This window comes from Leuciscus leuciscus, assembly GCF_965113295.1.
Source record: "Leuciscus leuciscus genome assembly, chromosome: 1".
In the NCBI taxonomy this organism is placed as follows: domain Eukaryota; kingdom Metazoa; phylum Chordata; class Actinopteri; order Cypriniformes; family Leuciscidae; genus Leuciscus; species Leuciscus leuciscus.
Window position 1 is genome coordinate 6,921,543 of NC_138725.1, and position 72,089 is coordinate 6,993,631.

The 72,089-nt window shown below is 42.0% G+C and overlaps 2 long non-coding RNA genes across 3 annotated transcripts; both read left to right on the plus strand.

Moving 5' to 3' along the window:
• Positions 1-11,384: 11,384 nt before the first annotated feature.
• Positions 11,385-22,670, plus strand: LOC309493499. Of its 2 annotated transcripts, XR_014203954.1 has the most exons (5): positions 11,385-11,462; positions 11,703-11,799; positions 21,169-21,440; positions 21,523-21,608; positions 22,389-22,670. It is a non-coding gene; the product is annotated as an uncharacterized lncRNA (long non-coding RNA). The 2 variants fall into 2 exon arrangements; XR_014203955.1 differs by lacking the exons at positions 11,385-11,462; positions 11,703-11,799 and adding an exon at positions 19,705-20,989 and having other exon boundaries at positions 22,389-22,669.
• A 42,277-nt stretch (positions 22,671-64,947) lies between these two features.
• Positions 64,948-66,770, plus strand: LOC309497137. The gene is made up of 4 exons (XR_014205410.1): positions 64,948-64,967; positions 65,147-65,415; positions 65,498-65,583; positions 66,365-66,770. It is a non-coding gene; the product is annotated as an uncharacterized lncRNA (long non-coding RNA).
• The last annotated feature ends 5,319 nt before the right edge of the window (positions 66,771-72,089 follow it).

Here is a 72,089-nt window from a genome sequence, read left to right on the forward strand (position 1 = left end):
TATAAACTTATCAATTTATACACTTATAAACTCTAAACTCTGAGTGTGTGTGTGTGTGTGTGTGTGTGTGTGTGTATCTATCTATCTACCGCTCTGAATACCATAGCAACCACCCAGAACACCCTAGCAACCACCTAGCAACCACCCAGAACACCCTAGCAACCACCCAAAAGACCCTAGCAACCACCCAAAACACCCTAGCAACCGCCTAGCAACCACCCAAAAGACCATAGCAACCACCCAAAACACCCTAGCAACCGCCTAGCAACCACCCAAAAGACCCTAGCAACCACCCAAAACACCCTAGCAACCACCCAAAACACCCTAGCAACCGCCTAGCAACCACCCAAAAGACCCTAGCAACCGCCCAAAATACCCTAGCAACACCATAGCAACCACACAAAACATCCTAGTAACCACCCATAACACCCTAGCAACCGCCTAGCAACCACCCAGAACACCCTAGCAACCACCCAAAACACCCTAGCAACCACCAAAAATACCCTAGCAACACCATAGCAACCACACAAAACATCCTAGTAACCACCCATAACACCCTAGCAACCGCCTAGCAACCACCCAGAACACCCTAGCAACCACCCAAAACACCCTAGCAACCACCCAAAATATCCTAGCAACCGCCTAGCAACCACCCAGAATACCTTAGCAACCACCCAAAACACCCTAGCAACCACCCAGAACACCCTAGCAACCGCCTAGCAACCACCCAGAATACCCTAGCAACCACCCAAAAGACCCTAGCAACCACCCAAAAGACCCTAGCAACCGCCTAGCAACCACCCAGAATATCCTAGCAACCACCCAAAACACCCTAGCAACCACCCAAAAGACCCTAGCAACCACCCAAAACACCCTAGCAACCACCCAAAACACCCTAGCAACCGCCTAGCAACCACCCAAAATACCCTAGCAACACCATAGCAACCACCCATAACATCCTAGAAACCGCCTAGCAAAAAATGTTCCGGTCCAAACTTTCTCAAGCCAACTTAAAGTTTGTCTCGACGAACTTTCGCATCTAGTTATTATTATTATTCTTCTGTGAATAACTGTTGACTCAAACTCGCCCTAGAGCTTTAACTCTACATACTCCAAACTCGGCTCAGACACTCAAACTGATCTGAAGTTAGTTGCTTTATCTTTTCAGACTGATCGGACTTACGGTTTTCCTACAAATGACGATCAAAACTCGGAAAAACTCCCATTGACTTAACATTGGGCATTCTAAAAAAATTCAAACTCACCAACCGACAAAATTTCAAATCTAAATCCCTTGAAAACTAAATCAAACTGCCATTCTATATATATTAGCCAATGAAACTCATTTAAACTAATAAACTCTAATCTCATACACTTATAAACTAATTAACTTAAATTTAATAACTAATTAACTAATAAACTCATGAATTCATATACTTATGAACTCTTAAACTCATAAATTAATAAACTCTGAACTCTAAACTCATTTAAACTTATAAACTCTAAACTCAAAAACTTGTACACTTATAAACTCATCAATTTATACACTTATAAACTCTAAACTCATAAACTCTGAGTGTGTGTGTGTGTGTGTGTGTGTGTGTGTGTGTGTGTGAGCGAGGTAGTCTGTTTGTGTGTGTGTGTGTGTGTGTGTGTGTGTATATCTATCTATCTAACTTATTTATCTATCTATCTCTCTGTCATGAACTTCAAACTACTTTAAACTTTAAACCAATTTAAATTTCTTAAGTTTAAAGCTCCCAGCTCCCAAGCAACTCCATAGCAACCAAACTTGAGTATCCTAGCAACCGTTTTGCAAGACCTATATCTCTGTATCAGAACATCGTATAGAGATGAGGTTTGGCTCTTTTGACTCATGCTAGCAAACAGCACTTTCAACATGCTACACATGCTAGCAGTGAATAGCTACATGCTAATAGCGATTAGTTAAGTAAGAACTCTATAAAAACTCCATAGTAACCATCTGTGACAACTACCAACCACCTAGTAACACCATATCAACCGCTCTGAATACCATAGCAACCACCCAGAACACCCTAGCAACCACCCAAAACACCCTAGCAACCACCCAAAATATCCTAGCAACCGCCTACTAACCACCCAGAATACCCTAGCAACCACCCAAAACACCCTAGCAACCACCCAGAACACCCTAGCAACCGCCTAGCAACCACCCAAAAGACCCTAGCAACCACCCAAAAGACCCTAGCAACCGCCTAGCAACCACCCAAAAGACCCTAGCAACCACAAAAAATAGCCTAGCAACCACCCAAAATACCCTAGCAACCGCCTAGCAACCACCCAAAAGACCCTAGCAACCACCCAGAATACCCTAGCAACCACCCAAAACACCCTAGCAACCACCCAGAACACCCTAGCAACCACCCAAAACACCCTAGCAACCGCCTAGCAACCACCCAGAATACCCTAGCAACCACCCAAAACAACCTAGCAACCACCCAGAACACCCTAGCAACCGCCCAAAAGACCCTAGCAACCGCCTAGCAACCACCCAGAATACCCTAGCAACCACCCAAAACACCCTAGCAACCACCCAGAACACCCTAGCAACCGCCTAGCAACCACCCAAAAGACCCTAGCAACCGCCTAGCAACCACCCAGAATACCCTAGCAACCACCCAAAACACCCTAGCAACCACCCAGAACACCCTAGCAACCGCCTAGCAACCACCCAAAAGACCCTAGCAACCACCCAAAAGACCCTAGCAACCGCCTAGCAACCACCCAGAATACCCTAGCAACCACCAAAAACACCCTAGCAACCACCCAAAAGACCCTAGCAACCGCCTAGCAACCACCCAAAACACCCTAGCAACCGCCTAGCAACCACCCAAAAGACCCTAGCAACCACCCAGAACACCCTAGCAACCGCCTAGCAACCACCCAGAACACCCTAGCAACCACCCAAAACACCCTAGCAACTGCCTAGCAACCACCCAAAAGACCCTAGCAACCACCCAAAATATCCTAGCAACCACCCAAAACACCTTAGCAACCGCCTAGCAACCACCCAAAATACCCTAGCAACACCATAGCAACCACCCATAACATCCTAGAAACCGCCTAGCAAAAAATTTTCCGGTCCAAACTTTCTCAAGCCAACTTAAAGTTTGTCTCGACGAACTTTCGCATCTAGTTAAGTTGGCTTGAGAGAGCCAACATATTGAAATCCTATTTAAACTTATTATTAATATTATTAAGTTGGCTTGAGAGAGCCAACATATTGAAATCCTATTTAAACTTATTATTATTATTATTATGTTGGCTTGAGAAAGCCAATATATTGAAATCCTATTTAAACTTATTATTATTATTATTCTTCTGAGCGGAAAAAAATCTGAGACTAACTCCTCCTAGAGCTTTAACGCTACATACTCCAAACTCGGCTCAGACACTCAAACTGATCTGACTCGAGTTGCTTTATCTTTTCAGACTGATCGGACTTACGGTTTTCCTAAAAATGACGATCAAAACTCGAAAAAACTCATTCAAAAACTCCATTGACTTACATTGGGGAGTTCTAAAAAATTCAAACCGACAAAAATTCAAATCTAAATCCCTTGAAAACTAAACCAAACTGCCATTCTATATATATTAGCCAATGAAACTCATTTAAACTAATAAACTCTAATCTCATACACTTATAAACTAATTAACTTAAATTTAATAACTAATTAACTAATAAACTCATGAATTCATAGACTTATGAACTCTTAAACTCATAAATTAATAAACTCTGAACTCTAAACTCATTCAAACTTATAAACTCTAAACTCAAAAACTTGTACACTTATAAACTCATAAATTTATACACTTATAAACTCTAAACTCATAAACTCTGAGTGTGTGTGTGTCTGAGTGAGTGTGTGAGGGAGGTAGTCTGTTTGAGTGTGTGTGTGTGTGTGTGTGTGTGTGTGTGTGTGTGTGTGTGTGTGTGTGTGTGTGTATCTATCTATCTACCGCTCTGAATACCATAGCAACCACCCAGAACACCCTAGCAACCACCCAGAACACCCTAGCAACCACCCAAAATATCCTAGCAACCACCCAAAAGACCCTAGCAACCACCCAAAACACCCTAGCAACCGCCTAGCAACCACCCAAAAGACCATAGCAACCACCCAAAACACCCTAGCAACCACCCAAAACACCCTAGCAACCGCCTAGCAACCACCCAAAAGACCCTAGCAACCACCCAAAATACCCTAGCAACACCATAGCAACCACACAAAACATCCTAGTAACCACCCAAAACACCCTAGCAACCGCCTAGCAACCACCCAAAAGACCCTAGCAACCACCCAAAATACCCTAGCAACACCATAGCAACCACACAAAACATCCTAGTAACCACCCATAACACCCTAGCAACCGCCTAGCAACCACCCAGAACACCCTAGCAACCACCCAAAACACCCTAGCAACCACCCAAAATATCCTAGCAACCGCCTAGCAAACACCCAGAATACCCTAGCAACCACCCAAAACACCCTAGCAACCACCCAAAACACCCTAGCAACCGCCTAGCAACCACCCAAAAGACCCTAGCAACCACCCAGAATACCCTAGCAACCACCCAAAATACCCTAGCAACCGCCTAGCAACCACCCAAAAGACCCTAGCAACCACCCTAAATATCCTAGCAACCGCATAGCAAACACCCAGAATACCCTAGCAACCACCCAAAAGACCCTAGCAACCACCCAGAACACCCTAGCAACCAACCCTAGCAACCACCCAAAACACCCTAGCAACCACCCAAAACACCCTAGCAACCGCCTAGCAACCACCCAAAAGACCCTAGCAACCACCCAGAATACCATAGCAACCACCCAAAATACCCTAGCAACCGCCTAGCAACCACCCAAAATACCCTAGCAACCACCCAGAATACCCTAGCAACCACCCAAAATACCCTAGCAACCGCCTAGCAACCACCCAAAAGACCCTAGCAACCACCCTAAATATCCTAGCAACCGCATAGCAAACACCCAGAATACCCTAGCAACCACCCAAAAGACCCTAGCAACCACCCAGAACACCCTAGCAACCACCTAGCAACCACCCAAAATACCCTAGCAACCACCCAAAAGACCCTAGCAACCACCCAAAAGACCCTAGCAACCGCCTAGCAACCACCCAGAATACCCTAGCAACCACCCAAAACACCCTAGCAACCACCCAGAACACCCTAGCAACCGCCTAGCAACCACCCAAAAGACCCTAGCAACCACCCAAAATATCCTAGCAACCACCCAAAACACCCTAGCAACCACCCAAAACACCCTAGCAACCGCCTAGCAACCACCCAAAAGACCCTAGCAACCACCCAAAACACCCTAGCAACCACCCAGAACACCCTAGCAACCGCCTAGCAACCACCCAAAAGACCCTAGCAACCGCCTAGCAACCACCCAAAAGACCCTAGCAACCACCCAGGACACCCTAGCAACCACCTAGCAACCACCCAGAACACCCTAGCAACCGCCTAGCAACCACCCAAAAGACCCTAGCAACCACCCAAAATATCCTAGCAACCACCCAAAACACCCTAGCAACCACCCAAAACACCCTAGCAACCGCCTAGCAACCACCCAAAAGACCCTAGCAACCACCCAAAACACCCTAGCAACCACCCAGAACACCCTAGCAACCGCCTAGCAACCACCCAAAAGACCCTAGCAACCGCCTAGCAACCACCCAAAAGACCCTAGCAACCACCCAGGACACCCTAGCAACCACCTAGCAACCACCCAGAACACCCTAGCAACCTCCCAAAATACCCTAGCAACACCATAGCAACATCCTAGCAACCGCCTAGCAAAAAACGTTCTGCTCCAAACTTTCTCAAGCCAACATAAAGTTTGTCTCGACGAACTTTCGCATCTAGTTAAGTTGGCTTGAGAGAGCCAACATATTGAAATCCTATTTAAACTTATTATTAATATTATTAGTGGTGCTTTTTCAAAGCACCACTAGTGTTATTGTCGCTCATACTTATTATTCTTATTCTTATTATTCCACACAAAGTTTGGCGCGTAATGCGCCCCGCACCGTTTGTCACAGACCCCTGAGTGAGGTGTCAAATCGAGCGGCTCATTGAGGAGAGGTGTGCTATATCTTTTCTAAGCGATCGGGTGTACGATGTTCACACAGCGGACGAAAAAGCGGCCAAAAAAGTCCCATTGACTTAACATGGGGAGTTCTAAAAACATTTGAATCCCAACTGCCGTTTTCACACACACCACTCCAAAGGGCCTGACACCCCTGCGTTTCTCTCCCTCTCTCTCTCCCTCAGAGGATTTATATTATCAAGCAGCCAATAAGTAATGGCCTAAAATCTTCATAGCCACACCCTAGCAACCAGTTACAGCACCCTAGCAACCACTAAGAGCTCCCTAGCAACCACCCTATACCAAAAAAAAATTTTTTTTTTAAATGTATTTATTTTTTAAAGCAATATTACACTCGTGGCCTTGCAAAATCGCTCCATGCTTGTGCTTATAGGCACTCGCAATCACCCAGGACACCCTAGCAACTGCCTAGCAATGCCTAGCCTCCACCCAGAATACCCTAGCAACTGCCTAGCAACACCATAGCAACCACCCAGAATACCCTAGCAACCGCCTAGCAACCACCCGGAACACCTTAGCAACTGCCTAGCAACACCATAGCAACCACCCAGAACACCCTAGAAACCACCTAACAACCACCCAGAACACCTTAGCAACCCTATTCATTTAAATGTAATCATTATGGTCGCCTGAGGGCGCTCAACGACCATGTCATCTGTGAGTGTGAGTTTCTAACAAACTAAAAAAAAAACCTTTACAATAAATTCATTACATAATTTACCATTGTTAATGTGTGTTTATTTTTGTTTGTTTGTTGTTGTTTATAGTATTTAATGATTATACACACATTAAGCATAATTAACCAATTACATCGATGAAACTACAAAGGTGGCACAGAGGTATAATTACAAAATAAAGTCATTATGATTGTTATTAATATTATTTTATAAAGTAAGTAACATGTAAGGTAAAAGTAGTTTAATCACGTGAATACGTGTGACAAAGCCGTTTCTGTGACAGCTCGAGCTCTCCTACACACCGTGTATCAGGTCCGAATTCACTCACTTCAGTTCGTTCATTCCTTGCAGATATAATGCACTCAGATGCCATGCCATACACTACTATATAAGGATTAGTGAATGAGTGAACGAGTGAGCGGTTTCGGACACAGCTACTTTACATCATTCACTCCTTGCAGATATAGTGCACTTAAATTCCATACACTATATAGGGATTAGTGATTGAGTGAACGAGTGAGCGGTAACTCGATAATCCCGAGTCATATGGTGCGTTCAAGTCCTCCTGGGAATTTCGTACGTACGAGGTGGGAAGTCGTGTTGACGACGTGAGGTGCGTTCAAGTCAGTTTCGTCGGAGCAAGATGGTGGTGTACCTTCTTTTAATGAATAACACGAAAATATAGCAAGTTTTGTTAACTCTGCTTATAGAAAATGAAGAACAAAGAATGCGCATCGGGTGTGTTTTTCTTTTTATGTTTTTAATTAACTTATGAGGCCAATGTAAATTAACTGTATCATTATATAATTAGTTAATTGTTATATTACAAGTAGGCTATATCATATTTTGTGCAGAGAGCTTACTTTGTTATAAATGAAAAAGCCTTACAATGTCACTGCTAAACCTGTAAGTGATAGGCTATATTTTACTATCACTTTGCTCAACTACAGACGTTGCATTCATTGATTCCGCCATGCTTCTCACTGACACGCCCCCAACTCGTACAGATCGGGGCTTAAAGAAAATCCCGAGCTCCCCACTGGTATTTACGACATTGTGGTGGCGTTCATGTGCATTCAACTCGTAAATACGATCTATACGAGATGACTTGAACGCACCAATAGATTTGTTCACAATGAACGAATCATTCATGGCCGATTCATCACTAGAAGGTGCGATTCTATTGGTTGCACAATCAAAGCTCGCCGCTGATTGGCTGCGAGATCGACTTCACTGGAGCAGAGCTGGTCAACTGTCCCATTATTCTCTTGAGGTAAGTGGAGACGGTTGTTTTCAAATATGCTGTTTTATAAAGCCTTGTATTGTCAAATGCAGCTCTTTGTTTGAATTAAATGTAGGTAATATTATTCGTATTGTAATGAGTTGTAGTTAATTTTTAAAAAGCGTTTTTGTTTGCACTGAAGCTACCTTTTTCTAAGAGGGTAATGTATGATACGTTATGTCTACACTTCAATCTTTGTGTTAAAGAGTAACATGATATTTTTTTACGTGTCTGATGGATATTACGTCATTTGGTTTTTGTTGTTTGTGTAGCTTACAATAGCTTAAATACTGTGTGAGGAGTGTGTTATTTTGGCGCTTATTTTAAGCGAAAGCATGGTAGATTAAATGGTAATGTACAATACTTCTGGTAACTGTTACTCTGTTGTATTAATGCATATGGCCTCAGAAATATCATTATGAAAATTGTCGATTGATGCCGCTTCATGTCAAAGGCAGCGTCAAAGTTTCCTCATGTAACGTAATCAAAGGCAGTTAGCTGCTAGATTAGTCAGTGAGAACCGATTTCAGTGCGCACTCACTGACAGAATTCTCTAATAAACCACAAAGTGTAAATATAATGTATGTAACGTTAAGAAATTATTTTTTTCTCTGTATTTAGCTTTTAATATAACGGGAGTTCCATGAGTGTTTTACTGGTATTTCTCAAGATTGAGTTGATAACATTGCTTTTCGCGCCTTGCGGTCACGTGCTTCATGTTAGCAGCTACACAAATCCGCGTTTACAATCTGTTTGAAATGGTTTCAAGTAGGATAGAGACACCAGCTTCACTATATTTGCAGCATTTTGGTCATTATTAAAGCATGATGTGACGCATAACGCATCGATTACTACGTTGACGAGATTCACAGTATTTTGAGGAGTGGTGAAGAAACAAAATGAATATGTTTTTCTTCAGATATTCCTTATAGATTGTGGGTCGGCCTCAGAACCGACCAAATACCTTGAGTGTAACTTTTATCAATTAAAAATAAATTCACTTTATTTTAGTTAAGTTATAGTTAGAATATATTTTATGGTACTAAAGAATTATGATAAAATAATGTCGATTGGTGCATTACATCAGTGTTCATGGCTATCAAATGCAGTGTTGAGCACTATAGCCAATCACACGCGTTTCTGCTGAGTTTAAAAATACAACGTCCAATCAAAGGCTGTTAGATTAGTCACCGGTGAAGAAATCCGGTGAGAACTGATTTCAGTGCGCGCTGCGTCACAGAATTCTCTAATCATAAACCACAAAGTGCAAAATTATGTAAGAAATGAATTTTGCACTGTAGATAGACAGCTTTGTTTCTGGGTTTTTCCTACGAATTTTTGTCCTGCCAGAGCCTTATTTGATCGGTGAGTGATGACTGCTGCGCATGTGAAAGTGCACGCACTGAAAGAACGAGCAGAGAGGGAGAGAGCCCCAGCGGCGCGCGCGCACTCTAACGTCTTCAAAGCGATGTCTTGCTCTCTTCTCACTCCCGCAATTTATCAAAATCAAATAACACGATGGTAAAAGGTAGAAATAACAAAGTTTCACGTAGAGCATTCTGAGATTTAAGAATGTAATTTTGTAATTTTTCACCCTGAATGGGTGAATTGTGCTGGAAAAAAACGCCGTTGCCTCATTTTCTCTGAAAATCGTTACTCACATTCAAATGACATAAAACACACTTTCAGTAAACTATTCAGAGATGAAATGTGTTCAATCTTGTGCGATGTCCTAACTGCTGGGATAATCACAACGCGTACACGTACGACTCGCATACTAATGACTCTTTTGAACCGATTCACTTTAATGAATTGTTAAAACAACTGATCTGTCCAACACTAATCTCTGAATCGGTGTATAACAGCAGGTAACACTTTACAATAAGGTTCCATTTATCAAACTCTTGTTAACTACATTAGTTAACATTAACTATTAATAAACCATTAATCTTTGTTAATGTTAATTTCACCATTTACTAGTAGCCTACATTATTGAAATCAAAAGTTGTATTTGGTAACATTAGTAAATGCACTGTGAAGAAACATGAACAAACAATGAAAAGCTTTATTTTTATTAACTACAATTAATTAATACAGGAACAAATGTATTATTCATGGTTAGTTAATGTTAGTTAGCGTAATACATGAATGTTAAATCAAACCATACTGTAAAGTGTTACAAACATAATTTACTCAGAACTCAGAAGTGCTTACCCCATTTTTTATTATTAATAGTGGTTAGCAAGATTTCACCTTAATAAACTACAGTATTTTTAGGTTATTTATATAACAATGTGTAGATTTTTGTAGAAAATGACAAACATTTTTGTAGAAATCATTTAGTTTAGACTGGAGTGAGGTGAACATGTTCAGCTTTTTTTCCAGTGTTATTATTTGCAATGAAAGTTCAAGTTACATGGTTTGTGAGTGTGGTGTTGAGTTTTATGACACTCTTTTTCTCTGTTTCAGAATACTGATTCACAAGCATTCCTTACTGCATTTCAAAGGTAAAGGTTTAATTAGGGACATGGCCACAAATACAAAATGCTTCAGATTTGGCTTGTTGATAAGAAAATCTTTATAGTTTAAAAATGATCAGAAATATAAAAGCTATTAGAAAAAAACTGTTTTGTTTATGCCACAAATAATTAAGACTACATTTAACTGTCCTGTACCTACTTGTCCTATATAGTAAACTTGCTGGATGGTTGGTCCATCACAGGTTTTAGGCAGCATATTTGACATAACTCGGCTTCTAGAAAATATAAGAGTATTCCAAAAAAAGAAATTCTTGAGATAAATTGCTAATCATTATCATAAATTTCATTATGTTGTCTTTTTTTTTTTTTTTAGACTGACTGATCAGAGCACAACCTACATTTTCTGCTGTACTTTTCTCTCTGGTTAGTATTAATATTGTTTCTTAAAAGCTGTATTATGGCATTTTCATCCCATCGCCATAATTGTAGTCCCTGTGCCTTAATATGTCTGTTTTTATATATTTTTCAGGTTCCTTGTGTTTTGGCGTTTTCTACAGAGAGCAGTTTATTTCATTTCTTACCCCACATCCTCTACCTTCACCACCTACCCCCTCCACCTTCACCACCCACCCCCTCCACCTTCACCCCCCCCGCCCACCTCAACCCACCGACCCACCACCTACCACCCCCCCCCCCCCCCCAAAAAAAAAACTTTATTGCAATTTACAAGTTTACACAGTGTCTCTTTCGTTGTTCTTGTTTAACTGTTTGTTTTCTTCCTGAGAGTACTACAGGTTTTATCTATCTTTTTAGGCTCAACAGCTGTTACATCTGGAGAACGTTCAAAGTATGTGCCTACCTAAGTGAGAATGTCCAATTAAAATGAATTTTACTAACAAATAAGTGCATTTAAATATTACTTTTGAGTATTAAAAAGAAATCCATGGCTACTTTTTATGATTTGAGACTTGAAAGTAAAATCTCTACTTTTAAAATGTACTTAATTCACTCAAATTAGTGAGTTAAACAGATACATTTGTGAAGAATCATTTTTTGTCATTTCTTTTTATCTCTTCATATTTTAAAGGATGCCGCGGAAAGGAAAGAGATCTCAGGCTCAAAAAATTCGTAGGAGAAAGTTGGACCTGGAGGATGACCAGACCAGACCCTCCAGGATTAACCAGGTACTATTGATATCTGTGTCTTGCAACATGCTCATTACAGGGCACCTTAATGTTTGGGACTAGGGCTGTCACGATTTCACAAATGCGACCACATCAAATTTTAACTCGCAAATTCTCAAAAAAAGGGTCGTATATGACGACTTTTTTGGTCGCAGCCTGGACCCTGCAATGCTAATCATAATGACTTTATGACTATACAATAGAGATGCACCGATTACAATTTTCTGGGCCGATTCCGATTTCCGATTTTTCATTAAGTTTGACCTGCCGATACTGATTTTAGCCGATTCCGATTTCATTTTTTTCTAACCACTTTACAGCACACACAAATATTTATTTTATATCTTTTCTGTAATAGAACATTTTACAATTTGCATAGTACATATTTGTTTATAAATGCTATAAAATTGAACTATATAAATTACTCCAGGTGTGGGTAATTCACACACATCTAAAGTGCAGTGTTATGGAAGAACCATTTCCTTTTCACATTCAATATCCAATAATTGTTTTATATATTTAGCAAACTAAACGTCTGTATGAAAACAGGGAATGGCAATAAAATAATATATAAATAAAAAATAAAATAAATATAGCCTTGCAGTATAAAGATATTTTTCAAAGCACACACACACACACAGGCCTATTGCCATCACTTGTACAAACTGAATAATAAAACAAGTTTAAATGGGTAAGTTACATTTTCTATAAATATTAGTCTTCATAGCCTACTCCAGTTCTTGTTAAAACACGCAAATTCTGTGCATTTTGGGCACTTTTTTTGTGAAACCCTATTTAGGCTATTTTGTCCATCAAAAGTGTGCTTTCCCTTTAATTGAGCGTGAGTAGTGCAGCAAATAGACTCGGCGCCGAAACACGCGCTTCACTGCTCGCGACGCTCCTGCTCCCGCTTCCGTTGTGAATGCACTCATTGATTAACATGCACAATGAAAAAAAATACGCGCTTGCGGTCTGAACGGACGAGGTTTCCTACATGTGCGTTCCGTGTGCACGTGTGATGCTGATGTTGCGCGATGTTAATAATGCGGCTCCCGAGTGCATTTGACCGGCATAAAATCGGCATTTGTCAGACTGACCGGCCGGTCGCCGATCACGTGAAAATCGGCCAATTCCGGTCACCAGCCGATCAATCGGTGCATCTCTACTATACAACACTTTAAAATAATATAATTTCTGCCTTATTCTATGATTTTCAAATACACCTTTTATAAGTGACTCAAATTTACAGTGCTTGCAGTAGCATTTACTGTGAACTGGTGTCGATCCGCTTTGATCTCAGTGCTGCGCATATACTTATTTAATTAAAATATTGCAATTTTTTAAATATTCACACTAAGCCAAATTGTAATTTCGATTAATTTCTGTTAATCGTGCAGCTCTAGAAATAAACAAAAAAACAACAATGCTCACTTGCTATAAGTATATGAATATCAGTAGATTGCCGATTGATAATCTCCATTAGGGATGCACCGATACCAGTATCAGTATCGGGCCCGATACTGAGCTCATGTACTCGTACTCGTAAAAATGCTCCAACACCAATAACCAATACCAGACAGTGTGTGTAGGCTACAGTACACATTTGTTATTATTTTACTTCCATACAAGCGGCTCTGTCTCACACACATGCAAATCCGTATAGCACATTTATTACAATGTAAATTGTTAAATTGAATCACTAATTAATCAAATTAATTAATTAATCTTTAATTTTCAATGCCTTTTCTTTAGTTTTTCAGTTTATCTTTAATACTGTTTAGCAAAAATGTCTTTGTCCCAAACACTATGAAGTGCAATTTAACACTAATTTTTACCAACAGCCTAATTCCATGAATGATTATTTACAGGTTGAACAGGCAGGCACCAGTGCAGCTGTAGCTCAGTTTTCGGGTAGAACGTATGCAGAAGCTAGTGATATTGCACCCAGGGTTTTGTCTGTGCAGGCATCTCATTGTCAAGGTGATGATAGGTATGAGAGTTTCTCTAGAAATCATCAGTGCACGTGTGTAGCGTTGGCATTTTTAGCTAATCAGAGTGAAGGGATTACGTTCAAGATGTCTGACCTTGATAGAGTTTTAGAGGATGGAGATGCGTGTTATGTCTATATTAAAATGCAGCTTATTGCTGAAGGGAGGTTTAATCGCAACCATCTGACAATGGAGGACGTACCGTTGAGCGTTGCATCATTTCACCAGACACATAATGTGCTGAAGTCAGGAGTGATGTTTGGATACCTCAGAGCCACAGGGACCCCTGGCACTGAAGAGTGGTGGATTCCTCTCACTGAAAGGCTACAGTGTCTCTCCACAGATGTCAGTCATGCTTTGCTCCTTGTCGCTCCAGAGTGTATTGCTGTGTTCAGAGACAGATCTGGAAGGTACGGATACTTCGATTCACACTCGAGGACTGCTGCAGGCTTGCCCCATCCTACTGGCCATGGAACTGCTGTCATGTTGACTTTCACCCACCTGAGTGACATGGCAGACAGAGTTCTCAAGATCTTCCGAGATCGTGGTGATGAGACCAGCTATGAATTCATGCCGGTATCATTTGAAACGGAGCAACAGTCTGTCCAACTGCCTTCAACATCTGTTTGTGAACAGGTATCACAAGTGATTTCACCTCTACCAGAACCAGTGCCAAATGTTGGAGCCAAAGTAAGTCTTGTCGGCTCAGGAGCTGAAAACCAAGAAGCGGTAGGTAAAACAAATAAGCACAGGAGAAGAAAAGAAATGCGTAAAACATTTAAAATTTCAGAAAAAAGCGGAGAACCTAACGACACAGCTGCATCTTATGCCACCAGAAAACATAAACATTTTTATTATGATAGACAGAGGTATGTGACTTCTTTGCAATACAAATCAAAGAAAAAAGAAGCAATTAAGGTTAAGTATAATCAAGATGCTCTCTTCCGAAACAAAATGAAAGGGTACATAGTGAGGAGGTACAGCACAGATGCTTTCTTCCAGAAGAAGATGAAACAATACTGTAAGAAGAGGTACAGCACAGATGCGCTCTTCCAGAAGAAGAAGAAAGAGTACATTAAGAAGAGGTACAGCACAGATGCTCTCTTCCAGAAGAAGATGAAAGAATACAGTAAGAAGAGGTACAGCACAGATGCTCTCTTCCAAAAGAAGAAGAAAGAGTACATCAAGAAGAGGTACAGCACAGATACTCTCTTCCAGAGGAAAATGAAAGCCTACATGGTTAAGAGATATGCAGGTGACCCAGAGTTCAGAGCACATCACATCCTGCGATGTACTCTACGCAAGACCCAAAAATGTGCCGGCAATGCTGCATATCACGCTCTTCATCGGTTGCAATGCGCACTCAGGATAAAAAAGAAATATACATCTTACATCCGTCCTAGACAGGAAACACCCCAGCCTTTGGTTAACAAAGTGATGGAAAGTGCCATACATGCATTCCGGTGTAAGATTCAGCATGGCCCTACACATGTCTGCACAGTCTGTCACAGAGCCCTGTTTCCTAATCAAGTCAAGGTCTGTAATAGAACAAGTTATAACAAAAACGTTCATGTTGCAGCGTCTTGCCTAACCGGGAAGTATGTTCACACTTGTGATAATGCCTGCTCAGGTTGCTGCGTAGTTCCAGAAGAGAGAAGACAGGAATGGATTTGCCCCACTTGTGACAGCCACCTCAAGAGAGGACAGATGTCTTCAATTGCAGCAGCCAACAAACTGGAGTTGCCACCAATCCCTGCGGAATTGGATGAATTAAATGTCCTTGAACGTCAACTCATTGCAAAAATTTTACCATTTGCTAAAATAGTTGCATTACCCAAAGGACAGCAGAGAGCAGTACGTGGTGCCGTCGTGTGTGTGCCCTCCGAGATGGAGAAGACTGTCAACTCTCTGCCAAGACCAAGAAGTGAGGCCCAGCTGCTGCAGGTGAAGCTGAAGAGACACGTTAAGTTTAAAGGATACCAGCACTTCCACACGGTGAATATGCATAACGTGCTTGCAGCTTTATCGAAGCTGAAAGCAATGCATTCGGAATACAGGGATATCTCCATAAGAGAATCTGCTGTATTTGAAAGTCCCCTAGAAGAGGAAGCTGATGTCTCTGAAAGTCACCTAGACGAGGAAGCTGAAGTCTCTGAGATGCAACAAGAAGTCGATGTTGCTGAGCAGGATGAGCAACACGTTAGCGTCGAGGAAAATGATGAGCTTCGACCCGGGCTCACATTAGACACGTGCATGCAGCCGCCCGACATCGGACATGAGATCTTGTCGTACGGTGAGGGAATATTTAGTATCGCACCTGCACAAGGACAAAAGCCTGTTGGATTTTTCAAAATCCCAAAGCTGGAAGCCATGGCGTTCCCTGTTCAATTCCCCACTGGACAGAATTCCATTGACGAGGAAAGACAAATTTCAATATCTCCCAGTATGTATTTCAACGCGAGATTGTTCAGCGTGGACACGCGTTTTGCAAAAGATCAGAGTTATCTTTTCTTTGCTCAGTTTGTAATAGAAACGCAAATGGCTAGAAACAGCATGTCTATTCAGTTGCGAAAAGGCAAACCTCTCACAAGAGACGGCCGAAGAATTTCTAACAGACTGCTTCAAGACAACCGGGAGATTGAAAGATTGGTACACAACAAAGACGCCACACGGTTCATGCAACCACTGAGAGGCTCTCCATCGTATTGGGAGAAAACTTTGAGGGATCTACAGGCTATGATAAGACAGTTAGGAACCCCTACGTTTTTTTGCACATTCAGTGCAGCCGAAATGAGATGGCCTGAAGTAATTACAGCAATCAAGGCCCAGCAAGGTGAACACGTCGACTTTTCCGAGCTTGACTGGACGACAAAGTGTGAAATCCTCCGAAGCAATCCAGTGACCGTTATGCGAATGTTTGAGAAGCGGGTGGATGCGCTAATGACTCATCTGCTTTTGTCGCCTGCCCAACCCATTGGTAAAGTTGAGGACTACTTTTACCGAGTGGAGTTTCAAGCTAGAGGGAGCCCACATATCCATCTTCTTGTTTGGATAAAGGACGCACCCGAGTTTGAAAAGGATTCTGACAAGGATGTTTGTGACTTTATTGACCGCAACATAACCTGCCAATTGCCCGATCCCTCGGCTGATCCTGAGCTTCACAAGATCGTCACAGAGGTCCAGCTTCACAGCAGGAACCACTCAAAGTCCTGTAAGAAGGGAAATCTTTTGTGTCGATTTGGGTTCCCCAAACTACCGGTGTCTAGCACCACGATCACTCGTCCGCGACCACAGCGTCCTGAAGAAGAGGATGACACGGACACTTCTCCATCTGGAAGCTGCATGTTTGCATCTAAACAACCACAGCGTCCTGAAGAAGAGCAAGAGAAAGCCCAAAATCAAGCAGAAAGAAGGAAGTTGAGACGGGAGGCTGCTCAAAAGGCAATGAGCGAAGCCAGGGCAAAACTCAAACCGGTGTGGGATCAGTTGAATGACCCCCAAGCCTCCTTTGACAGCTTGTCAGACCTACTGACAAAGAGTAAGTTGTCCATCGATGACTACAATGACAACGTCGAAGCATTGTCCAATGCCAACGTGATTCTGCTGAAGCGTGATCCAAAGGAGTCTTGGGTGAATGGATACAATCCCGATTTGTTGAGGGCATGGAACGCTAATATGGACATTCAGTTCGTTCTTGACGCTTTTAGCTGCGTTATGTATATGCTTTCATATATTTCCAAACCGGAGCATGAAATGGGCGATTTACTTAAGAACGTAATCAAGAGTGTGCGTGAGACGAACGTTGGCGAGGAAGATGAAATGAAGCAGATAATGCAAGCCTACTCCAAACACAGGCAAGTTAGCGCTCAGGAGTCTGTGGCACGAACATGCAGCTTACCATTGAAGAAGTGTTCACGAAGTGTTGTGTTTCTACCGACGGATGATGACACGCTAAAGATGAGTCTTCCCCTAAGCGTCCTACAAAATAAAAATCCCGATTCGGAGGATGTGTGGATGTCAGGGATGATTGATAAATACAGAGCAAGGCCTCAAACGCATGACTTTGAAAAGATGTGTCTGGCAGATTTTGCTTCGGAGTGCCGCATCGTGTACGGTCAACAAACTAAAGGCAAGAACGTTCACCAGCTGCTCAACGGCATGGGTTTTTTTCAGAAGAGAACATCTGGGAAGGCTGCAGTTATTAGGTATGCACGTTTTTCGGAGGAAAAACAACCCGAAAAGTTTTACAGTAGATTACTTAAGCTTTATATGCCACATCGGAGCAACGAACAGCTAAAACCGCCTAGATTTCCGACATATGAGACGTTTTACAAGAGTGCAAAGGTGGAACTACCTACCCACCATCGTGTGCTTTTCCCTGTCTGTGCCGTAGTGCAAGTAAACAAGGAAAAGTTTGAAAAACACAGCGACGAGGTGGATAAGGCGTTCGATCAGCTGCAACAGCAAGGGCCATCCGAGAACGCGTGGACCGCTTTTGCACCTGAAATTGAAGTGGATCGTTTAGAGTGCGTTGCAGAACGACAAGACATCAATCCAGATGATGAGGATGTACAAGACGATGTCCCAGAATTTCAGATTCTTGAACATGGAGATGGAGTCGTGCCACAAATAGAGGCACCGCAGATGAGCATTGAATTTGTAAGGAAGATGTTCAGGAGTCTAAACGAGACACAGGCAGCCATATTCTACACGGTCTGCCAGTGGTGTCAGAAGCGTGTGTGGGGTCATAATCCAGAACAGTTTTTCTACTTCATGTCAGGTGGTGCTGGTTGTGGCAAATCACATGTCATCAAGTGCATATACACGGAAGCGACCAAAATTCTGCGACAACTGCCTCGACTACGGGAGGAAGGAGATCTGTCCGTGCCTACGGTGCTCTTGAGTGCGTTTACTGGAACGGCAGCGTTCAACATATCCGGTAGAACACTGCATTCCATATTAAAACTTCCAAGGAATCTGAAGCCACCGTATCAAGGACTTGGAAATGCCCTAGATGAACTACGAGCAAGACTACGCGATGTGGAGATTCTTATCATCGATGAAGTGTCCATGATTTCGAAGGATCTTTTTGCCTACATAAACTGGAGATGTCAGCAAATCAAAGGCAGCAAGAAACCTTTCGGGGGAATCTCTGTCCTCGCCGTGGGTGACTTTTACCAACTGCCACCTCTGGGTAAAGCCAAACCACTCTGCGTTTACGAAGAGGATGTTTTGGACTTCTGGAAAGACCATTTCCAAATGATTACCCTCACCGAGATCATGCGTCAGAAAGAAGACCTGGCTTTTGCCCAACTTTTAAACCGCCTACGGGTGAAGCAGAAGACCGATGATCTTGCCGAACAAGATAGAGCTTTGCTACTCCAGGCTGTGAAGGACCCCAAAGACTGCCCGTGTGATGCACTTCACATATTTGCCACCAACAAGGAAGTTCACGCACACAATACCAAAACAATTCATGCTCTTCACACTGACATCATTACCATCGATGCCGAGGACTACAGGAAAGACCCCAGAACAGGAGGGATGAAGAGACAAAAGAAGCCCATCACCGGAAAAAAGGACAACTTGCCTGACACCATACAAATTGCGTTGGGAGTACGCATAATGGTGACTAGAAATTTGGACGTTGAAGATGGAATAGTCAACGGGTGTTTTGGAAAGATTGCAAACATTGTCAATAAGACAAAAGATGGATTCGACACCGTGCAAATGTTAGGACTTCAGCTCGACAATCCAAACGCAGGCAGGAAACACCGCAAAAGGGTGCAAGGTGAAGAAGATGACTTGGTTTACATCGAGAGATCCGAAGAAACTCTTAGCAAAGGAGCAGTTCGTCGACAATTCCCCATCAAGTTAGCTTATGCCTGCACAACTCACAAAGTTCAAGGCATGACAATGGAGAATGCCGTGGTGTCACTGAAGAAGATTTTCGAGCCGGGAATGGCCTACGTTGCCCTCAGCAGAACGACTTCACTTCGTGGATTGCACATCACGGACTTCAGTGAAAAGAAGATATATGCAGATCCTACAGTCACAGCCTCGTTGGGAAACATGACCAGAGCAACATTCGAAGGAATCATGCCACTTTTGCAGCAGGTGAGGGAAACCAACATGGATCAAACGCTTAAAATCATTCATCACAACACAGAAGGACTGTCATCCCACATTGAAGATATCAGATGCCATCATGAACTGCTTCTATCGGATATTCTTTGCATGACGGAAACTCACCTGACCGGATCATTCACTACACCTCACGTCCAATTGGATGGATACAACATGTTTCTGCGTAACAGACATGTCTCCTACTCGACACACCAAGAAATTGCACAGAAAGCTGGCGGTGGAGTTGCAATATATTGCAAAGAGCATATTTCAGCTCAGCCTAGGCAGTTTGTACAAAATGTGACCGATCTGGAGTATGTCGTCATCAAAGTAGATAGCCCGATCAAAGCAACAATCGCTGCTGTCTACAGGCCACCACACTACGGATTCGAAGGATTCCTGGAAAACTTGAAGAGTCTGCTGGATTATTTGGACATCGTGGACGAACATCCTGTCATAATCTGTGGCGATTTTAATGAGGATCTCCTCTGCACAGGGAATAAAACTGTTCTGGAATTGTTTCAGTCTAAAGGATACACGCAACTGATCACCACAGCAACAACTAAAAAGAACACTCTGTTGGATCATATTTACATCTCTCATCCGGATTTGTGCCTTCAGTCGGGTGTCTTGCATAGTTATCATAGTTATCACAATCCCGTTTACTGTATTTTGCGTTAATTCGGGTTTTTTTGGTGGACAGATATCGTTGTGTTTTGTGGTAGGTTAGTATGCCATACGGAACCGTTTGCCACTGAAACTGCTTTATAACGCACCAGTGGGGCTTCAACAGCCTTAGTTAAACGGTTGGGCGCGTATGGTCGGGTTGTTAGGTAGTATGCCATACGGAACCGTTGCCAATGGACCTGCATACGTGACATCAGCGGGGCTTCGACAGCCTTAATCAAACGGGTTGGCGCGTATGGTCGTGTTGCGGTTAGATTGTGGTTAGGTCATGTTTAGGGTTTATGCCACTGAGCTACGAGGAAGGAGCAACCTCAGCAGCAGCAGGAAGGACGGAGGAATAGTGTGACAACTCCAGGGAGGACACAGACAGTCATAGAGCAACAGTGGCAGTAAGTTATAAAAGACAAGGGAAAGAGAGAAGTAGCAAGACACCATTGTAATGTTTGATTTTGACCTTATAACATACATTTTAACTTGAATTGATGTTCAATCTACACAATTTGTGACAATCTGTGCGGGATATGCAGTCCCCTGCTATTCTATGATTGATATGTGCCCTTCTGTAAAGTTGCAGGAAGAATTGGGAGACCATAGCAGTCCTGTCTGGATATGAGTGTGCAATATACCTTCTAAAGCTAAGTGTTCAAAGATTTTGCTTCAGTCGGTGTACTACTGCTTTTCATAACCGCATTTGAATAGAAATGTTATATTTGAATCTAATTTAGATTTTTATGTTTTTCAGGAACCAGCCAAATGAATTCAGATTGTCTGAGAAGATCACGTGTGCTACATCAATGACGATGACGAGCTGGATACCAGATTATGTGCCAATTTCTTTCCGTAAGTTTTATTTCTGAGTTTTTTATTTATTTATTTTTTTATTAGTACGGGTGTATTAGTGATCCCATTGTTCATTTATTAGTTTCATGCCCAGAGAACAGGTCCAAATATCTATGGCATTGAGGGCAACACTGAAGAATGAAGAAGCAGAGGAAGAAGCAGACTGAGGTAAAGTTTGTCAATACTACTAATAAGGTCTAGTGTTTCAGTGCATTTTATTATACAATGGTTTCAGGGTTTTTCCCGGGTCAAAAATTGTCTTTGTTGGTGACCAACAGACACTGTTGTCCTATCTTGCCCTCTTATTTAAAAAAAAGAGCAGATTTTACCACTGGATTTCATAGTTTTGTAAGATAAAATTATAATTTTGTTATATAATCATATTGATATTAAAAAGTTAAACTAAAAAAAGTAGCATCAAAAGGTTCATTTTAACTAATAGCCTTAATTTTCTACCATATAGCTAACAATTGAATAAAAGTAACCGCTAGCTAACAACAACTTGCTTTGCGCTTTATGATTTTAATCACTCCTGTATGAACTTAATTTTATTTATTTATTTTTGACAATGTTATTTATTTTAAAAACTGCTGTTCAAAGTTTATTCATGTTAGTTCACTGCATTTACTAATGTTAGCATTTACTACTTTTGATTTTAACAATGTACGGTATTAGTAAATGTTAAAAATCACTAACAAAGATTAATAAATGCTAAAAAAGTTAAATGCAGGAAAAACCATGGGTTTTGTTCAAATATGTATGATTTGATGTAAAAAGCTTTGATTTTAACGTGCATGGTGGTTCTCAGAAGTGACAGAGCAAAAATTGTCTTTTGCCAGGCTTACATTTGACCCATCAACTATGCTGCTCAATAAGTCTTGGAGAATCAGAACAATTCAAATAAATTCACTAACATTATCATATATGTTTTACCTCCTCTGCCCTCAGGATATCCAGGGAGACAGATGCGCGCCATTCAGCATGGCATTCAGACGGGGTTCACCTGAGCACAGAGGGAAACCAGCTTCTCCTGAGCAACCTGAGAGAAGGTCTGCGGGTGGAATGCCAAAATGGCTGAAGCCAAATGTCCTTTTAAAGGCAACAACGGCTCTTTTCAGAGCTACCCACTCATTCAAATAAAGAGCATTTTTACAAATGTATTCACAACAAAATTCTCTGCACTATAGGCTAAATAATCTCTTTTTTTATCTCTAGGCTTTTCATAATCTTAGGGGTAATGCTGTAAAGATCATTTTAATACAAAGTATATCTAATAACTAGTACAACACTGTAGGATCTAATCCATTTGCTGGGTAGGATCTGGAACAACAGGCGTTTAAAAAAAAAATTCTCTTCAATAAACATTTGGTTAATTGGTACATACTGTGTTTTTGTCTTTATTGAATTTTATTGAAAGTTACTCATTGGCACAGTAAGAATATTTTCTTGTGAACTTCAGAGAACATCCAGGTATATTCACAGATGGTTCTTTAAGATGGTAAGAGGGTAATTTAAAATCTTACATTTAAATTAGCTTTATATACTCAACATTTATAAAATCAAGACCACAACATGTACAGGATATCAACGATCAATTAATGTTTGATGCTTTGAAAAGAATAACATGCATTCATAATCAGACACGTCTGTCTTCACACAGCTTCACTGAACAGCATCTAAATGTGCTTTTAATCCAGAAGTGTGCATAATTGGAGGAATATTGATACATTTAGAAGTTCATTTCATTTATTAAGACAAAATCATTTTTTCTATTAATATTCCAATAAACTATGCGATCTGATGAGCATAAGTGGCTTCCAGTGATCGCTGTTACGACCAGGTGGTGTGGTATGTATTAACATATAATTTTCTCATTTCTTAATTCTAAACTTTAAAATACTCATTAATTTTTATTTCAACTACAAATTTAAATGAAGTTGAAAAACAATGAAAATGAATTATAATTTAACACAATATTATTCCAACCAAAAATATTTGTACTTATGTGCAGAGCGATCAATGGGGTGTCAGAGTTAAGTGTCTGTGTGTAAAGTAACGTTGCATGCATTCCTCTTCTGGGTCCTTCACAGAAACGAGTGAGTTGTGCCATTTAAAACAATAAAAAATAATGTAATACGCTGCGCACTGTTGCTCAGTATTGCTCAGGGACGCAGACGGTAGTCGTGGTAACGAACAACACATTAACCTCTTTAGCTTCTGTGCTGAGATTCCGGTGGAATAACAACAAAATGCACACTAAAGTGTCTCTGCTTGATATGCAACCACTAATGAGCATATTCTGTTTGGTTAGTAAAAAAAAAAAACTATTATAATTGCGGATTAGAACATAGAACCTCTGACACGCGTGGCAAAAATTCAACCACTGGCCCAGTAATGTAGACAGACAATAGACGCGGATCTACATTTATTCACGTGAAAATTCTCGGAATTAATAATACATACTAATAGATCTCATTAAACGATAAACTCAATGTACTGTTTCTAGATTTCTGGACATCGTTAAAAGTTATTTATTTTTAAAATTTGTTATTGTACATATATTCACAGATAGTATAGGGGACATTCTACCAGAAACGTACATTATCTGTCCTTGAATTGTTACAGTGAATAAAAAAGTATTTCATCCAAAAATTTCTAAAACTGGCTCATAGTTGATTTCTGTGAGTTGTTCTGTAAAGGAATATGTCATTCATTAGGTTCTCAGATATTTTTTTCTTTATTAAAAACACTTTTGAAAATTACAAATCCTGTCCATGCCCTTGTCCTCAGCCAAATTGGAGCTACAGCTTTCATAGTTTTGTTATGCTACAAACTGTTATTTAAAAAAAAAAAACTCATCAATAACAAGTTTAAGCTGTTATCATTCACATCAACTGATCAAAAACATAAAATTATATATAAATTCTACAAATAAATTCTATTTTACAACTGTCCCCATGTTTTGGTCAGTCCTGTCACGTTTACATAAAACTCTACATAAAATGTGTGAAATACACCTTTAAGGGTATCACTCAGAGGAAGTGACATCATTTGACCCAGGTGAAGCTTACATTGATTAAGGCTGAATTGTTTCATTGAATTGTATGATTTTAAGCTTGTTTTTGTATGTTTTTTTTAGGAAGACGAGCTAAAGGGTCAGGCCCTGTCACGGTTAAACATTCCAGAAAATAATGAAAATGTTTTAAATCCAAAACATGTCTAAAAAGGTTATTGAAATTCCTTGCTTGCATGTTAACAGTTTTTATGCTAGCATGCTAGCAGGCTGAGTAATGGCAGTTTACAATGGCCAACCGTCAGGCCCTGTCACATCAGGCCCTGTCACATTCCTGTGTGACACGGCCTTACAAATTAATGTTATTGTTCTTTTTTATTACATTTATTGCATATGTTATGTATTTAACGCATGCAATAGTAAAATGAAGGCCAAGGTGCTTGATTTTTATACAACTGTGGCCATGGAAGTGATTTAAACACCTAAATTCAATTATTTGGAGGGCTGTCCCAATACTTTTGGCAATATTATGTATGTCCTTGGCTGAATTTTACCATAGTCTAATATTACTTTAACATTAAAATTATAATAATAATTTTAAAAAGAAATGCCAATCAAAACTTAAATAAAGAACACAAAACATAACTTTTTCTGCATCATCAAAATCCATAAAGTCAGTCCTGTCACAGTACCGTCAGTCCTGTCACGCCATGGTCAGTCCTGTCACACAGGAAATTATGATAAAAGTGTACTATTTGAGGAAATATTAATTAATTAATCTCTTTAACTGTGTAGATGAAGGTGGGGGTATATATCCACTACTATGTTTTTATAAAAATCTCCTATGTAAAGGTAGTTATTTTACAACTATATGAGTGCCTGCGGGTATTCTGTGATTTTGTGTACTACAGTTGACCGAAAAGTTACTTATATTTCTTAAAGGAATTATAAAACCATGTTAGATACAATCAGGGACATGTGATCAATAAGAAAATGCTATCTGTATCAAAGAAATTCATTAGGAAACCATTCTAACATAATACAAATTTGTCTGTGACAGGGCCTGACATTTTAGGGGTGAAATGCGTATAAAAATGTATTTTATTTAATCATAAAAACATGCTGAGATGGGATGATATGTGTTTCTCATAGTTTAACATGTCCTCCATATGTCTCAACGTTCAGATTTAAGAAAAATATATTTTTTTCCCCAAGATTTTTTAAAGTGGAAATGTACGTTTCTGGTAGAATGTCCCATAGATAAGATAAGATAGTAAGAGAGTCATTTAAATGCTTAAAATCAGTCTAAACCATATTACCATATAAACACTGCAAACATTAACTGTCACAAATCATAAGCATTATGAGCAATCAGTTGGCATAAATGTGCGATAATAATTCATTGATTGCTCTGAAGTGCTGTTGGGTGGGGCCTGTATACGCAACAACAGCCAATCAAACGTGCAGCATTCATCATAAATACTGGCGGTAATTCACAGTTCCCGCACTCTTCTTTGAGATGGCACCACCACGAGTTTGGATCGTTGGTAGCTCTATCATTCGCAGGTTGCATTCTTACATATGTGAGCAGCGCCTCGATGAGAATCTTGATCTGCGCTGTGAGATCACCTGGGATGGCAGAGGAGGTAGACTCTGGGAGCAGCTGCTTCCAGCTCTGCATTCTCTCCGGGCCAGAGATCCAGCTCCGGATATACTGATTATCCACCTGGGTGGGAACAGTTTGTGTCGCGGGGGCCGCGATCGTCTGAGTTTCCTTCGGGAAATAAAGCGTGACCTGGCCACATGCTTCACGATGTTTCCCAGTACCAGGCTGGTCTTTTCCCACATTCTCCCTCGTCTGATTTGGAGAGGTCAGAGAGCCAGGACTGGCTACGGCGTGGAAAAGGGCCGGCGCTGGATCAATGGGAAGGTGGCTGGCTTCTTGGCAGGGAGACAGATGCGCTGCATTCGGCAAAGAAACATCTGCCTCTCCCATCTGTGCAGAGACGGAGTCCACCTGAACCCAGAGGGAAACCAGCTTCTGCTGGGCAACCTCCGAGAAGCTCTGCGGGTGGAACTCCAAAGCTGAAGCCACCATGTCCTTGTCTACCTCCTCTGCCATCCCAGGCAACAACGGCTCTTTTAAGAGCCACCCACTCATTCAAATAAAGAGCATTTTTACAAATGTGTTAAATTATTTGTTCTTCACATTACTTGAGGTCAGGTGGCGGATACTTGTTATAAAATAAACATTTCGACGACGCACAAATCTAAAAATCTAAATTTTATTTTAAATAATTACAAGCGCGAAACGACTCGCGCGCTGTTTATGTGCTGTACACAACCAAAACGTGCTAACAGAAAAGTGCTTTTAATGGGATTTTAAGCCATTCAAGACTCGTGCGCTGTTTTCTGTGCTATACACACATCCAAAACGTACATACTGGAATAAGTGTACTTATCATGATTTTTTAAAACCATTCAAACGCGAGAGGACTTGCTCTGGTTTCAGTGCTGCAGGCATTTTTGGATCCGTTCAACTCTTAAAGTGACATACACGTTGTTTCTTACAAATAATTTTCTTTGCAAAAATATCACAGACAATGATAGGAAATGTTATGCTTGATGTACAACCACTGGTAAACCTATCCGGTTTTGATGTAAAAAAAAAAAAAAAAAATCGTATACGAGTGTGGATTAGAACACAGAACCTCTGAATTGCTTGGCAAAAATGTTACCACTGGACCATTAACGAAGACGATTATAAGTCTGCGGATTTATGCATTTGTTCACGTCAAAATTCTATGCACTAATAAAATAGGCTAAACTAGTACATTTCATTAAAACAAATGATAGGAAATCGTATGACTTTATAATAAATAAAAATGGAACTTAGTTTAAAACTATCAATATATATATAGGCTATAGTGTTCACTCAGAACAACATAACAACCGTTTAGAGCCACCTAGAAACCATATTGCAACATATAGAAGCCATATCCACAATATCTTAGATGACTGACTGCAGCGTTCTTGACAGGGCGCTTGTTACTGAAAGAACGAGCATAGAGAGAGACAGAGCCGGTCGCGCGCGCGCGCGCGCACTATCACTGTATTCAAACTGCCTTGCCCTCCCTCCATGGCGCATATTAATCAAAAATCAAACATTAATATGTAGCCGCCCTTTCTCAAAAACCATTCACCCTTTTCTGACAAAACGTATAGGAATATGCTTTATCTGATGACATTGTGTGTATTTTCACAAACGTGCGATAGCCTATCGATCGCAAAGGATATGAGTTGACAGACATTTTTTACATATGCCGTCGCAAGTGAATACAAAGAACTTAAAGCCCCGCCTCACCCAGTTCTGGTACCGGACCTGGTTGAAACACTCATACATGAGTGTTTCAACCAGGTCCGTTACCCGAACTGGGTGAGGCGGGGCTTTAGTTCTTTGCATTAGTCCTCTTGGTAGTCCAGAACGCGCTCCTTAAGTGCCTGTGATGAGAGCTATCTGAATGTGAAATTATGCGTCTTTCAGATCCACCGTCTGTACATGCATGTGGTACTAAATACATTTTCCATTCTGTCAAGGAAAATGTATTAATACAGATTTTTCATTAATTCTAGAAAACATACACAAAATGTCATCAGATAAAGCATATATTTCTATAGCCTACATTTTGTAAGAAAAGGGTGAATGGTATTTGAGAAAAGGGCCTCTACATATTACTGGCATAGCCAAATCAAACCTTTCAAATGTAAGAAATGTTTGTGGAAGGTTAATGTGTGTGTGTGTGTGTGTGTGTGTGTGTGTGTGTGTGTGTGTGTGTGTGTGTGTGTGTGTGTGTGTGTGTGTGTGTGTGTGTGTGTGTGTTTGTGCTGTCACCGTATATGCGCGTATATTTTACTGCTTTTTTGTACTTTGCCAATCACACCTATGATACAGTATAGTGTTCACCCAGAATAACATAACAACCGTTTAGAACCACATAGCAACCATATTGCAACATATAGAAGCCATATTGCAGCTCCACAACATCGTAAAGACATGGTTGTTGGCTCGTATGCAATCATGTACCACACCCTAGCAACCGGGTGGCGAGTTTTGCCACTGCAAGCACCACTTCACATTTTCCTCAGGAAATGTACATTCTAGTTAGTGGTGCTTTTTTAAAGCAACACTATTGTTATTGTTAATACTTATTATACACAAAGTTTGGCGCGTAACTTGCCCCGCACCGTTTGTCACAGACCCCTGAGTGAGGTGTCAAAACGAGCGGCTCATTGAGGAGAGGTGTGCTATGACTTTTCTAAGCGATCGGGTGTACGATGTTCGCACAGCGGACGAAAAAGCGGCCAAAAAAGTCCCATTGACTTTACATGGGGAGTTCTAAAAACATTTGAATCCCAACTGCCGTTTTCACACACTCCACTCCAAAGGGCCTGACACCCCTGCGTTTCTCTCCCTCTCTCTCTCCCTCAGAGGATTTATATTATCAAGCAGCCAATAAGTAATGGCCTAAAATCTTCATAGCCACACCCTAGCAACCAGTTACAGCACCCTAGCAACCACTCTGAGCTCCCTAGCAACCACCCTAAACCAATAAATAATATAAAAAATTTGTTTTTACATTTTTTTAAGCAATATCACACTCGTAGCCTTGCGATATTGCTCCATGCTTGTGCCTATTCGGCCATAGGCACGAGGCCGCAGGCCGAGTGCCGTACTGAAGGAACTCGTTATTAAAGATTTTAAGAACTCTATAAAAACTCCATAGTAACCATATTTGACAACTACCAACCACCTAGTAACACCATAGCAACTACCAAAAATACCTTAGCAACCACCCTGAACACCCTAGCAACGTCTAGAAATGCTCTAGTAACCACCAAAAAACTCTAGCAACCACCCAGAACACCATAGCAACTGCCTAGCAACAACCCAGAACACCTAGCAACTGCCTAGTAACCACCCAGAACGCCTAGCAACCACCCAGAACACCCTAGCAACTGCCTAGCAACGCCCTAGCATCCACCCAGAATACCATAGCAACTGCCTAGCAACACCATAGCAACCACCTAGCAATGCCCTAGCAACCACCAAGAATACCCTAGCAACTGCCTAGCAACCACCAATAATACCCTAGCAACTGCCTAGCAACCACCCAGAACACCTTAGCAACTGCCTAGAAACCACCCAGAACACCCTAGCAACTGCCTAACAACGCCCTAGCATCCACCCAGAATACCATAGCAACTGCCTAGCAACACCATAGCAACCACCCAGAACACCCTAGCAACCACCTAGCAACGCCCTAGCAACCACCCAGAACACCCTAGCAACCACCTGGCAACAGCATCTTGCTAAAAACATGCTAGCAACATGCTAATCATGCTAGCATCATGCTAGCAAAATGCTAATCAAGCTAGCATCATGCTAGCATCATGCTAATCAAGCTAGCAACATGCTAGCAACATGCTAATAAAGCTAGCATTATGCTAGCAACATGCTAATCAAGCTAGCATAATGCTAGCAACATGCTAATCATGTTAGCATCTAGCTAAAAACATGCTAGCAAAATGCTAATCATGTTAGCATCTTGTTAAAAGCATGCTAGCAACATGCTAATCATGCTAGCATCATGCTAACAACATGCTAATTATGCTAGCATTATTCTAACAACATGTTAATCATAGTAAAGCATGCTGGAATGTGGTAAATCGTAGTAAATCATCTTAGAAACATGGTAAATCGTGGTAAATAATGCTAAAACGTGGTATATCATGGTATCACAACATGTTAATTGTGTTAGCATCTGCCCAGTGGCGAGTTTTGCCACTGCAAGCACCACTTCACATTTTCTTCAGGAAATGTACATTCTAGTTAAGTTGGCTTGAGAAAGCCAACATATTGAAATCCTATTTAAACTTATTATTAATATTATTATTATTATTATTATTCTTCTGTGAATAACTGTTGACTCAAACTCGCCCTAGAGCTTTAACTCTACATACTCCAAACTCGGCTCAGACACTCAAACTGATCTGAAGTTAGTTGCTTTATCTTTTCAGACTGATCGGACTTACGGTTTTCCTACAAATGACGATCAAAACTCGGAAAAACTCCCATTGACTTAACATTGGGCATTCTAAAAAAATTCAAACTCACCAACCGACAAAATTTCAAATCTAAATCCCTTGAAAACTAAATCAAACTGCCATTCTATATATATTAGCCAATGAAACTCATTTAAACTAATAAACTCTAATCTCATACACTTATAAACTAATTAACTTAAATTTAATAACTAATTAACTAATAAACTCATGAATTCATATACTTATGAACTCTTAAACTCATAAATTAATAAACTCTGAACTCTAAACTCATTTAAACTTATAAACTCTAAACTCAAAAACTTGTACACTTATAAACTCATCAATTTATACACTTATAAACTCTAAACTCATAAACTCTGAGTGTGTGTGTGTGTGTGTGTGTGTGTGTGTGTGAGCGAGGTAGTCTGTTTGTGTGTGTGTGTGTGTGTGTGTGTGTGTGTGTGTGTATATCTATCTATCTAACTTATTTATCTATCTATCTCTCTGTCATGAACTTCAAACTACTTTAAACTTTAAACCAATTTAAATTTCTTAAGTTTAAAGCTCCCAGCTCCCAAGCAACTCCATAGCAACCAAACTTGAGTATCCTAGCAACCGTTTTGCAAGACCTATATCTCTGTATCAGAACATCGTATAGAGATGAGGTTTGGCTCTTTTGACTCATGCTAGCAAACAGCACTTTCAACATGCTACACATGCTAGCAGTGAATAGCTACATGCTAATAGCGATTAGTTAAGTAAGAACTCTATAAAAACTCCATAGTAACCATCTGTGACAACTACCAACCACCTAGTAACACCATATCAACCGCTCTGAATACCATAGCAACCACCCAGAACACCCTAGCAACCACCCATAACACCCTAGCAACCACCCAAAATATCCTAGCAACCGCCTAGTAACCACCCAGAATACCCTAGCAACCACCCAAAACACCCTAGCAACCACCCAGAACACCCTAGCAACCGCCTAGCAACCACCCAAAAGACCCTAGCAACCACCCAAAAGACCCTACCAACCGCCTAGCAACCACCCAAAAGACCCTAGCAACCACAAAAAATAGCCTAGCAACCACCCAAAATACCCTAGCAACCACCTAGCAACCACCCAAAAGACCCTAGCAACCACCCAGAATACCCTAGCAACCACCCAAAACACCCTAGCAACCACCCAGAACACCCTAGCAACCACCCAAAACACCCTAGCAACCGCCTAGCAACCAACCAGAATACCCTAGCAACCACCCAAAACACCCTAGCAACCACCCAGAACACCCTAGCAACCGCCTAGCAACCACCCAAAAGACCCTAGCAACCGCCTAGCAACCACCCAGAATACCCTAGCAACCACCCAAAACACCCTAGCAACCACCCAGAACACCCTAGCAACCGCCTAGCAACCACCCAAAAGACCCTAGCAACCGCCTAGCAACCACCCAGAATACCCTAGCAACCACCCAAAACACCCTAGCAACCACCCAGAACACCCTAGCAACCGCCTAGCAACCACCCAAAAGAGCCTAGCAACCACCCAAAAGACCCTAGCAACCGCCTAGCAACCACCCAGAATACCCTAGCAACCACCAAAAACACCCTAGCAACCACCCAAAAGACCCTAGCAACCGCCTAGCAACCACCCAAAACACCCTAGCAACCGCCTAGCAACCACCCAAAAGACCCTAGCAACCACCCAGAACACCCTAGCAACCGCCTAGCAACCACCCAGAACACCCTAGCAACCACCCAAAACACCCTAGCAACTGCCTAGCAACCACCCAAAAGACCCTAGCAACCACCCAAAATATCCTAGCAACCACCCAAAACACCTTAGCAACCGCCTAGCAACCACCCAAAATACCCTAGCAACACCATAGCAACCACCCATAACATCCTAGAAACCGCCTAGCAAAAAATTTTCCGGTCCAAACTTTCTCAAGCCAACTTAAAGTTTGTCTCGACGAACTTTCGCATCTAGTTATTATTATTATTCTTCTGTGAATAACTGTTGACTCAAACTCGCCCTAGAGCTTTAACTCTACATACTCCAAACTCGGCTCAGACACTCAAACTGATCTGAAGTTAGTTGCTTTATCTTTTCAGACTGATCAGACTTACGGTTTTCCTACAAATGACGATCAAAACTCGGAAAAACTCCCATTGACTTAACATTGGGCATTCTAAAAAAATTCAAACTCACCAACCGACAAAAATTCAAATCTAAATCCCTTGAAAACTAAATCAAACTGCCATTCTATATATATTAGCCAATGAAACTCATTTAAACTAATAAACTCTAATCTCATACACTTATAAACTAATTAACTTAAATTTAATAACTAATTAACTAATAAACTCATGAATTCATATACTTATGAACTCTTAAACTCATAAATTAATAAACTCTGAACTCTAAACTCATTTAAACTTATAAACTCTAAACTCAAAAACTTGTACACTTATAAACTCATCAATTTATACACTTATAAACTCTAAACTCATAAACTCTGAGTGTGTGTGTGTGTGTGTGTGTGTGTGTGTATCTATCTATCTACCGCTCTGAATACCATAGCAACCACCCAGAACACCCTAGCAACCACCTAGCAACCACCCAGAACACCCTAGCAACCACCTAGCAACCACCCAGAACACCCTAGCAACCACCCAAAAGACCCTAGCAACCACCTAGCAACCACCCAAAAGACCCTAGCAACCACCCAAAAGACCCTAGCAACACCATAGCAACCACACAAAACATCCTAGTAACCACCCATAACACCCTAGCAACCGCCTAGCAACCACCCAGAACACCCTAGCAACCACCCAAAACACCCTAGCAACCACCCAAAATATCCTAGCAACCGCCTAGCAACCACCCAGAACACCCTAGCAACCACCCAAAACACCCTAGCAACCACCCAGAACACCCTAGCAACCGCCTAGCAACCACCCAGAACACCCTAGCAACCACCCAAAAGACCCTAGCAACCACCCAGAATACCATAGCAACCACCCAGAACACCCTAGCAACCACCTAGCAACCACCCAGAACACCCTAGCAACCACCCAAAAGACCCTAGCAACCACCTAGCAACCACCCAAAAGACCCTAGCAACCACCCAAAATACCCTAGCAACACCATAGCAACCACACAAAACATCCTAGTAACCACCCATAACACCCTAGCAACCGCCTAGCAACCACCCAGAACACCTTGGCAACCACCCAAAACACCCTAGCAACCACCCAAAATACCCTAGCAACACCATAGCAACCACACAAAACATCCTAGTAACCACCCATAACACCCTAGCAACCACCTAGCAACCACCCAAAAGACCCTAGCAACCACCCAGGACACCCTAGCAACCACCTAGCAACCACCCAGAACACCCTAGCAACTACCCAAAAGACCCTAGCAACCACCCAAAATATCCTAGCAACCACCCAAAACACCCTAGCAACCGCCTAGCAACCACCCAAAATACCCTAGCAACACCATAGCAACCACCCATAACATCCTAGCAACCGCCTAGCAAAAAAATTTCCGGTCCAAACTTTCTCAAGCCAACTTAAAGTTTGTCTCGACGAACTTTCGCATCTAGTTAAGTTGGCTTGAGAAAGCCAACATATTGAAATCCTATTTAAACTTATTATTATTCTTCTGTGGAAACTATTGACTCAAACTCGCCCTAGAGCTTTAACTCTACATACTCCAAACTCGGCTCAGACACTCAAACTGATCTGAAGTTTTATGCTATATCTTTTCAGACTGATCGGACTTACGGTTTTCCTACAAATGACGATCAAAACTCGGAAAAAGTCCCATTGACTTAACATTGGGCATTCTAAAAAAATTCAAACTCACCAACCGACAAAAATTCAAATCTAAATCCCTTGAAAACTAAATCAAACTGCCATTCTATATATATTAGCCAATGAAACTCATTTAAACTAATAAACTCTAATTTCATACACTTATAAACTAATTAACTTAAATTGAATAACTAATTAACTAATAAACTCATGAATTCATAGACTTATGAACTCTTAAACTCATAAATTAATAAACTCTGAACTCTAAACTCATTTAAACTTATAAACTCTAAACTCAAAAACTTGTACACTTATAAACTCATCAATTTATACACTTATAAACTCTAAACTCATAAACTCTGAGTGTGTGTGTGTGTGTGTGTGTGTGTGTGTGTATCTATCTATCTACCGCTCTGAATACCATAGCAACCACCCAGAACACCCTAGCAACCACCTAGCAACCACCCAGAACACCCTAGCAACCACCCAAAATATCCTAGCAACCACCCAAAAGACCCTAGCAACCACCCAAAACACCCTAGCAACCGCCTAGCAACCACCTTAAAAGACCATAGCAACCACCCAAAACACCCTAGCAACCACCCAAAACACCCTAGCAACCGCCTAGCAACCACCCAAAATACCCTAGCAACCACCCAAAATACCCTAGCAACACCATAGCAACCACACAAAACATCCTAGTAACCACCCAAAACACCCTAGCAACCGCCTAGCAACCACCCAAAAGACCCTAGCAACCACCCAAAATACCCTAGCAACACCATAGCAACCACACAAAACATCCTAGTAACCACCCATAACACCCTAGCAACCGCCTAGCAACCACCCAGAACACCCTAGCAACCACCCAAAACACCCTAGCAACCACCCAAAATATCCTAGCAACCGCCTAGCAACCACCCAGAATACCCTAGCAACCACCCAAAACACCCTAGCAACCACCCAAAACACCCTAGCAACCGCCTAGCAACCACCCAAAAGACCCTAGCAACCACCCAGAATACCATAGCAACCACCCAAAATACCCTAGCAACCGCCTAGCAACCACCCAAAAGACCCTAGCAACCACCCAAAATAGCCTAGCAACCACCCAGAATACTCTAGCAACCACCCAAAATACCCTAGCAACCGCCTAGCAACCACCCAGAACACCCTAGCAACCACCCAAAACACCCTAGCAACCACCCAAAATATCCTAGCAACCGCCTAGCAACCACCCAGAATACCCTAGCAACCACCCAAAACACCCTAGCAACCACCCAAAACACCCTAGCAACCGCCTAGCAACCACCCAAAACACCCTAGCAACCACCCAAAATATCCTAGCAACCGCCTAGCAACCACCCAAAACACCCTAGCAACCACCCAGAACACCCTAGCAACCGCCTAGCAACCACCCAGAATACCATAGCAACCACCCAAAAGACCCTAGCAACCGCCTAGCAACCACCCAGAATACCCTAGCAACCACCCAAATCACCCTAGCAACCACCCAGAACACCCTAGCAACCGCCTAGCAACCACCCAAAAGACCCTAGCAACCGCCTAGCAACCACCCAAAAGACCCTAGCAACCACCCAGAACACCCTAGCAACCGCCTAGCAACCACCCAGAATACCCTAGCAACCACCCAAAAGACCCTAGCAACCACCCAAAAGACCCTAGCAACCACCCAACAGACCCTAGCAACCACCTAGCAACCACCCAGAATATCCTAGCAACCACCCAAAACACCCTAGCAACCACCCAAAATACCCTAGCAACACCATAGCAACCACACAAAACATCCTAGTAACCACCCATAACACCCTAGCAACCGCCTAGCAACCACCCAGAACACCCTAGCAACCACCCAAAAGACCCTAGCAACCGCCTAGCAACCACCCAGAATACCCTAGCAACCACCCAAAACACCCTAGCAACCACCCAAAACACCCTAGCAACCGCCTAGCAACCACCCAGAATACCCTAGCAACCACCCAGAACACCATAGCAACCGCCTAGCAACCACCCAAAAGACCCTAGCAACCGCCTAGCAACCACCCAGAATACCCTAGCAACCACCCAAAACACCCTAGCAACCACCCAAAAGACCCTAGCAACCGCCTAGCAACCACCCAAAACACCCTAGCAACCGCCTAGCAACCACCCAAAAGACCCTAGCAACCACCCAGAACACCCTAGCAACCGCCTTGCAACCACCCACAAGACCCTAGCAACCACCCACAAGACCCTAGCAACCACCCAAAAGACCCTAGCAACCACCCAAAATATCCTAGCAACCACCCAGAATACCCTAGCAACCACCCAAAACACCCTAGCAACCACCCAGAACACCCTAACAACCGCCTAGCAACCACCCAAAAGACCCTAGCAACCACCTAGCAACCACCCAAAACACCATAGCAACCACCCAGAACACCCTAGCAACCGCCTAGCAACCACCCAAAAGACCCTAGCAACCACCCAGGACACCCTAGCAACCGCCTAGCAACCACCCAGAAGACCCTAGCAACCACCCAAAATATCCTAGCAACCGCCTAGCAACCACCCAGAATACCCTAGCAACCACCCAGAACACCCTAGCAACCGCCTAGCAACCACCCAAAAGACCCTAGCAACCACCTAGCAACCACCCAAAAGACCCTAGCAACCACCCAGGACACCCTAGCAACCACCTAGCAACCACCCAGAACACCCTAGCAACCTCCCAAAATACCCTAGGAACACCATAGCAACCACCCATAAAATCCTAGCAACCGCTTAGCAAAAAACGTTCTGGTCCAAACTTTCTCAAGCCAACTTAAAGTTTGTCTCGACGAACTTTCGCATCTAGTTAAGTTGGCTTGAGAGAGCCAACATATTGAAATCCTATTTAAACTTATTATTATTATTATTATTATTAATATTATTATTCTTCTGTGAAAAACTGTTGACTCAAACTCGCCCTAGAGCTTTAACTCTACATACTCCAAACTCGGCTCAGACACTCAAACTGATCTGAAGTTAGTTGCTTTATCTTTTCAGACTGATCGGACTTACGGTTTTCCTACAAATGACGATCAAAACTCGGAAAAACTCCCATTGACTTAACATTGGGCATTCTAAAAAAATTCAAACTCACCAACCGACAAAAATTCAAATCTAAATCCCTTGAAAACTAAACCAAACTGCCATTCTATATATATTAGCCAATGAAACTCATTTAAACTAAAAAACTCTAATCTCATACACTTATAAACTAATTAACTTAAATTGAATAACTAATTAACTTAAATTGAATAACTAATTAACTAATAAACTCATGAATTCATAGATTTATGAACTCTTAAACTCACAAATGAATAAACTCTGAACTCTAAACTAATTTAAACTTATAAACTCTAATCTCATACACTTATAAACTAATTAACTTAAATGTAATAACTAATTAACTAATAAACTCATGAATTCATAGACTTATGAACTCTTAAACTCATAAATTAATAAACTCTGAACTCTAAACTCATTTAAACTTATAAACTCTAAACTCAAAAACTTGTACACTTATAAACTTATCAATTTATACACTTATAAACTCTAAACTCTGAGTGTGTGTGTGTGTGTGTGTGTGTGTGTATCTATCTACCGCTCTGAATACCATAGCAACCACCCAGAACACCCTAGCAACCACCTAGCAACCACCCAGAACACCCTAGCAACCACCCAAAACACCCTAGCAACCGCCTAGCAACCACCCAAAAGACCATAGCAACCACCCAAAACACCCTAGCAACCGCCTAGCAACCACCCAAAAGACCCTAGCAACCACCCAAAACACCCTAGCAACCACCCAAAACACCCTAGCAACCGCCTAGCAACCACCCAAAAGACCCTAGCAACCGCCCAAAATACCCTAGCAACACCATAGCAACCACACAAAACATCCTAGTAACCACCCATAACACCCTAGCAACCGCCTAGCAACCACCCAGAACACCCTAGCAACCACCCAAAACACCCTAGCAACCACCAAAAATACCCTAGCAACACCATAGCAACCACACAAAACATCCTAGTAACCACCCATAACACCCTAGCAACCGCCTAGCAACCACCCAGAACACCCTAGCAACCACCCAAAACACCCTAGCAACCACCCAAAATATCCTAGCAACCGCCTAGCAACCACCCAGAATACCTTAGCAACCACCCAGAACACCCTAATAAACCACCCAAAAGACCCTAGCAACCACCCAAAAGACCCTAGCAACCACCAAAAACACCCTAGCAACCGCCTAGCAACCACCCAAAACACCCTAGCAACACCATAGCAACCACACAAAACATCCTAGTAACCACCCATAACACCCTAGCAACCGCCTAGCAACCACCCAGAACACCCTAGCAACCACCCAAAACACCCTAGCAACCACCCAAAATATCCTAGCAACCGCCTAGCAACCACCCAAAAGACCCTAGCAACCACCCAAAACACCCTAGCAACCACCCAAAATACCCTAGCAATACCATAGCAACCACCCAAAACACCCTAGCAACCACCCAAAATACCCTAGCAACACCATAGCAACCACACAAAACATCCTAGTAACCACCCATAACACCCTAGCAACCGCCTAGCAACCACCCAGAACACCCTAGCAACCACCCAAAACACCCTAGCAACCGCCTAGCAACCACCCAAAAGACCCTAGCAACCACCCAGAACACCCTAGCAACCGCCTAGCAACCACCCAGAACACCCTAGCAACCACCCAAAACACCCTAGCAACTGCCTAGCAACCACCCAAAATATCCTAGCAACCACCCAAAACACCCTAGCAACCGCCTAGCAACCACCCAAAATACCCTAGCAACACCATAGCAACCACCCATAACATCCTAGAAACCGCCTAGCAAAAAATTTTCCGGTCCAAACTTTCTCAAGCCAACTTAAAGTTTGTCTCGACGAACTTTCGCATCTAGTTAATATTATTATTCTTCTGTGAAAAACTGTTGACTCAAACTCGCCCTAGAGCTTTAACTCTACATACTCCAAACTCGGCTCAGACACTCAAACTGATCTGAAGTTAGTTGCTTTATCTTTTCAGACTGATCGGACTTACGGTTTTCCTACAAATGACGATCAAAACTCGGAAAAACTCCCATTGACTTAACATTGGGCATTCTAAAAAAATTCAAACTCACCAACCGACAAAAATTCAAATCTAAATCCCTTGAAAACTAAATCAAACTGCCATTCTATATATATTAGCCAATGAAATTCATTTAAACTAATAAACTCTAATCTCATACACTTATAAACTAATTAACTTAAATTTAATAACTAATTAACTAATAAACTCATGAATTCATAGACTTATGAACTCTTAAACTCATAAATTAATAAACTCTGAACTCTAAACTCATTTAAACTTATAAACTCTAAACTCAAAAACTTGTACACTTATAAACTCATCAATTTATACACTTATAAACTCTAAACTCATAAACTCTGAGTGTGTGTGTGTGTGTGTGTGTGTATCTATCTATCTACCGCTCTGAATACCATAGCAACCACCCAGAACACCCTAGCAACCACCTAGCAACCACCCAGAACACCCTAGCAACCACCCAAAAGACCCTAACAACCACCCAAAATATCCTAGCAACCACCCAAAAGACCCTAGCAACCACCCAAAACACCCTAGCAACCGCCTAGCAACCACCCAAAAGACCCTAGCAACCACCCAAAACACCCTAGCAACCACCCAAAATACCCTAGCAACACCATAGCAACCACACAAAACATCCTAGTAACCACCCATAACACCCTAGCAACCGCCTAGCAACCACCCAGAACTACCTAGCAACCACCCAAAACACCCTAGCAACCACCCATAATACCCTAGCAACCACCCAAAACACCCTAGCAACCACCCAGAACACCCTAGCAACCGCCTAGCAACCACCCAAAAGACCCTAGCAACCACCCAAAATACCCTAGCAACCGCCTAGCAACCACCCAAAAGACCCTAGCAACCACCCAAAAGACCCTAGCAACCACCCAAAATACCCTAGCAACCGCCTAGCAACCACCCAAAAGACCCTAGCAACCACCCAAAATACCCTAGCAACACCATAGCAACCAAACAAAACATCCTAGTAACCACCCATAACACCCTAGCAACCGCCTACCAACCACCCAGAACACCCTAGCAACCACCCAAAATACCCTAGCAACACCATAGCAACCACACAAAACATCCTAGTAACCACCCATAACACCCTAGCAACCGCCTAGCAACCACCCAGAACACCCTAGCAACCACCCAAAATATCCTAGCAATCGCCTAGCAACCACCCAGAATACCCTAGCAACCACCCAGAACACCCTAGCAACCACCTAGCAACCACCCAAAAGACCCTAGCAACCACCCAAAATATCCTAGCAACCACCCAGAACACCCTAGCAACCGCCTAGCAACCACCCAAAAGACCCTAGCAACCACCCAGAATACCCTAGCAACCGCCTAGCAACCACCCAAAAGACCCTAGCAACCACCCAAAATAGCCTAGCAACCACCAAAAATACCCTAGCAACCGCCTAGCAACCACCCAAAAGACCCTAGCAACCACCCTTAATATCCTAGCAACCGCATAGCAACCACCCAGAATACCCTAGCAACCACCCAAAACACCCTAGCAACCACCCAGAACACCCTAGCAACCGCCTAGCAACCACCCAAAAGACCCTAGCAACCACCCAAAAGACCCTAGCAACCACCCAAAAGACCCTAGCAACCACCCAGGACACCCTAGCAACCACCTAGCGACCACCCATAACATCCTAGCAACCGCGTATCAAAAAACGTTACGGTCCAAACTTTCTCAAGCCAACTTAAAGTTTGTCTCGACGAACTTTCGCATCTAGTTATTATTATTATTCTTCTGTGAATAACTGTTGACTCAAACTCGCCCTAGAGCTTTAACTCTACATACTCCAAACTCGGCTCAGACACTCAAACTGATCTGAAGTTAGTTGCTTTATCTTTTCAGACTGATCAGACTTACGGTTTTCCTACAAATGACGATCAAAACTCGGAAAAACTCCCATTGACTTAACATTGGGCATTCTAAAAAAATTCAAACTCACCAACCGACAAAAATTCAAATCTAAATCCCTTGAAAACTAAATCAAACTGCCATTCTATATATATTAGCCAATGAAACTCATTTAAACTAATAAACTCTAATCTCATACACTTATAAACTAATTAACTTAAATTTAATAACTAATTAACTAATAAACTCATGAATTCATATACTTATGAACTCTTAAACTCATAAATTAATAAACTCTGAACTCTAAACTCATTTAAACTTATAAACTCTAAACTCAAAAACTTGTACACTTATAAACTCATCAATTTATACACTTATAAACTCTAAACTCATAAACTCTGAGTGTGTGTGTGTGTGTGTGTGTGTGTGTGTGTATCTATCTATCTACCGCTCTGAATACCATAGCAACCACCCAGAACACCCTAGCAACCACCTAGCAACCACCCAGAACACCCTAGCAACCACCCAAAAGACCCTAGCAACCACCCAAAATATCCTAGCAACCACCCAAAAGACCCTAGCAACCACCCAAAACACCCTAGCAACCGCCTAGCAACCACCCAAAAGACCCTAGCAACCACCCAAAAGACCCTAGCAACCACCCAAAAGACCCTAGCAACACCATAACAACCACACAAAACATCCTAGTAACCACCCATAACACCCTAGCAACCGCCTAGCAACCACCCAGAACACCCTAGCAACCACCCAAAACACCCTAGCAACCACCCAAAATATCCTAGCAACCGCCTAGCAACCACCCAGAACACCCTAGCAACCAACCAAAATACCCTAGCAACCGCCTAGCAACCACCCAAAAGACCCTAGCAACCACCCAAAATAGCCTAGCAACCACCCAAAATACCCTAGCAACCACCCAGAATACCATAGCAACCACCCAAAAGACCCTAGCAACCACCCAAAATACCCTAGCAACCACCCAAAATATCCTAGCAACCACCCAAAAGACCCTAGCAACCACCCAAAACACCCTAGCAACCGCCTAGCAACCACCCAAAAGACCCTAGCAACCACCAAAAAGACCCTAGCAACCACCCAAAAGACCCTAGCAACACCATAGCAACCACACAAAACATCCTAGTAACCACCCATAACACCCTAGCAACCGCCTAGCAACCACCCAGAACACCCTAGCAACCACCCAAAACACCCTAGCAACCACCCAAAATATCCTAGCAACCGCCTAGCAACCACCCAGAACACCCTAGCAACCACCCAAAACACCCTAGCAACCACCCAGAACACCCTAGCAACCGCCTAGCAACCACCCAGAACACCCTAGCAACCACCCAAAAGACCCTAGCAACCACCCAGAACACCATAGCAACCACCCAGAACACCCTAGCAACCACCTAGCAACCACCCAGAACACCCTAGCAACCACCCAAAAGACCCTAGCAACCACCTAGCAACCACCCAAAAGACCCTAGCAACCACCCAAAATACCCTAGCAACACCATAGCAACCACACAAAACATCCTAGTAACCACCCATAACACCCTAGCAACCACCCAGAACACCTTGGCAACCACCCAAAACACCCTAGCAACCACCCAAAATACCCTAGCAACACCATAGCAACCACACAAAACATCCTAGTAACCACCCATAACACCCTAGCAACCACCTAGCAACCACCCAAAAGACCCTAGCAACCACCCAGGACACCCTAGCAACCACCTAGCAACCACCCAGAACACCCTAGCAACTACCCAAAAGACCCTAGCAACCACCCAAAATATCCTAGCAACCACCCAAAACACCCTAGCAACCGCCTAGCAACCACCCAAAATACCCTAGCAACACCATAGCAACCACCCATAACATCCTAGCAACCGCCTAGCAAAAAAATTTCCGGTCCAAACTTTCTCAAGCCAACTTAAAGTTTGTCTCGACGAACTTTCGCATCTAGTTATTATTATTCTTCTTCTGAGACTAAAAAAATATAACTTTAATACAGCCTAGAGCTTTAACTCTACATACTCCAAACTCGGCTCAGACCTTCAGACTATTCTGACTCGGTATGCTATATCTTTTCTAACTGATCGGACTTACGGTTTTCCTAAAAATGACGATCAAAACTCGGAAAAACTCCCATTGACTTTTTCAAACTGACCAACCGACAAAAATTCAAATCTAAATCCCTTGAAGACTAAACCAAACTGCCGTTCTATATACTATATGAGCCATTGAGACTCATTTAAACTAATAAACTCATCTATCTATCTACTTCAAACTAAATTAAACTTCAAACTAAATTAATCTTCAAACTAAATTAAACTTCAAACTAATTTAAACTTTAAACTTCAAACTAATTTAAACTTTAAACTAATTTAAACTTCAAACTACTAAATTTACTTCATTTAAACTAATAAACTCATCTATCTATCTACTTCAAACTAAATTAAACTTCAAACTACTAAATTTACTTCATTTAGACTAATAAACTCATCTATCTATCTACTTCAAACTAAATTAAACTTCAAACTACTAAATTTACTTCATTTAAACTAATAAACTCATCTATCTATCTACTTCAAACTAAATTAAACTTCAAACTAAATTAAACTTCAAACTAAATTAAACTTTAAACTAATTTAAACTTCAAACTACTAAATTTACTTCATTTAAACTAATAAACTCATCTATCTACTTCAAACTAAATTAAACTTCAAACTAAATTAAACTTCAAACTACTAAATTTGCTTCATTTAAACTTATAAACTCTAAACTCATACACTTATAAACTAATTAACTTAACTCATGAATTCATAGACTTATGAACTCTTAAACTCATAAATGTATAAACTCTGAACTCTAAACTCATTTAAACTTATAAACTCTGAACTCAAAAACTTGTACACTTATAAACTCATCAATTTATACACTTATAAACTCTAAACTCATAAACTCTGAGTGTGTGTGTGTGTGTGTGTGTGTGTGTCTATCTATCTACCGCTCTGAATACCATAGCAACCACCCAGAACACCCTAGCAACCACCTAGCAACCACCCAGAACACCCTAGCAACCACCCAAAATATCCTAGCAACCACCCAAAAGACCCTAGCAACCACCCAAAACACCCTAGCAACCGCCTAGCAACCACCCAAAAGACCCTAGCAACCACCCAAAACACCCTAGCAACCACCCAAAATACCCTAGCAACACCATAGCAACCACACAAAACATCCTAGTAACCACCCATAACACCCTAGCAACCGCCTAGCAACCACCCAAAATATCCTAGCAACCGCCTAGCAACCACCCAGAACACCCTAGCAACCACCCAAAACACCCTAGCAACCACCCAGAACACCCTAGCAACCGCCTAGCAACCACCCAGAACACCCTAGCAACCACCCAAAAGACCCTAGCAACCACCCAGAATACCATAGCAACCACCCAGAACACCCTAGCAACCACCCAAAAGACCCTAGCAACCGCCTAGCAACCACCCAAAAGACCCTAGCAACCACCCAAAATACCCTAGCAACACCATAGCAACCACACAAAACATCCTAGTAACCACCCATAACACCCTAGCAACCACCTAGCAACCACCCAGAACACCCTAGCAACCACCCAAAACACCCTAGCAACCGCCTAGCAACCACCCAAAAGACCCTAGCAACCACCCAAAAGACCCTAGCAACAACCCAAAATATCCTAGCAACCGCCTAGCAACTACCCAAAAGACCCTAGCAACCACCCAAAAGACCCTAGCAACCACCCAAAACACCCTAGCAACCGCCTAGCAACCACCCAAAAGACCCTAGCAACCACCCAAAACACCCTAGCAACCGCCTAGCAACCACCCAAAATATCCTAGCAACCGCCTAGCAACCACCCAGAATAACCTAGCAACCACCCAAAACACCCTAGCAACCACCCAGAACACCCTAGCAACCACCTAGCAACCACCCAAAAGACCCTAGCAACCACCCAAAACACCCTAGCAACCGCCTAGCAACCACCCAAAAGACCCTAGCAACCACCCAAAACAGCCTAGCAACCACCCAGAATACCCTAGCAACCACCTAGCAACCACCCAAAATACCCTAGCAACCACCCAGGACACCCTAGCAACTACCTAGCAACCACCCAGAACACCCTAGCAACCGCCCAAAATACCCTAGCAACACCATAGCAACATCCTAGCAACCGCCTAGCAAAAAACGTTCTGCTCCAAACTTTCTCAAGCCAACTTAAAGTTTGTCTCGACGAACTTTCGCATCTAGTTAAGTTGGCTTGAGAAAGCCAACATATTGAAATCCTATTTAAACTTATTATTATTATTATTATTATTCTTCTTACTAAAACTGTTGACTCAAACTCGCCCTAGAGCTTTAACTCTACATACTTCAAACTCGGCTCAGACACTCAAACTGATCTGCAGCTATATGCTATATCTTTTCAGACTGATCGGACTTACGGTTTTCCTACAAATGACGATCAAAACTCGGAAAAACTCCCATTGACTTAACATTGGGCATTCTAAAAAAATTCAAACTCACCAACCGACAAAAATTCAAATCTAAATCCCTTGAAAACTAAACCAAACTGCCATTCTATATATATTAGCCAATGAAACTCATTTAAACTAAAAAACTCTAATCTCATACACTTATAAACTAATTAACTTAAATTTAATAACTAATTAACTAATAAACTCATGAATTCATAGACTTATGAACTCTTAAACTCATAAATTAATAAACTCTGAACTCTAAACTCATTTAAACTTATAAACTCTAAACTCAAAAACTTGTACACTTATAAACTCATCAATTTATACACTTATAAACTCATAAACTCTGAGTGTGTGTGTGTGTGTGTGTGTGTGTGTGTGTGTGTGTGTGTGTGTGTCTGAGTGAGTGTGTGAGCGAGGTAGTCTGTTTGAGTGTGTGTGTGTGTGTGTGTGTGTGTGTGTGTGTGTATCTATCTATCTACCGCTCTGAATACCATAGCAACCACCCAGAACACCCTAGCAACCACCCAGAACACCTTAGCAACCACCCAAAAGACCCTAGCAACCACCCAAAATATCCTAGCAACCACCCAGAACACCCTAGCAACCACCTAGCAACCACCCAAAACACCCTAGAAACCACCCAAAAGACCCTAGCAACCACCCAAAATACCCTAGCAACACCATAGCAACCACACAAAACATCCTAGTAACCACCCATAACACCCTAGCAACCGCCTAGCAACCACCCAGAACACCCTAGCAACCACCCAAAACACCCTAGCAACCACCCAAAATACCCTAGCAACACCATAGCAACCACACAAAACATCCTAGTAACCACCCATAACACCCTAGCAACCGCCTAGCAACCACCCAGAACACCCTAGCAACCACCCAAAAGACCCTAGCAACCGCCTAGCAACCACCCAGAATACCCTAGCAACCACCCAAAACACCCTAGCAACCGCCTAGCAACCACCCAGAATACCCTAGCAACCACCCAAAACACCCTAGCAACCACCCAGAGCACCATAGCAACCGCCTAGCAACCACCCAAAAGACCCTAGCAACCGCCTAGCAACCACCCAGAATACCCTAGCAACCACCCAAAACACCCTAGCAACCACCCAAAAGACCCTAGCAACCACCCAAAAGACCCTAGCAACCGCCTAGCAACCACCCAAAAGACCCTAGCAACCACCCAAAACACCCTAGCAACCGCCTAGCAACCACCCAAAAGACCCTAGCAACTACCCAGAACACCCTAGCAACCGCCTAGCAACCACCCAAAAGACCCTAGCAACCACCCAAAATATCCTAGCAACCACCCAGAATACCCTAGCAACCACCCAGAATACCCTAGCAACCACCCAAAACACCCTAGCAACCACCCAGAACACCCTAGCAACCGCCTAGCAACCACCAAAAAGACCCTAGCAACCACCTAGCAACCACCCAAAAGACCCTAGCAACCACCCAAAAGACCCTAGCAACCACCCAGAACACCCTAGCAACCGCCTAGCAACCACCCAAAAGACCCTAGCAACCACCCAGGACACCCTAGCAACCACCTAACAACCACCCAGAAGACCCTAGCAACCACCCAAAATATCCTAGCAACCGCCTAGCAACCACCCAGAATACCCTAGCAACCACCCAAAAAACCCTAGCAACCACCCAGAACACCCTAGCAGCCGCCTAGCAACCACCCAAAATACCCTAGCAACCACCCAAAAGACCCTAGCAACCACCCAGGACACCCTAGCAACCACCTAGCAACCACCCAGAACACCCTAGCAACCTCCCAAAATACCCTAGGAACACCATAGCAACCACCCATAAAATCCTAGCAACCGCCTAGCAAAAAACGTTCTGGTCCAAACTTTCTCAAGCCAACTTAAAGTTTGTCTCGACGAACTTTCGCATCTAGTTATTATTATTCTTCTTACTAAAACTGTTGACTCAAACTCGCCCTAGAGCTTTAACTCTACATACTTCAAACTCGGCTCAGACACTCAAACTGATCTGCAGCTATATGCTATATCTTTTCAGACTGATCGGACTTACGGTTTTCCTACAAATGACGATCAAAACTCGGAAAAACTCCCATTGACTTAACATTGGGCATTCTAAAAAAATTCAAACTCACCAACCGACAAAAATTTAAATCTAAATCCCTTGAAAACTAATTCAAACTGCCATTCTATATATATTAGCCAATGAAACTCATTTAAACTAAAAAACTCTAATCTCATACACTTATAAACTGATTAACTTAAATTTAATAACTATTTAACTAATAAACTCATGAATTCATAGACTTATGAACTCTTAAACTCATAAATTAATAAACTCTGAACTCTAAACTCATTTAAACTTATAAACTCTAAACTCAAAAACTTGTACACTTATAAACTCATCAATTTATACACTTATAAACTCTAAACTCATAAACTCTGAGTGTGTGTGTGTGTGTGTGTGTGTCTGAGTGTCTGAGTGAGTGTGTGAGCGAGGTAGTCTGTTTGAGTGTGTGTGTGTGTGTGTGTGTGTGTGTATCTATCTATCTACCGCTCTGAATACCATAGCAACCACCCAGAACACCCTAGCAACCACCTAGCAACCACCCAGAACACCCTAGCAACCACCCAAAAGACCCTAGCAACCACCCAAAATATCCTAGCAACCACCCAGAACACCCTAGCAACCACCCAAAACACCCTAGCAACCACCCAAAAGACCCTAGCAACCACCCAAAATACCCTAGCAACACCATAGCAACCACACAAAACATCCTAGTAACCACCCATAACACCCTAGCAACCGCCTAGCAACCACCCAGAACACCCTAGCAACCACCCAAAACACCCTAGCAACCACCCAAAATACCCTAGCAACACCATAGCAACCACACAAAACATCCTAGTAACCACCCATAACACCCTAGCAACCGCCTAGCAACCACCCAGAACACCCTAGCAACCACCCAAAAGACCCTAGCAACCGCCTAGCAACCACCCAGAATACCCTAGCAACCACCCAAAACACCCTAGCAACCACCCAGAACACCCTAGCAACCGCCTAGCAACCACCCAGAATACCCTAGCAACCACCCAAAACACCCTAGCAACCACCCAGAACACCATAGCAACCGCCTAGCAACCACCCAAAAGACCCTAGCAACCGCCCAGAATACCCTAGCAACCACCCAAAACACCCTAGCAACCACCAAAAAGACCCTAGCAACCGCCTAGCAACCACCCAAAAGACCCTAGCAACCACCCAAAACACCCTAGCAACCACCTAGCAACCACCCAAAAGACCCTAGCAACCACCCAGAACACCCTAGCAACCGCCTAGCAACCACCCAAAAGACCCTAGCAACCACCCAAAATATCCTAGCAACCACCCAGAATACCCTAGCAACCACCCAAAACACCCTAGCAACCACCCAGAACACCCTAGCAACCGCCTAGCAACCACCCAAAAGACCCTAGCAACCACCTAGCAACCACCCAAAAGACCCTAGCAACCACCCAAAACACCCTAGCAACCACCCAGAACACCCTAGCAACCGCCTAGCAACCACCTAGCAACCACCCAAAAGACCCTAGCAACCACCCAAAATATCCTAGCAACCGCCTAGCAACCACCCAGAATACCCTAGCAACCACCCAAAAAACCCTAGCAACCACCCAGAACACCCTAGCAACCACCTAGCAACCACCCAAAAGACCCTAGCAACCACCCAGGACACCCTAGCAACCACCTAGCAACCACCCAGAACACCCTAGCAACCTCCCAAAATACCCTAGGAACACCATAGCAACCACCCATAAAATCCTAGCAACCGCCTAGCAAAAAACGTTCTGGTCCAAACTTTCTCAAGCCAACTTAAAGTTTGTCTCGACGAACTTTCGCATCTAGTTTTTATTAGTGGTGCTTTTTCAAAGCACCACTAGTGTTATTGTCACTCATACTTATTATTCTTCTTCTTCTTCTTCTTATTATTCCGCCACAAGTTTGGCGCGTAACTTGCCCCGCACCGTTTGTCACAGACCCCTGATTGAGGTGTCAAATCGACCGGCTCATTGAGGAGAGGTGTGCTATGACTTTTCTAAGCGATCGGGTGTACGATGTTCGCACAGCGGGCGAAAAAGTGGCCAAAAAAGTCCCATTGACTTAACATTGGGCATTCTAAAAACATTTGAATCCCAACTGCCGTTTTCACACACACCACTCCAAAGGGCCTGACACCCCTGCGTTTCTCTCCCTCTCTCTCTCCCTCAGAGGATTTATATTATCAAGCAACCAATAAGTAATGTACTAAAATCTTCATAGCCACACCCTAGCAACCAGTTACAGCACCCTAGCAACCACTAAGAGCTCCCTAGCAACCACCCTAAACCAATAAATAATATAATTTTTTTTTTTTTACATTTTTTAAAGCAATATCACACTCGTAGCCTTGCGATATTGCTCCATGCTTGTGCCTATTCGGCCATAGGCACGAGGCCGCAGGCCGAGTGCCGTACTGAAGGAACTCATTATTAAAGATTTTAAGAACTCTATAAAAACTCCATAGTAACCATATTTGACAACTACCAACCACCTAGTAACACCATAGCAACTACCAAAAATACCTTAGCAACCACCCTGAACACCCTAGCAACGTCTAGAAATGCTCTAGTAACCACCAAAAAACTCTAGCAACCACCCAGAACACCCTAGCAACTGCCTAGCAACCACCCAGAACACCTAGCAACCACCCAGAACGCCTAGCAACCACCCAGAACACCCTAGCAACTACCTAGCAACGCCCTAGCATCCACCCAGAATACCTAGCAACTGCCTAGCAACACCATAGCAACCACCCAGAACACCCTAAGAACCACCTAGCAATGCCCTAGCAACCACCAAGAATACCCTAGCAACTGCCTAGCAACCACCAAGAATACCCTAGCAACTGCCTAGCAACCACCCAGAACACCTTAGCAACTGCCTAGCAACACCATAGCAACCACCCAGAAAACCCTAGCAACCACCTGGCAACAGCATCTTGCTAAAAACATGCTAGCAACATACTAATCATGCTAGCATCATGCTAGCAACATGCTAATCAAGCTAGCATCATGCTAACATCATGCTAATCAAGCTAGCAATATGCTGATAATGTTAGCATTATGCTACCAACATGCTAATCAAGCTAGCATCATGCTAACAACATGCTAATCAAGCTAGCATTATGCTAACAACATACTAATCAAGCTAGCATAATGCTAGCAACATGCTAATCAAGCTAGCATCATGCTAGCAACATGCTAATCAAGCTAGCATAATGCTAGCAACATGCTAATCATGTTAGCATCTAGCTAAAAATATGCTAACAAAATTGCTAATCATGCTAGCATCAAGCTACCAACATGCTAATCAAGCTAGCATCATGCTAACATCATGCTAATCAAGCTAGCATAATGCTAGCAACATGCTAATCATGTTAGAATCTAGCTAAAAACATGCTAGCAAAATGCTAATCATGCTAACATCTTGTTAAAAACATGCTAGCAAAATGCTAATCATGCTAACATCTTGTTAAAAGCATGCTAGCAACATGCTAATCATGTTAACAACATGCTAATCATGCTAGCATAATTTTAACAACATGTTAATCATAGTAAATCATGCTGGAATGTGGTAAATCGTAGTAAATCATCTTAGAAACATGGTAAATCGTGGTAAATAATGCTAAAACGTGGTATATCATGGTATCACAACATGTTAATTGTGTTAGCATCTGCCCAGTGGCGAGTTTTGCCACTGCAAGCACCACTTCACATTTTCTTCAGGAAATGTACATTCTAGTTATTATTATTATTCTGGACAAAAGTTTGGCGCGTAATGCGCCCCGCACCGTTTGTCACAGACCCCTGAGTGAGGTGTCAAATCGAGCGGCTCATTGAGGAGAGGTGTGCTATGACTTTTCTAAGCGATCGGGTGTACGATGTTCGCACAGCGGATGAAAAAGCGGCCAAAAAAATCCCATTGACTTTACATGGGGAGTTCTAAAAACATTTGAATCCCAACTGCCGTTTTCACACACACCACTCCAAAGGGCCTGACACCCCTGCGTTTCTCTCCCTCTCTCTCTCCCTCAGAGGATTTATATTATCAAGCAGCCAATAAGTAATGGCCTAAAATCTTCATAGCCACACCCTAGCAACCAGTTACAGCACCCTAGCAACCACTCTGAGATCCCTAGCAACCACCCTAAACCAATAAATAATATAAAAACATTTTTTTTACATTTTTTAAAGCAATATCACACTCGTAGCCTTGCGATATTGCTCCATGCTTGAGCCTATTCGGCCATAGGCACGAGGCCGCAGGCCGAGTGCCGTACTGAAGGAACTCGTTATTAAAGATTTTAAGAACTCTATAAAAACTCCATAGTAACCATCTTTGACAACTACCAACCACCTAGTAACACCATAGCAACCACCCAGAACACCCTAGCAACTGCCTAGCAACCACCCAGAACACCCTAGCAACTGCCTAGCAACGCCCTAGCATCCACCCAGAATACCATAGCAACTGCCTAGCAACCATCTAGCAAACCACCCAGAACACCCTAGCAACTACCTAGCAACCACAGAGAACACCCTAGCAACCGACTAGGAGTCACCCATAATATCCTAGCAATGCCCTAGCAACCACCCAGAATACCTTAGCAACCCTATTCATTTGAATGTAATCATAATGTTTGCCTGAGGGCGCTCAACAACCATGTCATCTGTGAGTGTGAGAGTTTCTAACAAACTAAAAAAAAAAAACTTTATAATAAATTACCATTTACCATTTACCAAATTACCACTTTACCGTTGTTAATGTGTTTATCTGTGTTTGTTTGTTGTTGTTTATAGTATTTAATGATTATACACACATTAAGCATGATTAACCAATTCAGTCGATGAAACTACAAAGATGGCACAGATATAATTACAAAATAAAGTAATTGCGATTGTTATTAATATTATTTTATAAAGTAAGTAACATGTAAAAAGTAGTTTAGTCACGTGAATACGTGTGACGAAGCCGTTTCTGCCAGCTCGAGCTCTCCTACACACAGTGTATCAGCGTCCGAATTCACTTCACTTCGTTAATTCCTTGCAGATGTAATGCACTCAGATGCCTATAAGGATTAGCTGCTAGTGAATGAGTGAACGAGTGAGCGGTTTCGGACACAAACTTTACTTAATTGACTCCTTGCAGATACAGTGCACTTAAATTCCACACACTATATAGTAGGGATTAGTGAATGAGAGAGTGAACGAACGAACGAGTGAGTGGTAACTCCATAATCCCGAGTCATAGATTTGTTTACAATGAACGAATCTTTCATGACCGATTCTTCACTAGAAGGTGTGATTCTATTGGTTGTACAATCAAAGCTCGCCACTGATTGGCTGCGAGATCGACTTCACTGGAGCACAACTGGTCAACAGCCCGCAGTATTCTCTTGAGGTAAGTGGAGACGTTTGTTTTCAAATATGCTGTTTTATAAAGCCTTGTATTGTCAAATGCAGCTCTTTGTTTGAATTAAATGTAGGTAATATTATTCGTATTGTAATGAGTTGTAGATAATATCGTTTTTGTTTGCACTGAAGTTACCTTTTTCTCTGTAAAGAGGGTAATGTATGATACGTTATGTCTAAGTTACAGCTAGCTAACGTTACACTTAAATCTTTGTGTGAAAACGTAACATGATATTTGTGTGTCTGATGGATATTACGTCCTTTGGTTTTTGCTGTTTGTGTAGCTTACAATATCTTAAATACTGCGTGAGGAGTGTGTTATTTTGGCATTTATTTTAAGCTAAAACATCCTTAATGGTTGGTTATATGGTACAAAGTATACTTCTGGTACTCGCCGTTTGTATTTTACATTAATGCATATGGAAGCAGAAATATTATAATGAAAATTGTCGATTGATGCTTCATGTCAAAGGCAGCGTCGAAGTTTCCTCATGTAATCAAAGGCAGTTAGATTATCACCGGTGATGAAATCCGGTGAGAACCGATTTCAGTGCGCGCTCACTGACAGAATTCTTTAATCATAAACCACAAAGTGGTTTATAACCAAAATAATGTATGTAAGAAATTATTATTTTTCTCTGTATTTAGCTTTTTAATATAACGGGAGTTCCATGAGTGTTTTACTGGTATTTCTCAAGAGTGAGTTTATAACCTTGGTTTCGCGCCTTGCGGTCACGTGCTTCATGTTACACAAATCCGCGTTTACAATCTGTTTGAATGGGTCAGTAGGATAGAGACGCCAGCTTCACCATATTTGCAGCATTTTTGGTCAATATTAAAGCATGATGGGACGTATAATAACGCATCGAGTACTACGTTGACGAGATTCACAGTATTTTGAGGAGTAATGAAGAGACAAAATTAATATGTTTTTCTTCAGATATCCTTATAGATTGTGGGTCGGCCTCAAAACCGACCAAACACTTTGAGTGTAACGTTTATCAATTAAAAATAAATTCACTATGTTTTAGTTCAGTTATAGTTAGAATATATTTTATGGTAATAAAGAATTATGATCAAATAATGTCGATTGGTGCATTACATCATTGTTCATGTCTATCAAATGCAGTGTTGAGCACTATAGCCAATCACACGCGTTTCTGCTGAGTTTAAAAATACAACATCCAATCAAAGGCGGTTAGATTAGTCACCGGTGAAGAAATCCGGTGAGAACTGATTTTAGTGCGCGCTCCGTCACAGAATTCTCTAATCATAAACCACAAAGTGCAAATATAATGTATGTAATAAATTTATTTTGCACTGTAGATAGACAGCTTTGTTTCTGGGTTTTTCCTACATTTGGCGGCCGCCGATTCGAATTTTTGTCCTGCCAGAGCCTTATTTGATCGGTGAGTGATTACTGCTCTGCTGCCTGCCCTTGTGAAAGAACGAGCAGAGAGAGAGAGCGAGCGCCCCGGCGGCGCGCGCGCACTCTCACGTCTTCAAAGCGATGTCTTGCTCTCTCTCCCTCGCGCAATTTATCAAAATCAAATGACACGATGGTAAACTATTCAGTGATGAAATGTGTTCTGTGTTGACACAATTCTTGCGCGATGTCCTAACTGCTGGGATAATCACTCAACGCGTACACGTCCGACTCGCAAATGACTCTTTTGAACCGATTCACTTTAATGAATTCTTAAAACAACTGATCTGTGTCCAACGCTGAACTCACAAAACGTCTGAATCGGTGTATAACAGACCGGTAACACTTTACAATAAGGTTCCATTTATCAAACTCTTGTTAACTACATTAGTTAACATTAACTATTAATCTTTGTTAATGTTAATTTCACCATTTACTAGTAGCCTACATTATTGAAATCAAAAGTTGTATTTGGTAACATTAGTAAATGCACTGTGAAGTAACATGAACAAACAATGAAAAGCTTTATTTTTATTAACTAAGATTAACAAAGATTAATAAATACAAGGAACAAATGTATTGTTCATGGTTAGTTCATGTTAGTTAGCCTAATACATGAACTAATGTTAAATCAAACCATACTGTAAAGTGTTACAAACAAATTATTTACTCAGATCTCAGAAGTGCTTAGCCCATTTTTTTATTTTTTATTATTAATAGTGGTTAGCAAGATTTCACCTTAATAAACTACAGTATTTTCTGGTTATTTATATAACAATGTAGATTTTTGTAGAAAATGACAAACATTTTTGTAGAACTCATTTAGTTAAGTGAGGCGAACATTTTCAGCTTTTTTTCCAGTGTTATTATTTGCAATGGAAGTTCAAGTTACATGGTTTGTGAGTGTGGTGTTGAGTTTTATGACACTCTTTTTCTCTGTTTCAGAATACTGTTTTCACAAGCATTCCTTACTGCATTTCAAAGGTAAAGGGTTAATTAGGGACATGGCCACAAATACAAAATGCTTCAGATCTGGCTTGTTGATAAGAAAATCGTTATAGTTTAAAAATGATCAGGAATATAAAAGCTATTTAAAAAAAAACTGTTTTGTTTATGCCACAGATAATTAAGACTACATTTACCCATCCATTCTCCAAACCACTTGTCCTATAGTAAACCTGCTGGATGGTCGGTCCATCACAGGCCACATATTTGACATAACTCAGCTTCTAGAAAATATAAGAGTATTTCAAAAAAAGACATTCGTGAGATAAATTCCTAAAATTATCTGTACTCTACATGTAGATAAAATATCATAATGTATCATAATCATTATCATAAAGTCATATTTCATTATGTTGTCATTATTTTTTTCAGACTGACTGATCAGAGCACAACCTGCATTTTCTGTTGCACTTTTCTCTCTGGTTAGTATTAATATGTTTATTAAGCTGTATTATGGCATTTTCATCCCATCGCCATAATTGTAGTCCCTTTGCCTTAATATGTCTGTTTTTATATCTTTTTCAGGTTCCTTGGGTTTTGCCGTTTTCTACAGAGAGCAGTTTCATTTCTTACCCCATATCCTCTACCTTCACCCCCCCCCCCCCCCCCAAAAAAAAAAACTTTATTGCAATTTACAAGTTTACACAGTGTCTCTTTTGTTGTTCTTGTTTAACTGTTTGTTTTCTTCCTGAGAGTACTATAGGTTTTATCTTTTTAGGCTCAACAGCTGTTACATCTGGAGAACGTTCAAAGTATGTGCCTACCTAAGTGAGAATGTCCAATTAAAATGAATTTGACTAACAAATAAGTGCATTTAAATATGTATTACTTTTGAGTATTAAAAAGAAATCCATGGCTACTTTTTATGATTTGAGACTTGAAAATAAAAGATCTACTTTTAGAAGTTACTTAATTCACTCAAATTAGTGAGTTAAACAGATAAATTTGTCAAGAATCATTTTTTGTCATTTCTTTTTATCTCTTCATATTTTAAAGGATGCCGCGGAGGGGAAAGAGATCTCAGGCTCAAAAAATTCGTTGGAGAAAGTTGGATCTGGAGGATGACCAGACCAGACCCTCCAGGATTAACCAGGTACTATTGATATCTGTGTCTTGCAACATGCTCATTTCAGGGCACCTTAATGTTTGGGACTAGGGCTGTCACGATTTCACAAATGCGACCACATCAAATTTTAACTCGCAAATTCTCAAATCTGTATAGGACATTTATTACAATTTAAATAGTTAAATTAAATCACTAATTAATAAAATAAATTAATTAATCTTTAATTTTAAATGCCTTTTCTTTAGTTTTTTAGTTTATCTTTAATACTGTTTAGCAAAAATGTCTTTGTCCCAAACACTATGAAGTGCAATTTAAAATTTAACACAGATTCTATAACACTAATTTTGATCAACAGCCTAATTCCATGAATGATGATTTACAGGTTGAACAGGCAAGCACCAGTGCAGCTGTAGCTCAGGTTTCGGGTAGAACGTATGTAGAAGGTAGTGATATTGCACCCAGGGTTTTGTCTGTGCAGGCATCTCATTGTCAAGGTGATGATAGGTATGACAGTTTCTCTAGAAATCATCAGTGCACGTGTGTAGCGTTGGCATTTTTAGCTAACCAGAGTGAAGGGATTACGTTCAAGATGCCTGACCTTGATAGAGTTTTAGAGGAGGGAGATGCGTTATATGTCGGTACTAAAATGCAGCTTATTGCTCAACGGAGGTTTAATCGCAACCATCTGACAATGGAGGACGTACCATTGAGCGTTGCATCATTTCACCGGACACACAATGTGCTGAAGTCAGGAGTGATGTTTGGATACCTCAGGGCCACAGGGACCCCTGGCACTGAAGAATGGTGGATTCCTCTCACTGAAAGGCTACAGTGTCTCTCCACAGATGTCAGGCATGCTTTGCTCCTTGTTGCTCCTGAGTGTATTGCTGTGTTCAGAGACAGATCTGGAAGGTACGGATACTTCGATTCTCACTCAAGGACAGCTGCAGGCTTGCCCCATCCTACTGGTCATGGAACTGCTGTCATGTTGACTTTCACCCACCTGAGTGACATGGCAGACAGAGTTCTCAAGATCTTCTGGGATCGTGGTGATGAGACCAGCTATGAATTCATGCCTGTATCATTTGAAACAGAGCAACAGTCTGTCCAGCTGCCTTCACCATCTGTTTTTGAACAGGTATCACCAGTGACTTCAGCGCCCCCAGAACCAGCAACAAATATTGGAGCCAAAGTAAATTTTGTTGGCTCAGGAGCTGAAAACCGAGATGTGGTAGATAAAACAAATAAGCACAGAAGAAGAAAAGAAATGCGTAAAACATTTAAAATGTCAAAACAAGGCAGAGAACCTAAGGACACGGCTGCATCTTATGCCACCAGGAAACATAAAAAAAAGGATTGTGAGAGACGGAGGTATGCCACTTCTTTGCAATACCAATCAAAGAAAAAAGAATCAAATAAGGTAAAGTATAATCAAGATGCTCTCTTCCGAAACCAAATGAAATGGTTTATAGTGAGAAGATACAGCACGGATACCGTCTTCCAGAGGAAGATGAAAGAAAACATGAAGAAGAGGTACAGCACAGATGCTCTCTTCCAGAAGAAGATGAAAGAAAACATGAAGAAGAGGTACAGCACAGATGCTCTCTTCCAGAAGAAGATGAAAGAGTACACGAAGAAGAGGTACAGCACAGATGCTCTCTTCCAGAAGATGAAAGAATACAGTAAGAAGAGGTACAGCACAGATGCTCTCTTCCAGAAGAAGATGAAAGAAAACATGAAGAAGAGGTACAGCACAGATGCTCTCTTCCAGAAGAAGATGAAAGAATACAGTAAGAAGAGGTACAGCACAGATGCTCTCTTCCAAAAGAAGAAGAAAGAGTACATTAAGAAGAGGTACAGCACAGATGCTCTCTTCCAGAAGAAGCAGAAAGAGTACATAAAGAAGAGGTACAGCACAGATACTCTCTTCCAGAGGAAAATGAAAGCCTACATGTTTAAGAGATATGCAGGTGATCCAGAGTTCAGAGCACATCACATCCTGCGATGTACCCTACGCAAGACCCAGAAATGTGCCAGTGATGTTACATATCACGTTCTGCATCGATTGCAATGCGCACTGCGGATCAAAAAGAAATATAAACCGTACATCCGTCCCAGCCAGGAAACACCCCAGCCTTGTGTTAACAAAGTGATGGAAAGTGCTATACATGCATTCCGGTGTAAGATTCAGCATGGCCCTACACATGTCTGCACAGTCTGTCACAGAGCCCTGTTTCCTAATCAAGTCAAGGTCTGTAATAGAACAAGTTATACCAAAAACGTTCATGTTGCAGCGTCTTGCCTAACCGGGAAGTATGTTCACGCTTGTGATAATGCCTGCTCAGGTTCCTGCGTAGTTCCAGAAGAGAGAAGACAGGAATGGATTTGCCACACTTGTGACAGCCACCTCAAGAGAGGACAGATGTCTTCAATTGCAGCAGCCAACAAACTGGAGCTGCCACCAATCCCTGCGGAATTGGATGAATTAAATGTCCTTGAACGTCAACTCATTGCAAAAATTTTACCATTTGCAAAAATAGTTGCATTACCCAAAGGACAGCAGAGAGCAGTACGTGGTGCCGTTGTGTGTGTGCCCTCCGAGATGGAGAAGACTGTCAACTCTCTGCCAAGACCAAGAAGTGAGGCCCAGCTGCTGCAGGTGAAGCTGAAGAGACACGTTAAGTTTAAAGGATACCAGCACTTCCACACGGTGAATATGCATAACGTACTTGCAGCTTTATCGAAGCTGAAAGCAATGCATTCGGAATACAGGGATATCTCCATAAGAGAATCTGCTGTATTTGAAAGTCCCCTAGATGAGGAAGCTGATGTCTCTGAAAGTCACCTAGACGAGGAAGCTGAAGTCTCTGAGATGCAACAAGAAGTCGATGTTGCTGAGCAGGATGAGCAACACGTTAGCGTCGAGGAAAAGGATGAGCTTCGACCCGGGCTCACATTAGACACGTGCATGCAGCCGCCCGACATCGGACATGAGATCTTGTCGTACGGTGAGGGAATATTTAGTATCGCACCTGCACAAGGACAAAAGCCTGTTGGATTTTTCAAAATCCCAAAGCTGGAAGCCATGGCGTTCCCTGTTCAATTCCCCACTGGACAGAATTCCATTGACGAGGAAAGACAAATTTCAATATCTCCCAGTATGTATTTCAACGCGAGATTGTTCAGCGTGGACACGCGTTTTGCAAAAGATCAGAGTTATCTTTTCTTTGCTCAGTTTGTAACAGAAACGCAACTGGCTAGAAACAGCATGTCTATTCAGTTGCGAAAAGGCAAACCTCTCACAAGAGACGGCCGAAGAATTTCTAACAGACTGCTTCAAGACAACCGGGAGATTGAAAGATTGGTACACAACAAAGACGCCACACGGTTCATGCAACCACTGAGAGGCTCTCCATCGTATTGGGAGAAAACTTTGAGGGATCTACAGGCTATGATAAGACAGTTAGGAACCCCTACGTTTTTTTGCACATTCAGTGCAGCCGAAATGAGATGGCCTGAAGTAATTACAGCAATCAAGGCCCAGCAAGGTGAACACGTCGACTTTTCCGAGCTTGACTGGACGACAAAGTGTGAAATCCTCCGAAGCAATCCAGTGACCGTTATGCGAATGTTTGAGAAGCGGGTGGATGCGCTAATGACTCATCTGCTTTTGTCGCCTGCCCAACCCATTGGTAAAGTTGAGGACTACTTTTACCGAGTGGAGTTTCAAGCTAGAGGGAGCCCACATATCCATCTTCTTGTTTGGATAAAGGACGCACCCGAGTTTGAAAAGGATTCTGACAAGGATGTTTGTGACTTTATTGACCGCAACATAACCTGCCAATTGCCCGATCCCTCGGCTGATCCTGAGCTTCACAAGATCGTCACAGAGGTCCAGCTTCACAGCAGGAACCACTCAAAGTCCTGTAAGAAGGGAAATCTTTTGTGTCGATTTGGGTTCCCCAAACTACCGGTGTCTAGCACCACGATCACTCGTCCGCGACCACAGCGTCCTGAAGAAGAGGATGACACGGACACTTCTCCATCTGGAAGCTGCATGTTTGCATCTAAACAACCACAGCGTCCTGAAGAAGAGCAAGAGAAAGCCCAAAATCAAGCAGAAAGAAGGAAGTTGAGACGGGAGGCTGCTCAAAAGGCAATGAGCGAAGCCAGGGCAAAACTCAAACCGGTGTGGGATCAGTTGAATGACCCCCAAGCCTCCTTTGACAGCTTGTCAGACCTACTGACAAAGAGTAAGTTGTCCATCGATGACTACAATGAGAACGTCGAAGCATTGTCCAATGCCAACGTGATTCTGCTGAAGCGTGATCCAAAGGAGTCTTGGGTGAATGGATACAATCCCGATTTGTTGAGGGCATGGAACGCTAATATGGACATTCAGTTCGTTCTTGACGCTTTTAGCTGCGTTATGTATATGCTTTCATATATTTCCAAACCGGAGCATGAAATGGGCGATTTACTTAAGAACGTAATCAAGAGTGTGCGTGAGACGAACGTTAGCGAGGAAGATGAAATGAAGCAGATAATGCAAGCCTACTCCAAACACAGGCAAGTTAGCGCTCAGGAGTCTGTGGCACGAACATGCAGCTTACCATTGAAGAAGTGTTCACGAAGTGTTGTGTTTCTACCGACGGATGATGACACGCTAAAGATGAGTCTTCCCCTAAGCGTCCTACAAAATAAAAATCCCGATTCGGAGGATGTGTGGATGTCAGGGATGATTGATAAATACAGAGCAAGGCCTCAAACGCATGACTTTGAAAAGATGTGTCTGGCAGATTTTGCTTCGGAGTGCCGCATCGTGTACGGTCAACAAACTAAAGGCAAGAACGTTCACCAGCTGCTCAACGGCATGGGTTTTTTTCAGAAGAGAACATCTGGGAAGGCTGCAGTTATTAGGTATGCACGTTTTTCGGAGGAAAAACAACCCGAAAAGTTTTACAGTAGATTACTTAAGCTTTATATGCCACATCGGAGCAACGAACAGCTAAAACCGCCTAGATTTCCGACATATGAGACGTTTTACAAGAGCGCAAAGGTGGAACTACCTACCCACCATCGTGTGCTTTTCCCTGTCTGTGCCGTAGTGCAAGTAAACAAGGAAAAGTTTGAAAAACACAGCGACGAGGTGGATAAGGCGTTCGATCAGCTGCAACAGCAAGGGCCATCCGAGAACGCGTGGACCGCTTTTGCACCTGAAATTGAAGTGGATCGTTTAGAGTGCGTTGCAGAACGACAAGACATCAATCCAGATGATGAGGATGTACAAGACGATGTCCCAGAATTTCAGATTCTTGAACATGGAGATGGAGTCGTGCCACAAATAGAGGCACCGCAGATGAGCATTGAATTTGTTAGGAAGATGTTCAGGAGTCTAAACGAGACGCAGGCCGCCATATTCTACACGGTCTGCCAGTGGTGTCAGAAGCGTGTGTGGGGTCATAATCCAGAACAGTTTTTCTACTTCATGTCAGGTGGTGCTGGTTGTGGCAAATCACACGTCATCAAGTGCATATACACGGAAGCGACCAAAATTCTGGGACAACTGCCTCGACTACAGGAGGAAGGAGATCTGTCCGTGCCTACGGTGCTCTTGAGTGCGTTTACTGGAACGGCAGCGTTCAACATATCCGGTAGAACACTGCATTCCATATTAAAACTTCCAAGGAATCTGAAGCCACCGTATCAAGGACTTGGAAATGCCCTAGATGAACTACGAGCAAGACTACGCGATGTGGAGATTCTTATCATCGATGAAGTGTCCATGATTTCGAAGGATCTTTTTGCCTACATAAATTGGAGATGTCAGCAAATCAAAGGCAGCAAGAAACCTTTCGGGGGAATCTCTGTCCTCGCCGTGGGCGACTTTTACCAACTGCCACCTCTGGGTAAAGCCAAACCACTCTGCGTTTACGAAGAGGATGTTTTGGACTTCTGGAAAGATCATTTCCAAATGATTACCCTCACCGAGATCATGCGTCAGAAAGAAGACCTGGCTTTTGCCCAACTTTTAAACCGCCTACGGGTGAAGCAGAAGACCGATGATCTTGCCGAAGAAGATAGAGCTTTGCTACTCCAAGCTGTGAAGGACCCCAAAGACTGCCCGTGTGATGCACTTCACATATTTGCCACCAACAAGGAAGTTCACGCACACAATACCAAAACAATCCATGCTCTTCACACTGACATCATTACCATCGATGCCGAGGACTACAGGAAAGACCCCAGAACAGGAGGGATGAAGAGACAAAAGAAGCCCATCACCGGAAAAAAGGACAACTTGCCTGACACCATACAAATTGCGTTGGGAGTACGCATAATGGTGACTAGAAATTTGGACGTTGAAGATGGAATAGTCAACGGGTGTTTTGGAAAGATTGCAAACATTGTCAATAAGACAAAAGATGGATTCGACACCGTGCAAATGTTAGGACTTCAGCTCGACAATCCAAACGCAGGCAGGAAACACCGCAAAAGGGTGCAAGGTGAAGAAGATGACTTGGTTTACATCGAGAGATCCGAAGAAACTCTTAGCAAAGGAGCAGTTCGTCGACAATTCCCCATCAAGTTAGCTTACGCCTGCACAACTCACAAAGTCCAAGGCATGACAATGGAGAATGCCGTGGTGTCACTGAAGAAGATTTTCGAGCCGGGAATGGCCTACGTTGCCCTCAGCAGAACGACTTCACTTCGTGGATTGCACATCACGGACTTCAGTGAAAAGAAGATATATGCAGATCCTACAGTCACAGCCTCGTTGGGAAACATGACCAGAGCAACATTCGAAGGAATCATGCCACTTTTGCAGCAGGTGAGGGAAACCAACATGGATCAAACGCTTAAAATCATTCATCACAACACAGAAGGACTGTCATCCCACATTGAAGATATCAGATGCCATCATGAACTGCTTCTATCGGATATTCTTTGCATGACGGAAACTCACCTGACCGGATCATTCACTACACCTCACGTCCAATTGGATGGATACAACATGTTTCTGCGTAACAGACATGTCTCCTACTCGACACACCAAGAAATTGCACAGAAAGCTGGCGGTGGAGTTGCAATATATTGCAAAGAGCATATTTCAGCTCAGCCTAGGCAGTTTGTACAAAATGTGACCGATCTGGAGTATGTCGTCATCAAAGTAGATAGCCCGATCAAAGCAACAATCGCTGCTGTCTACAGGCCACCACACTACGGATTCGAAGGATTCCTCGAAAACTTGAAGAGTCTGCTGGATTATTTGGACATCGTGGACGAACATCCTGTCATAATCTGTGGCGATTTTAATGAGGATCTCCTCTGCACAGGGAATAAAACTGTTCTGGAATTGTTTCAGTCTAAAGGATACACGCAACTGATCACCACAGCAACAACTAAAAAGAACACTCTGTTGGATCATATTTACATCTCTCATCCGGATTTGTGCCTTCAGTCGGGTGTCTTGCATAGTTATCATAGTTATCACAATCCCGTTTACTGTATTTTGCGTTAATTCGGGTTTTTTTGGTGGACAGATATTGTTGTGTTTTGTGGAAGGTTAGTATGCCATACGGAACCGTTTGCCACTGAAACTGCTTTATAACGCACCAGTGGGGCTTCAACAGCCTTAGTTAAACGGTTGGGCGCGTATGGTCGGGTTGTTAGGTAGTATGCCATACGGAACCGTTGCCAATGGACCTGCATACGTCACATCAGCGGGGCTTCGACAGCCTTAATCAAACGGGTTGGCGCGTATGGTCGTGTTGCGGTTAGATTGTGGTTAGGAGATTGTGGTTAGGTCATGTTTAGGGTTTATGCCACTGAGCTATGAGGAAGGAGCAACCTCAGCAGCAGCAGGAAGGACGGAGGAATAGTGTGACAACTCCAGGGAGGACACAGACAGTCATAGAGCAACAGTGGCAGTAAGTTATAAAAGACAAGGGAAAGAGAGAAGTAGCAAGACACCATTGTAATGTTTGATTTTGACCTTATAACATACATTTTAACTTGAATTGATGTTCAATCTACACAGTTTGTGACAATCTGTGCGGGATATGCAGTCCCCTGCTATTCTATGATTGATATGTGCCCTTCTGTAAAGTTGCAGGAAGAATTGGGAGACCATAGCAGTCCTGTCTGGATATGAGTGTGCAATATACCTTCTAAAGCTAAGTGTTCAAAGATTTTGCTTCAGTCGGTGTACTACTGCTTTTCATAACCGCATTTGAATAGAAATGTTATATTTGAATCTAATTTAGATTATGTTTTTCAGGAACCAGCCAAATGAATTCAGATTGTCTGAGAAGATCACGTGTGCTACATCAATGACGATGACGAGCTGGATACCAGATTATGTGCCAATTTCTTTCCGTAAGTTTTATTTCTGAGTTTTTTTATTTTTTTATTTTTTATTAGTACGGGTGTATTAGTGATCCCATTGTTCATTTATTAGTTTCATGCCCAGAGAACAGGTCCAAATATCTATGGCATTGAGGGCAACGCTGAAGAATGAAGAAGCAGAGGAAGAAGCAGACTGAGGTAAAGTTTGTCAATACTACTGATAAGGTCTAGTGTTTCAGTGCATTTTATTATACAATGGTTTCAGGGTTTTTCCCGGGTCAAAAATTGTCTTTGTTGGTGACCAACAGACACTGCTGTCCTATCTTGCCCTCTTATTTAAAAAAAAAGAGCAGATTTTACCACTGGATTTCATAGTTTTGTAAGATAAAATTATAATTTTGTTATATAATCATATTGATATTAAAAAGTTAAACTAAAAAAAGTAGCATCAAAAGGTTCATTTTAACTAATAGCCTTAATTTTCTACCATATAGCTAACAATTGAATAAAAGTAACAGCTAGCTAACAACAACTTGCTTTGCGCTTTATGATTTTAATCACTCCAGTATGAACTTAATTTTATTTATTTATTTTTGACAATGTTATTTATTTTAAAAACTGCTGTTCAAAGTTTATTCATGTTAGTTCACTGCATTTACTAATGTTAGCATTTACTACTTTTGATTTTAACAATGTACGGTATTAGTAAATGTTAAAAATCACTAACAAAGATTAATAAATAATAAAAAAGTTAAATGCAGGAAAAACCATGGGTTTTGTTCAAATATGTATGATTTGATGTAAAAAGCTTTGATTTTAACGTGCATGGTGGTTCTCAGAAGTGACAGAGCAAAAATTGTCTTTTGCCAGGCTTACATTTGACCCATCAACTATGCTGCTCAATAAGTCTTGGAGAATCAGAACAATTCAAATAAATTCACTAACATTATCATATATGTTTTACCTCCTCTGCCCTCAGGATATCCAGGGAGACAGATGCGCGCCATTCAGCATGGCATTCAGACGGGGTTCACCTGAGCACAGAGGGAAACCAGCTTCTCCTGAGCAACCTGAGAGAAGGTCTGCGGGTGGAATGCCAAAATGGCTGAAGCCAAATGTCCTTTTAAAGGCAACAACGGCTCTTTTCAGAGCTACCCACTCATTCAAATAAAGAGCATTTTTACAAATGTATTCACAACAAAATTCTCTGCACTATAGGCTAAATAATCTCTTTTTTTATCTCTAGGCTTTTTATAATCTTAGGGGTAATGCTGTAAAGATCATTTTAATACAAAGTATATCTAATAACTAGTACAACACTGTAGGATCTAATCCATTTGCTGGGTAGGATCTGGAACAACAGGCGTTTAAAAAAAAATCTCTTAAATAAACATTTGGTTAATTGGTACATACTGTGTTTTTGTCTTTATTGAATATTATTGAAAGTTACTCATTGGCACAGTAAGAATATTTTCTTGTGAACTTAAGAGAACATCCAGGTATATTCACAGATGGTTCTTTAAGATGGTAAGAGGGTAATTTAAAATCTTACATTTAAATTAGCTTTATATACTCAACATTTATAAAATCAAGACCACAACATGTACAGGATATCAACGATCAATTAATGTTTGATGCTTTGAAAAGAATAACATGCATTCATAATCAGACACGTCTGTCTTCACACAGCTTCACTGAACAGCATCTAAATGTGCTTTTAATCCAGAAGTGTGCATAATTGGAGGAATATTGATACATTTAGAAGTTTATTTCATTTATTAAGACAAAATCATTTTTTCTATTAATATTCCAATAAACTATGCGATCTGATGAGCATAAGTGGCTTCCAGTGATCGCTGTTACGACCAGGTGGTGTGGTATGTATTAACATATAATTTTCTCATTTCTTAATTCTAAACTTTAAAATACTCATTAATTTTTATTTCAACTACAAATTTAAATGAAGTTGAAAAACAATGAAAATTAAATATAATTTAACACAATATTATTCCAACCAAAAATATTTGTACTTATGTGCAATGGGGTGTCAGAGTTAAGTGTCTGTGTGTAAAGTAACGTTGCATGCATTCCTCTTCTGGGTCCTTCACAGAAACGAGTGAGTTGTGCCATTTAAAACAATAAAAAAGAATGTAATACGCTGCGCACTGTTGCTCAGTATTGCTCAGGGACGCAGACGGTAGTCGTGGTAACGAACAACACATTAACCTCTTTTGTGTGTGTGTGTGTGTGTGTTTGTGCTGTCACCGTATATGCGCCGTATATTTTACTGCTTTTTTGTACTTTGCCAATCACACCTATGATACAGTATAGTGTTCACCCAGAATAACATAACAACCGTTTAGAACCACATAGCAACCATATTGCAACATATAGAAGCCATATTGCAGCTCCACAACATCGTAAAGACATGGTTGTTGGCTCGTATGCAATCATGTACCACACCCTAGCAACCGGGTGGTGAGTTTTGCCACTGCAAGCACCACTTCACATTTTCTTCAGGAAATGTACATTCTAGTTCTTCTTCTTCTTCTTTTTCTTATTATTCCGGACAAAAGTTTGGCGCGTAATGCGCCCCGCATCGTTTGTCACAGACCCCTGAGTGAGGTGTCAAATCGACCGGCTCATTGAGGAGAGGTGTGCTATGACTTTTCTAAGCGATCGGGTGTACGATGTTCGCACAGCGGACGAAAAAGCGGCCAAAAAAGTCCCATTGACTTTACATGGGGAGTTCTAAAAACATTTGAATCCCAACTGCCGTTTTCACACACACCACTCCAAAGGGCCTGACACCCCTGCGTTTCTCTCCCTCTCTCTCTCCCTCAGAGGATTTATATTATCAAGCAGCCAATAAGTAATGGCCTAAAATCTTCATAGCCACACCCTAGCAACCAGTTACAGCACCCTAGCAACCACTCTGAGCTCCCTAGCAACCACCCTAAACCAATAAACAATATAAAAATTTTTTTTTAACATTTTTTACAGCAATATCACACTCGTAGCCTTGCGATATTGCTCCATGCTTGTGCCTATTCGGCCATAGGCACGAGGCCGCAGGCCGAGTGCCGTACTGAAGGAACTCGTTATTAAAGATTTTAAGAACTCTATAAAAACTCCATAGTAACCATATTTGACAACTACCAACCACCTAGTAACACCATAGCAACTACCAAAAATACCTTAGCAACCACCCTGAACACCCTAGCAACGTCTAGAAATGCTCTAGTAACCACCAAAAAACTCTAGCAACCACCCAGAACACCCTAGCAACTGCCTAGCAACCACCCAGAACACCTAGCAACTGCCTAGTAACCACCCAGAACGCCTAGCAACCACCCAGAACACCTAGCAACTGCCTAGTAACCACCCAGAACGCCTAGCAACCACCCAGAACACCCTAGCAACTGCCTAGCAACGCCCTAGCATCCACCCAGAATACCCCAGCAACTGCCTAGCAACACCATAGCAACCACCTAGCAATGCTCTAGCAACCACCAAGAATACCCTAGCAACTGCCTAGCAACCACCAAGAACACCTTAGCAACTGCCTAGCAACACCATAACAACCACCCAGAAAACCCTAGCAACCACCACCTGGCAACAGCATCTTGCTAAAAACATGCTAGCAACATACTAATCAAGCTAGCATCATGCTAGCATCATGCTAATCAAGCTAGCAACATGCTAATAATGCTAGCATTATGCTACCAACATGCTAATCAAGCTAGCATAATGCTAGCAACATGCTAATCAAGCTATCATAATGCTAGCAACATGCTAATCAAGCTAGCATTATGCTAACAACATGCTAATCATGTTAGCGTCTATTTAAAAACATGCTAGCAACATGCTAATCATGCTAGCATCAAGCTACCAACATGCTAATCAAGCTAGCATCATGCTAACATAATGCTAATCAAGCTACATCATGCTAGCAACATGCTAATCATGCTAGCATCATGTTACCAATATGCTAATTAAGCTAGCATCATGCTAGCAAAATGCTATTCAAGCTAGCGTTATGTTAACAACATGTTAATCAAGCTAGCATAATGCTAGCAACATGCTAATCATGTTAGCATCTGGCTAAAAACATTCTAGCAAAATGCTAATCATGCTAACATCTTGTTAAAATCATGCTAGCATCATTTTAACAAACATGTTAATCATAGTAAATCATGCTTGAATGTGGTAAATCGTAGTAAATCATCTTAGAAACATGGTAAATCGTGGTAAATAATGCTAAAACGTGGTATATCATGGTATCACAACATGTTAATTGTGTTAGCATCTGCCCAGTGGCGAGTTTTGCCACTGCAAGCACCACTTCACATTTTCTTCAGGAAATGTACATTCTAGTTATTATTCTTTTTATTATTCTGGACAAAGTTTGGCGCGTAACTTGCCCCGCACCGTTTGTCTCAGACCCCTGAGTGAGGTGTCAAAGCGACCGGCTCATTGAGGAGAGGTGTGCTATGACTTTTCTAAGCGATCGGGTGTACGATGTTCGCACAGCAGGCGAAAAAGCGGCCAAAAAAGTCCCATTGACTTTACATGGGGAGTTCTAAAAACATTTGAATCCCAACTGCCGTTTTCACACACACCACTCCAAAGGGCCTGACACCCCTGCGTTTCTCTCCCTCTCTCTCTCCCTCAGAGGATTTATATTATCAAGCAGCCAATAAGTAATGGCCTAAAATCTTCATAGCCACACCCTAGCAACCAGTTACAGCACCCTAGCAACCACTCTGAGCTCCCTAGCAACCACCCTAAACCAATAAATAATATAATTTTTTTTTTTTTTACATTTTTTAAAGCAATATCACACTCGTGGCCTTGCGATATTGCTCCATGCTTGTGCCTATTCGGCCGTACTGAAGGAACTCGTTATTAAAGATTTTAAGAACTCTATAAAAACTCCATAGTAACCATATTTGACAACTACCAACCACCTAGTAACACCATAGCAACTACCAAAAATACCTTAGCAACCACCCTGAACACCCTAGCAACTGCCTAGCAACCACCCAGAACACCTAGCAACTGCCTAGTAACCACCCAAAACGCCTAGCAACCACCCAGAACACCCTAGCAACTGCCTAGCAACACCATAGCAACCACCTAGCAATGCCCTAGCAACCACCAAGAATACCCTAGCAACTGCCTAGCAACCACCAAGAGTACCCTAGCAACTGCCTAGCAACCACCCAGAACACCTTAGCAACTGCCTAGCAACACCATAGCAACCACCCAGAAAACCCTAGCAACCACCACCTGGCAACAGCATCTTGCTAAAAACATGCTAGCAACATACTAATCATGCTAGCATCATGCTAGCAACATGTTAATCAAGCTAGCAACATGCTAATCAAGCTAGCATCATGCTAGCAACATGCTAATCAAGCTAGCATTATGCTAGCAACATGCTAATCATGTTAGCGTCTAGCTAAAAACATGCTAGCAACATGCTAATCAAGCTAGCATCATGCTAACATAATGCTAATCAAGCTAGCATCATGTTAGCAACATGCTAATCAAGCTAGCATCATGCTAGCAACATGCTAATCAAGCTAGCATCATGCTAGCAACATGCTAATCAAGCTAGCATCATGCTAGCAAAATGCTATTCAAGCTAGCATAATGCTAGCAACATGCTAATCATGTTAGCATCTGGCTAAAAACATGCTAGCAAAATGCTAATCATGCTAACATCTTGTTAAAAGCATGCTAGCAACATGCTAATCATGCTAGCATCATGCTACCAACATGCTAATCATGTTAACAACATGCTAATCATGCTAGCATCATTTTAACAACATGTTAATCATAGTAAATCATGCTGGAATGTGGTAAATCGTAGTAAATCATCTTAGAAACATGGTAAATCGTGGTAAATAATGCTAAAACGTGGTATATCATGGTATCACAACATGTTAATTGTGTTAGCATCTGCCCAGTGGCGAGTTTTGCCACTGCAAGCACCACTTCACATTTTCTTCAGGAAATGTACATTCTAGTTAGTGGTGCTTTTCAAAGCAACACTATTGTTATTCTCCATACTTATTATTCTTATTAGTGGTGCTTTTCAAAGCAACACTATTGTTATTGCTCATACTTATTATTATTCTTATTTTTTTATTATTATTATTCTGGACAAAAGTTTGGCGCGTAACTCGTCCCGCACCGTTTGTCACAGACCCATGAATGAGGTGTCAAATCGACCAGCGTATTGAGGAGAGGTGTGCTATGACTTTTATAAGCGATCGGGGGTACGGTTTTCGCCCCAGGGGCGAAAAAGCGGCCGAAAAATCCCATAGACTTAACATTGCGACGAACTTTGATGACTCGTAGCTCTGAGTGAGGATTTCGCAGAAACGTGTGATTTGCCACATTTGAAGAGGCTGACAGGCTCTGTAAGAACATACCTCACAATGGGGTAAAAGTTGCACCCCTGGGGGGCAGGAGCTGCCCAAAGTTTCCCATTGACTTACTATGGTGTAGGACGGCCCATGAAATGGGCCGTCCTACACCATAGCATGTGTTTTTCCTACTATGGTAAATTACATAAGGTTTTTCTATTGAACGTAGCTCTGGATCACAGTGTCATAGAGACAAGGGGGCGGGCTCATTTTACTCAGACGACCAATCAGTCTCTCAGGATCATTGTGAAGCTATCAAGCCACGCC